The sequence below is a fragment of the Leopardus geoffroyi genome, chromosome A1 (genome assembly GCF_018350155.1).
Source record: "Leopardus geoffroyi isolate Oge1 chromosome A1, O.geoffroyi_Oge1_pat1.0, whole genome shotgun sequence".
Classification (NCBI taxonomy): domain Eukaryota; kingdom Metazoa; phylum Chordata; class Mammalia; order Carnivora; family Felidae; genus Leopardus; species Leopardus geoffroyi.
This window is the reverse complement of record NC_059326.1, coordinates 112,040,123-112,111,006: the sequence shown is the minus strand read 5'-3', so window position 1 is coordinate 112,111,006 and position 70,884 is coordinate 112,040,123. Positions and strand designations below refer to the sequence as shown.

General features: G+C 51.9%; 2 protein-coding genes and 1 long non-coding RNA gene across 3 annotated transcripts in view; all 3 read left to right on the top strand.

The window, feature by feature from the left end:
• Positions 1-27,289: 27,289 nt before the first annotated feature.
• On the top strand, positions 27,290-35,464 carry CXCL14 (C-X-C motif chemokine ligand 14). Its single transcript, XM_045489563.1, has 4 exons — positions 27,290-27,551; positions 27,730-27,835; positions 31,597-31,710; positions 34,277-35,464. Exons 1-4 carry the CDS (start codon positions 27,488-27,490, stop codon positions 34,290-34,292), a joined length of 300 nt encoding a protein of 99 aa, XP_045345519.1. The 5' UTR covers positions 27,290-27,487; the 3' UTR covers positions 34,293-35,464.
• Positions 35,465-49,981: 14,517 nt separating this feature from the next.
• Positions 49,982-61,929, top strand: LOC123601064. Its single transcript, XR_006713957.1, has 3 exons — positions 49,982-50,116; positions 60,526-60,589; positions 61,500-61,929. It is a non-coding gene; the product is annotated as an uncharacterized LOC123601064 (long non-coding RNA).
• Positions 61,930-69,147: 7,218 nt separating this feature from the next.
• Positions 69,148-70,884, top strand: part of NEUROG1 (neurogenin 1) — a 1,738-nt gene continuing 1 nt past the window's right edge. The window contains exon 1 of the mRNA XM_045483636.1: positions 69,148-70,884. This exon is cut by the window's right edge and continues 1 nt beyond it. Coding sequence (XP_045339592.1) covers positions 69,447-70,178 — 732 coding nt within the window. The 5' untranslated portion in view covers positions 69,148-69,446 and the 3' untranslated portion in view covers positions 70,179-70,884.

Sequence of the window (70,884 nt, the reverse complement as noted above, 5' to 3'; positions counted from 1 at the left end):
ATGGGCCATTCAGGAAGATGAAATACTGGAAATTCTAGGCAGGCCCTGCCTGGTGTTTCTGGCTGGACGTGCTAGGCATGAAGAAGGCCACCAACCAGGCAATTGTCAAACCCTCCTAACAAGATGCTCACACTCAGATCTGGATACAAAGCCTCTGAGTGTTTCCAATTAAGGACCTCCAACCTTTCACGGGCACACACTCCTCATCATTTAGAACCCATTTTGCAATGGGAGCGGGGGCTGTGAGGGCAGGATCCTGGCATGAGAGAGCAGTCTTTGTTTTATATTTTTCAATAGGTTTTTTTTTAATTATAAAGTGATTCGTGCTCATTGCACAAGATAGAGGCAATACAGAGTAAGAAGTACATAAAAACCATCCAAATTTCCATAACATAAAGATAACATTCCTGTGAATGCATATATATAATTAAAAGCATAATGTACATAATTTGTGCATCCCACAGTTCTCACCTAAAATTACTTAAAAGCATTTTCCAATGGTGTTCACTGTTTATATTTCATGAACACCCGTGTAGCCTTTACTCTGAACCAGAAACTGTCCTAAGTGCTTTCACAAGCACTAATCCTCACAGCAGGCCTACGAAGTATTATTATTATCCCTATTCGCAGCCGGGACACGGAGGGATCCCAGAGTACGCAGTAGCAAAGCCGGAGTTCACACCTGGCCATCTACCTGCATAGGCTGTGCCCTTGACCACCATGCTGGACAGCCTCAGCAGCCTTTGGAAATCTGACTTTTTAGGACTCCGTAATATTCCAATTTGGTCTCCTGTGATTAGAGCAGTGCCACGTTTAAGACCTCAAAGTCCCTTCCAGCCAAAGTCCCTTGGCTGAGTTGTTTTTTTTTTTTTCTTTTAATTTTTAAAAATATTTTTCATGTTTATGTTTGAGAGAGACAGATGGTGAGCTGAGGAGGGGCAGAGAGATGGATACAGAATCTGAAGCAGGCTCCAGACTCTGAGCTGTCAGCACGGAGCCCAACGCAGGGATCGAACTCACGAAGTGCGAGATCATGACCCGAGCCGAAGTCAAACGCTCAGATGACTGAGCCACCCAGGCGCCCCCGAGTTTTTTGATTATAGGAAAAGGATCCTGAATATCAGTTGCCTTAATTGTTGACTACGAGGTACCCCCTGGGACAAGCTATTTATAGCAAACTGGGGAAAACACTGCCAAAGAAACACTCATTGTAAGAGCTTTAGCTGTTTGACCCTGGCTCCCAAGCCCCAATACCCCGGGGAACGGAGAAGTTGCTCCACTTCCTCAAGCTCCAGGAGGCTGCCTGATTTTTGCTTTATTTGCTTTATTTTGCTTTATATCGCTTTATTGCTTTATATCGCTAACATGGGGCACCTTCACCTGCCTGACAGGATCTTGGTGAGACTTAAGGAGACAGCTAGATAAACCTGAAGTATCTGGCCCAACCTAGCCCAGGGCTGGGTGAAGTACAGGCTGTTTTTGTTTTTAGCTTCCCTGCTGATTCAGGTCGATATCCACTTGTGCCTTATCCACTGGGATGGGAAGGACAGACTCTGGAGTCAGACAAGCTAGGACTGACTCCCAGCCCTGCCATTTCCTAGCTGTGGGACTTTGGTCGAGTTTCATATCCTCTCTGAACCTTGTTTCTTCATCTGTGTAACAGGCATAATAATGGAACCCACCCACACAGGTTACAGTGAAGATTAGACGACACAGTGCGTGTCAAAGACCTTAGCATCTAGCAGGCACTCAATAGGTCATAGCTCTTCATAGCACTTCTTTGCTCATTTTCCACACTCTCTGCTTTCCCCTGTACTCATTTCATTTGTTTCTCCATTGAGTTGGAGCCCAGGAAGGGGGCAGGGGACCTGCCAAACAGGCCTGAGTCTGTGACATAAAAACCCTCAAGCAACCAGTGTTGAGGGTAGGTTAGAAACCTGGTCACTCTCCACTTCCCTTTTCCACTGCACGGCTCAGGGGACCTGACTCCCGTGCCCAGTCATCGTCATTGGCCGTCATTAGAGAGTACTACTGGGACTGTGAAAGCCTCTTCTAGCATCCCAGAACCATTAGCATGTTATTTCTAAAGGAATCACCTTCTTAAAAAGAAAGCAATGATGAGGAGCTTGGCCCTGCCCCTGGGGCTGGAATGCCTGCTTCTGAAGCCCAGGTTGTTGGTTCCTAAGTGAGGTATGCAGGAAACTGTCTGTCAACACCCAAGCCTGCCAGTTTCCAGTGATAAGGCTCCCTAGGACTCTGAGCTGGCGTGTTCCCCAAAGACAGCCCCCTAGCTCCAGGGAGGGGCAATCTGGAGGCAGGGCCAGGCGTGCTGGGAGGCAGGCCCACTTCTTCAGTATTTCCACTCGGCCCTGGGGCCGAAAGGGAGGAATGCATGGGACACTCCTCAAAGCTAGCATGGTAATTGCAAAAGGCATTAAGTTAATTAGGCTAATCATCTGCCTGAAGTCATTCACCTTCAACCCCCAAAAAGCCTCTTCAGAAGAAAATCCCATAGCAGCTGTGGGGCTGGAGGGTGCAGGCGGAGGCTTAGGGCACTGGTATCTGGAATTCTTACGAAGACTCCAGCATGGTCTCAGTCAGGAGTCCTAGGGGATAGAACTAACCAACTAAGTCTATACCCAAGAAGGGCAAAAAGGGGGACTTTTCGGCCTTAGTCCCAAGCGGGATCTGAACCCAGACTAGAGGCCGGGGGTCTTTTCCCGTTTCGCTCTGAGCCTATTTGACTTCATCAGTGGAAGTATGACCCAGGAAACTACCGTGCCCATGCATGTTCCCACAGGCCCTGCAGGTAGAGTATCTCTAGCTGAGTATCCCCCACAGCAGTGGCCTCCTGTCTGCCAGGGTGTATTATGTGTAACCAACCGAGAGACGGAAAGACTTATCCATCTGAGTGGAATGGGTAAGTCAGAAAACTTCATGCGAGGCTCCAAAGCCCAGCTGAGAATGAGCAATCCTTTGCAACAAGGAAAAAAACAAACAATCTACTTAGCAGCTAAAACTGAATCCTAAACCCCACACTCAAAAGTCTTAGGGCGTAGAGATGCCAGCGGCCAAACCCTTGTGCATAAATGCCTTCCTGGAACCGGGGCATGAGGAGAGAAATCTGGAAACTGGGTCCAACTCCAGGTCTGCAGAAGCCCACGCACCTGGTAAAAATCTCACCGAATCAAAACACACTCATCCAGAATTCAGGATCGCTGGGATACAGAGTACCTGGTTCCTTCCTGGGTCATGGTTTACGGAAGGCACACAGTGAACACAATTGTGGGGGAAATGCTTAGGCCCACCGAGTCTTCCTGATCCTCTTAGTTGCACATATTAGCACACAAGGAGCTAGACGTAAATAATCCTGTTTTGCCCATCAGAGATGATTCTTGACATTTAGAGGCTCACTTTGTTGGCAGTAGGCCCTAGCTTTGTATACACTCTCTATAAAAAGGAGGAGACAGGCAGTTTATGGAGCAGTGCCTGCCATGTGCTGGAGAGGAGCACTAATCCTCTGCTCTCTGCCAAGTGGCAGGCACGGAGCAAGGTGATTGACACTGAAGTCACTCCTCACAGTAAACCCAGGGGGTAGACGCTGTTAACCCAGATTTACAAAAAGAAGAAACCAAGGCTCAAGAAACATTACATAACTGCCCAGGGTCACTGAGCAAGTGAGCACGCTGCTGGTTTCAAACTCAGGTCAAAGCCTGCGCACACAAGGCGGCATTCCCAGGAATTCAATAGTAGAGCTTCCTTTGGCCCATCGGGGCATTCAGTGTGGCAGCTGTGTGGGGGGTGGACAGATAGGAGAGTGCAGAAGCCAGGGCAAGTCCAGCTGGGTGGCCCACTCTCCCCCCGGTCCAGCGGGAGATGGCCAGGGCCCAACTGAGGCAGCAAAGGGGTGGGAGCCCACTGGAGGGAGCTGTGAGGAAGCAAAGAACTTGGGGGGAAAGACTGTATAACCCCTAGGTTCAGCTCAAGGAGAGGAGAAGAACCACACTTTCTCCCAAGAGTGTTAAAGACAAACACTTTAAACACACATGACCAGCTCAAGGATAAAAGAACATTTCCCTGGAAGATTCCCAGGCATGCCTCGGAAGGTGGAAATTAAGGAAAAAGCCAGACTCCCCAGGCATGGCAGCAGGGGATGCCTGTGGCAGGAGGCAGCCCTCAGTGGTGACAGACTCTCAACGTGCACATAAAACACTATGCAGAGTTCTTATGTGGCCCCCACCAGACCCCCACAAGGACAGTTAGCAGCCAGAGGTTGTGATGAGAGATGGAGACCTGAGCCTCCAAAGCTGTAAATGACTCATCCACTCCAGGATGGATGGCCCCGGCTGCGGCTCAGGACCTCCCCAGGTCACTCCCTCGCCCTGTGTCAGCCCTCTGCTCTCCTATGTCTTCTTCCATGGTTGGTTTTTGACTTCCCTCTTCTGTGACCAACTCTGTGAAGCCAGGGAAGGGGTAATTTGTTCATTCATCCAGTCAGCCAACCAGTCAACAGACACCTGAGTGCCCACCATGTGCCAGGCACTGTGTTTGGTGCCGGGATAGGACAGTAAACACAACAGTCCCTACCGGGGAAGACATTCCAGGCAAGGATAACAAGGAACACAGAAGTAAAGGTTACAAAGGGGCAGGAGCGAGTGGAAGGTTTAATCGGGGAGATAGCATATGGGCACGACTTCGTGCAAGTACCAGTCTGGGAAGAAGAGAAGAGGTGTTCCCTCCCGGCCCAGCCACTCCATCTGGGGAGGGGGTACAGCTGGGTGCCAGGTATACCTCCTCAGAGGACCCCAGCACCACTGTCCCTGAACTGAAGATCCCCAAATCCACAAACAGACAGACACCCTCAGGGCTTTGATCCCACACAGCAGAGAAGGCAAGAATGGTGTCCTAGGCCACACGAAGAAAGAGGCCACGTTAGTCATCTACTCCCCAAGCTGTTCCACTTGGAATGTCCTGGCCATCACCAACTAGGCACCAGAGCATAAAGGCCCTGGAAGGGCCTCATTTACCTTATTATTTTGACCTACTTTTAATCAATCAAAGACCGCACCCCAGGACACAGTTCCTAGCATGAGAAGCTCTAATGAGGCCAGCAGACATATCCCTGACAACTGTAACACACCAGAAGTGCTGAGTGATATATTGAGCCCCAAGGGGGTTGGCCAAGGGAGAAGGGCGTAGGCAGAAATACAAACGGATTCTTTCTTAGATATGTTATGGCACGGACAGACAGGAATAGACACCTCTTCCCAAGGTCACTGCCATGTACTGACTTCCCCAAAGTTTCCCAGAGAGGCAGTCCCGTCCAGGGCAAGCCACTGAGTGCTGGTGGCCAGGAAGGAGGGTGTGCCTGCTGACTTCTAACTCCTTACATAGAGTTAGCCCAAAAGTGGCATCAAGGAACATCTTCCGGATAAAATTAACAAGGGAGTGAATGCCAGACGGAAGGAAAAACAAACACCTTTTTGGGCTGGTCTGTGGTCCCTACAGCTAGAGTGGGAAGGGTACCATTGCTACTAGCAATATTGGCTGTGTCCTCCCAGCCTCAGTCTCCCCAGCAGCCCATCCTGCCTCCAGCTGTTCTGGACCTTCATGGGTTGTAAATGGCAAGGGTACCTGCAGATCTGGGCACAGCACCATAGCAGCATGCCTGTGCCTGGTGAAGAAGAAAGGGGAGCCGTAAGCAGCTTGATTGCAGCAAACCTCCAAAGGGTCCCCACCAGATTCTGGTGGGAAGGGGGCACCCCCTAAGAGCCACCAGGTCTAGGAATCCAACTCAGTCGCACAGTCCAGGAGGGATGAGAGCAGCCATATAACCAGATAGTGCTCCCCAAAATGAGAAGTAAGCATGATCGTCCAGGTGGGAGCCCTCCTAGCCATCCCTATGCAGGAAGGATCCTTCCCAAGTTCACAGTCCCTTTGGAATCATGGTTCTAGGAGCTACATTAATAGTAATGGTTATAACAACCCTCCCACGTCTTCTCCCTCTCTCTGCCCTAGGCCTCATCTACAGCCAGCTTTCCCTTGAGGGTTCTGCTCCCCACAGCCCACTTGCATGCAGGCTACTCCTTCCTTCTGCATTGGCCGGTGGCCCCAAGTCATCTTCACTGCCCAGAGCTGCTTCCAGCACACATTCTGCTGCCCACACCTGAATCTCCTGTCCCTCTGAGGCCTCTGTGATCTGGTCCCCCTCTCCTCGCAGTGGTCATCTACCGCCCGCTTCCTTCACACCCCCTCACTCACCGCGGAGCTGTGAGCGGGCCCACTGTGCTCCCCCAGGCCACCCCGGGGTGACCTCGGCCTGTGGGGAGGCCGTCAGTCCTTGACCTCCTTGTCACTGGCGGCCCTCGCCCACACTCCGGTCCAGCAACCCACACGCAGAGCCACACCCTGCACCCTGTCATCCCCCAGGCTCTCTCCATCTTCCAGATCACCAGCTCCATACCCCACCTACTGACCATAGGCCTCCAGCCCCCTAGCCCTCAGGGTCCTACACCTTCCTGAATAGCACTGACCTTGGAGCCACCCCTGCCTTGGCCTCTGCCGCAGAGCCCCATGACGAGGCCCCGTGGTCTCACGTGAGGTGCCTCTGGTCCTCCCACCGTCCTCTGTGTCAACGCTCCACACAGCAGCTTTTGTCGCTCTCCTCTCAGAACCCCCCATGCCACCACCGCCCCCTTCCTGCCAGCTGCAGACCTACCTCGGCTTCGTGGAAAAAGTATCTTACTTTTCATTTAGCAGTTACTGATTCACCATCCCAAATACGTGTGACTTACTGTCCTAGGCACTGAGGATACAGACAAAAATCCCTACTCTCTTGCAGCTTACAGCCAACTGGAGGGAGCCAAACAATTAAAAAGATAAAGTAAGTAGTACATGCTAAGTGCTAAGGGAAAGCGCTAGGACTGACAACAGAAACTCACAGACAGGTGCACCCTTCATGCCTGCCTGCCACCAGGGAAGGCACCTCATGGTGCCATGGCCTCCTCGGGGCCTCCAGCCCCCAAGTTTCTGTGGCGCTCCCTAGCCCAAGGTTAGTTCCACTCCTGGCCTCTGGGTCCCTCTCTCCCCACTTCCTGGGGTGGGGGGAGTCTCTCCCATCAGCTCCGCCTCGGGCCAGTCTCCCAATTCTCCGCCTCCCTCTGCCTCCTTCCCCCACACATGCTTGGGTCCTGCTCAGTCATCAGGAAATCAAAGAGTTGTTTAATTCTCCTTCTACCCATTTCTCCACCTTCCCCCAACCTGGTGCCCTCTCTCCTCCCACCAAAGCGAGGTTACCTCAGAGAGTTGCTTACAATCCTCCCTGCCCTCTTCCACTCCAACCACTGCAGTCTGGTTCTGTCCCCTGCCAGCGCCCTGGAACTGCTCTCCCCAAGGTCACGGTCAGCTCCCTGTGGCCACCTCGGACCTCATCCTTCTGACCTCCCAGCAGTGTTTGCCCTCGAACATCCGGCTCCACTGCAGGGGCACCATCATGAGAGAGCCGGTGCAGCACTGAGTTCACACTCTGGAACCATGCCGTGCTGAGCTGGCAGTCCTACCTCTGCCGTTTACTGTCACTTTGACATCTCTGCCTCAGACGGCGGGGGGGGAGGGGGGGACACCAGCACTGCCTCCCCGGGTTACCGTTTGGTTGAAAGCTTGTATGGGGCGTCCAGTGCTTCCCGGCACCGTAGTGACAGTGACCATCGCCGTAATCACAAGACCACCAAACTCTGGGCACACACTGGGTGCTCCACATTGAAGAAGCTGAGAAAAAACTGGAAGGGAGACTTGTCTGTGAGGTCTGCATGTCAAAGGAGCAGCTCTTTCATTAATAACTCAGGGAAACTGGAACACTGCTGACAAGAGAGCCATTGAGAAAATGCCAGGCCAGGAGCTAGAAGTGTTCAGAGAGGGTGGAAGGGTGGGGAGTGGGAGTCCCCCACTGAGAAGGACCAGCTCTGCCCAGGCTCTGCCAAGTCCCCTCCTCCACATGCCTTCCCTGCTCACCCATCTACAGTGGACCCTGTGGCACCTTCCAGTTCTTGCCTTTGGCACTGACCTTGCCTCTTTTCCTCTTATTGCCACTTGGACTTGTCCTCCCCGACTCCTGGGTTGTACGTCCCCAGAGGACAGACTTTGACGTTACCCAGAGAGGTACACCATCTGCAGCACTACCAGAGCCTGGTGCCCAGGGAAAGTGGTGCCTGAGGCCACTGCCGAACTGGTGAAGGGACAACTGGAGAAGAAGGCCAGATGGAGCAAAGGTCAGGGAAGAGGTTTCTTAACTGACTGGCTGAGTCAGCGAGAGACTGGGGGCGATGAGGATGGTGAGGATGAGTAAGTTCTGGTCTCGCAACTAAGGAGCCCTCTTCTGTGGTGAGGGAGCCAACATATTTGATGTTAAAGAGGCCCAGGAGCTCTGCAGGGGGTGGGAGGGGGGAACTTGCCCAGAAGGGCAGGGAGGATGTCACCAGGAGGCAGCGTTGAGAGAGTCCTGACAGCTGACCCAGAGATCCCAGGAGCAGAGGCAGGGAAGGCATTCCAGCAGAGGGAACAAAGAATACAGAAGCTCGGACAAGCGAGAGAACATGGTGTGTCTGGGCAAAACCACAGGGGCTGGGGGGCTGAGCTCAGTGTGGCAGGGGCAGATGAGGCCTGGAGGCCATTAGACTAGACGCCCTGGGGCCAGACCTCAGCACAGCCACCTGGAGGCCAGGGAGCCACTCAGGAGCTCAAAGCAGGCGAGAGAGTGGCAAGCTTTGTGTTTAAGAAAGCTGTGCGGGCTGTCAGGTAGACGATGGGTTCGGAAGGAAGCTTGGAATCCAGGAGGCCAGAGGGAAGGCAGTCACACTGTCCCGCGCAGAGACTGTGATAAAGGCTCGACGAAGGACTGTGGCAATGGAGGAAGGGACAGATATGACATGGAGGTGATTTACAAGGCTTGGTGGCTGGTTGGGGTGAGCAGGTCGGTTAGTGAGGGAGAAGAGTAAGTCAGAGTGGTCCAAGCTCCTGGCACAGACACTGTGGCAGAGGGTGACAAGATGACACCATTAAATGAGATGCTGCATCTCGGAAAACCACTCTGCAAGGGAGGCCCCCCAAGGAGAAAGGTGAACCTTAAGACTCTTCACTAGGGGCCCCTCAAATTAGTGAGTCCTCAAGCCAGGCTTCCTGCGAAGGCAAGGAAAATAATGATAATGATAGCAACAGTAATAACAATAATAATGCCAAATATTTTGAGCACTTGTATTAATACTAATAAGCACTTGGCTGGATTCTGTGGATTGGTTCTCCCAGCTTCCATTCCATTCTCCTTCTAGCTGGGTGGGGGGGGGGAGGGGGGGTGGGGGGTGGGAAGCTAAACACATTTCCCAGACTCCTGCAGCTAGGATCGAGGATGTGAGCTAGGTTCCACCAGTTGGATCCACTCACAAGAGGTTTGGAAAGCAGAAGGAAGGCAGAAGTCATCCCCCCATCTCCTCGGGCTATTTCTAGTGGCAAGAAGTCCTGGAGATGTGGAGCTTCTGGGAGGCTGGTTCCAGGGTTCCTTCCACAGCTTCCCAGTTGTAAGAGATGAGTGTGGTGGCAGGAGCAGCGGTAGGGATTCCTTCATCCTGGCCTCCTGCTTCCTGGATCCCAGCTGCAAGGATGAATCCTGAGCTCTGAACTCAGGTGTCAGAGGGGGAAGAGAGGCAGGCAACCCCACCCTGGAGGGTCAGTTCTGAACTGATCTGGGAATCCTTCCAGAGGCCCATCAGTGACCTGCTCCCCCAGCCCTCCCAACAGTGTTGTAGGACCTCATTCCCTATATTAAATCTCCTCTTGCTCAAAGTCGGTCTGCTGTGTTGCACCAGGCACTGTGCTGGGGCTTTTATAGGCATCATCCTCTCACAACAGACTTATTAGCTCTTTTTGCAAAGAAGAACTGAGTTATAGAGAAGCTAAGTAATTCACAGTAGGTCACACAGCTAGTAAGAAGCAGAGCCAGACTTCAGCCCACTGTCAAGGACCCCAATCCCTACACTACCTACACTGATGGGGAGCAGACTGTTACACTACCTCTGAGAAGCAGCCCTGTGGGCATGTCTTTTCCCAGCCTCCGCTAGGCGGAGGGGGGCGGGGCGGAGGACAGAAAGAGAGGGAAGGGGAAAACCACTCACTGGATGGGCACTCTTTCAAAATGAAGGTGGGATAAATACGGGAGGACACTCTGGTGGGTCAACCTTATTAAAAGTGGGACATAAAGTTCTGCTTGCTTAGTAGGTGACACCGATGAGAAAAACTCCCCCTGCCCTTCTTGGAAAATGAGGCAGGTCGGCACATGGAGGTTATGGGCAAGTGGGAGCTGAGAACCACTCACCCCTCATCCACTTCACAACGGAGCATGTTAAATCATCTCATTCCCCACACCTGTAAAGTCTAGCCTGGGTCAAAGAAGAGGCTACTTGGATGGTGAAGTGAGGGAAGGAGAGTCAAGATGTTTGACTTTGAGGGCTACAGAGGCTGACTCCTTGGGCTGAAACTAAGGCTCCTCACATGTGCCCCCTCTGGATGAGGACAGAGGGACAAAGCTTTGCGGATGAGCCCTTGCTAATCCTTTTCCTCCCCCCAGAGATTTTTCCCTTGGCTGCATAGCCCATGAGTGAAGTCATGTGCCTCTGTGCATAAGGTTCAGCAACTATAATTTGCAGGGAGTTAATTACCTTCATACTTTGATCTGGTGGAATTTCATCTCTATGGTTACCGGATGACTATAAACAGTTATCACTTGTCTCTTTCACATAAAATATTCTTGGAAAACACCCCTAGGGCTCCAATCATGGAAATCAAATACACAGAATGTTCAGAGAACCTTTTAAGATTTTTCTATATAAAATGTCTCTACACACAAAAATAGATAAAACTGAGTAACCATATGGCTATAAATAATAATTGGAAGTTTGCTACAGTTTGTTTTTTCAGCCCTAGCTTAAAATGAGCACATCAGGTCTCCTAAGAGTGGCAGGCCTGGTGAGGGTAAGGGCCTGACTGACAGGTGGGGGGTGCCAAGAAAACAATGTCCAGCACCTGATGACGGTAAATTCTGGGAGTACCAGAGCTGGGGGTGACTGATGGTCAGAGGGACCGTGCAGGTAAGTGATCATTTAGTCCTTTTGTGTACTGATTATGCCTGCCTGGGGCCTTATGCTGAAACCTGTGTAAATAGACGCAACTGTGGTGAATGAATGAATGAATGAATGAATGATTGATGAAAGCTAACATTTATGCAGAGTTTACTATGTGCCAGTCACTATGTCACGCACTTTATCAGTGATTCATGTAATCCTCACAATATCAGTATGAGGTAGATATCATGGTCATTATGCCAAATTTACACATGAGGAAACAGAGGCTCAGAGAGGTCACCTAGCTAAAAACAGGTAGAGCGAGGATTTATACCCAAGCCCATCTCAGTCCAAAGCCCCTGCTCTCTCGACTCCTTCTTCTGCTGCCACCGTACCACAGGCCCACAGGCCCCGTGGATGTCATGACTGCCCAACAAAACTCTGACATTTTCAAGGTGAGGGACATGACAGCTTTTCTAACTTGCCACGAGGGAGCTCCATAGGTGGGTAACCCTGATGGGAAGATGCTTCTGACCACCAGAAGCATTCAACCCTTGGAATCCCTGATCAACAGTATCTACCTATTGACATCTCTTTGTCTCTGGCCAATGGTATATGCCCACTGTTAGCCCTATGTCTCCAGTCAATTGTGTTCTTTCACTGGTAGCTCTATGTTCCTGGTCAGCAGTGTCTGTCCAGTGGGAGTCTTCCCATCCAGTGTAGAACCCTCAGCAGCTCTGAACGCCAGGAGGCTGAGCAAGGTTACGATGTTACACAACTCCAGGTGGCATACGATGGGAACAGTGCCCAGGAGACTTCAGCAACACCCAGCCCGGCCCATACAATCTTGTCTCCAAATGGGACAGGTGACAGGGACTACACAGGGTGGAGCTGGGTGAGGGAACGAGAGGACTCACCAGAATGGCACTGTCTAAAGATGGAGGACTCCAGGTATCTCCCCAGGGGCCATTTGGAAGTGGGGCCTGAGTCCCTGCAGAGATGATCCGACTTCAGAGGCATGGAGATCCCATCTCCAAGACCCAAAATCTGGGTACAAGGTCTGACCAATATTTAAAACAGGGACAAAATATTTGGAGTGAGGACTATCTCTCAAAGCCCCGGTTGTCATGATCCCACAGAAATGGGCCATTGCAATAATTTTAGCTCATCAGTCTAAGATGCCGTCCTCCACCTGCCTCTTGGAAGAAACCCTTAGAACTTCATCTATGGTGCCGGAAATTGCAGATGCTGCTTAATCAAGTGCCAATGCTTCCCTAGATCCATCAAATCCCCTTTAATTTTCTGCTCTGGATGGGATCTGCCGGAGATTAGAAATAGTATCATTTCTAATATGTACCTGCTGAGTGTTGACCTGAGGTTAGCACACATAGGTTGTCACAGAGGTTGACACTCAGTCACAGAATAGACAGCCAGCTGATGTTCCACTGCAGGAACAAAGCAATCAGGCCCATCGGTCAAGCAGCCTGTTGCTAAGGGCCTGCTGTGTGCTTGAGCCTGTGGATCCAAGATGGAGAAGCCCTGGCTTCTGCCTGGGGCATACGGAGGACACTGAGGACTACACCAGCTGTGAGCAGAAAAGGAGGGAACTGGCGGATGAGAGAAGAGGAGGAAGAAGGAGGAAACAGCAGAGCTGATGAAACGGCTCCTTCTGGGCAACCTAGAGAGCCTAGATGGCAGCACTCTGAGCCCTTGGACCTGTGCCCCTGGGCACTCCCCTGGGGTCCTGCTGGGTTCCGGCTCACCGCTGGAGCTCCAGGACCCTGGGCAATGACCAGGTGATGGGCATTTCTGTCAGGAGTAGGATGTTTACACCACGACTCTTCCTCCCTCCCTGTCCCCCACTGTGCTCTCTCAGAGAGTTCTGCTGTAGGTACTGGTGCCTCGGGTGCCTTCAGAGTGTCTAGAAGCCCCTAACATCTGCCCTCCACTCTCTAGCATCTGTATGGGAACCAGCTCTTCTCCAAACTCCCAGTGCCTTCATTCTACCTTCCCAGGGCCATGGCTAGACCATTTCAGGGCACATGTGTATTCTCTGTCTCTCTCTCTCTCTCTTTCTCTCTCTCACACACACACAGACACGCGCACACACGCTCACAACACACCCCCTCACACATAGATGCTCACACTCATACAACAACCCACATACACTTGCACACTCACTCTCACCCACTCAGAGACCTTCACACTGTACACACTCACAACCCACATACACTCACACTTGTCCAGGCTCACACACTCAAAGCACGCCCACATCTACTCACACAGGCTCCTTCTCACACACTCAAACGCACACTAACACTCTCACTCCCTCCCTCACTCCCAGCGTGCCTTCTTCCTCCTCTCGCAGCACGCCACACCCTGCAGCTTTCCTCTCCACGGCCCATCCATTTCCCATGTCTGTTTCTTCCCACATCCCGTGCCCTCAGGCCCCGCCGGCTGAGCCCCTGACATGCCCCTGTCTATGATGGTCTGCGTTGAGCAGTGGACACTGTGACAGATCCATTCTGGAGCCACCATGCCTCAGCATGTGTTTGATGAGCACTTACTACCTGCCAAAGGTGTGAACAACTAACAGCGGACCTTCAGGGACAGGACAAAGTCAAACGTGTTCAGGAGTAAAAGAACATTCCTGGAACCACAGACAGTGTCTGTTCCTGGTCAGCTGGGCTTAGTCACACATCCCTTATTGAGAACACACCACAGATCTGAACAGCTGGGCCTCAGTTTCGGCTCTAACACGTGCCGGCCCTACATGGTTTCCAAGCACCCTACATATTCTAAGTGTCTGGTCCCAGGGGATTCCCCTGGCCCTGAAAAGGAGGGTTGGGTTGGCAGTGGGGGAGGGGGTCTTAGTTTAGGTTTTCCCCTCACAGAGCCTGCCATGGGGACATGGGTATGAGTGGCTTCTTTAGAAGGAATCCCAGGACGCAAGAGTAAGGGAGGAGTGAGACTGGAGGAGAAAGATGACTATAAAGTGTGTTATCAAGGTCACAGATGTAGGCAGTAGGGGCTCCATCGTGCTGAGGTCTCTGAAAACGTGGACAGCGCCCCCCAGACACACACTTCTGACTGGCAGAGCCAAGCATCAGTCCACCCATTCCCACTCCCCACTGGGTGGCATTTGCCCCCAGACGGGTTAACTGGCCACCCACTCTTCCAGGTTTCCAGGATGTCCTGGCATAACGGCAACAGGAGCTCCTATAGGCCTGGAGAAGGCTCTGGGGAAGAAAGCAACAGGACGCATGGAGCACTTGAGGTGGCCTGAGGCAGGGACAGGTGAGTTGGAACTGCCCGACACAGCTGCCATCAAAATCAGAGAAAGGCCGAGGGAGGCGGCTGTGACAGGCAAGCGTGGGCCTTAGTCACCCTCCATCCCACAGAAGAACCACCCCAAGAACACTGACATGCCAGGCAGCATTCTAGGCAGTAGGCAAACATCTGGGCATAAGTCCTTTCTCTGCTCTGGGCCTCAGTTTCTCCATCTCCCAAAGGGGGATCAGAATGCCCACCCTGCAGGTGGCACAAAAATGGCTGCAGGGCAGGGCATGACAGCGTATGTAATGCTTTGCACTTACATCATCACCAGGGGAGGCCACGCCTTTGCCCAGAGAAGTGCAGTCTCATAGCAAAATCACAGGTACCTGACAGGCAGGGGACAACTTGGGAGACAAGGCAGTCATCACCTACACATCCCGGAGGCTCCTGCCAGAGCAGCAGGTGGTGCCGGGGGGCCAGTATAAAGCCTGTGGCAGTGCACAGGCCTCGGAGTTGAGATGTGAGCTCATAGTCCACGCCTGCCCCCAAGCTGGGCGACTTCAGAAAGGTCGTCTATTCTCTCTGCCAATGGAGAGTGGGCTGCCCATTGGGCTTGGCTGACAGTTCGAAGGGACAGTATCTGTGAAGAACCAGGACACGAGGCCCAGCACACAGCAGGCCTGCAGCAAATGCCCTCTGCGGCCGCCCCCACCTGAGGCCCAGAGAATGTCTGAATCTGCGGTGCTCCCACAAAGCCAGGCTATTGTCTTTCTGGCAAAGCCTCCCACCCGCCTTCACAGGATGGAACACTGTGGGCCTCAGTGCAGGTGTTGGGGTGGGGGTGGGGTGGGCCGGCAGCAGCCCTGGAAATGCTCAAGCTTTACAGTCCCCCGGCAGGGGCTGTGTTCCCCTCCACTAGCTCAGGCCCTGGGCCCTCTGAGAAGCCCTGAGCTTAAGGGAACCAGGTGCCTTCATTAAAAAAAAAAAAAAAAAAAAAAAAATCACAAATAAAGGGTGACTTTGAGAGGGGAGTGTGGTGCATTCTTGGGGGCTCCAAGCAGTTTTACACACCCAGACACAGAGCAAAGGCATTCATGGATCACAGAACAGTTCCCAGGCCCAAAAGGCTGGCCAGAGCCCAGGCTGTAGGTAGGGATGGAGTGGGACAGGCCCCTCCTCCAGCTCTTCACCCCTCTCCAGGGGCAGAATCCCAGGCTGGCCCTACTGCAGGTGGGTGGGAGGAGGGGAAGGTGAGAGGTCCAGCCCAAGGAAAGTCAGGTTCGTGAAGCTCTTCCATGTTAGGGGCCTTGTATCCCAGGGACGGCCTTTCCTTAAAAGCAGTTTGTCTTGCTATGGGTATGGAACGGGTACGTGCAAGCCCTGGGTGAGAACACCCCAAATCTCTCCTCTCCAGGCATTCCCAGAAAGGCAGTTCCTCTCAGCTCTCACTAAACAAATTTGGGAATATACAGAGTCAGGAAAACCAAAAGACTGGACTGCAAATCCATCTATAAAATCTTTCTTTCTGCAACACCCAAGACATCCAAAATTCAAAATACATGAGAGCATGTCAAACCACCATATACCAAAACATAACCACCAAATGGGCAGCCTTGGCCAGAACCAAATGCCCATAAATGTCATTTTGATAACTGATATGATATGATATCATATCATATCATATGATTATGATCATATCATATCACTGATATGATAACCAAATTTTGATAACTGATATTTCAGTATCTTGGTCCTTCAGCATATTGACTTTTGGAGGATTGATCTACGGCGACTAATGGACCGAGTCCAGTGTCTGGAAGAGGGAAGAGGTCATCTTAGAGCCCTGTCATTAATCCCTGTCCTGCCGCATGGTCTTTATCACACCAGTGGTCTGCCAGGAACCTGAGCACGGTAACACGAGCTCATTTTTCTTGGCCCTATAAGAGCATGTGGTTGAGTGAAATGGGAGAGCCAGCCCCAAGGGATCTCTGACCCACAGCAGGTACGAACTAGAGAAACGTTTGGAGAACCCAAACTTAAACCACTAAGGTGGAAACTGTTCATATTTCAGAAAGTCTGTATTTTACCCCAGGGTCCTTTTAAGCCTCCCTAGGCCATTTTTTTTTTTTAATAACGTTTGTTTATTTTTGAGAGAGAGAGAGAGAGACACAGAGTGTAACCGGGGGAGTGGCAGAGACAGAGGGAGACACAGAATCACAAGCAGGCTCCAGGCTCTGAGCTGTCAGCATAGAGCCCAATGCGGAGCTTGAACTCAGGAACGATGAGATCATGACCTGGGCCAAAATCGGACGCTTAACCCCAGGAGTCACCCAGGCGCCCCTCTCTAGGCCATTTAAAGTGGGGATTAATGGAGCAAAGAGGGGAAGTCATAAAGCAACGTGGACCAAAGGAAGACAAGGACACATGGATAGTACAGTACGACTGTAATTTTGTGAAAGTCTCTGCACAGGCACAGCCAGAACTGGCCCTTGGCAGGGTGGACAGTTCCACGGTACCCTTTCTTCTCTTCAGCACCACCATACTGTTTTGGGAGTAAGATAGCTGTTTTGTTTGCAGCGGTTGTTAAATTTTTTTTTAAGAAACGGGAGTTGTAATGGCATCAAACAGACCTAAGCATCAAATTCAATTTTCCAATAAGTTAAATACAAGTTCCTGACACCAGCTTCCAAGGGTCTCCCCAGCGGCCCCATTGCCCACAACCCTCATCTATCATTTCAGGGAACCAGCTACTCCCAGACTCACCACACACTTTCTGGCCTCCAGGCTGTTCTGGTGTTCGGTTCCTGTGGCTTAGCTTTCGCTCCCCCTTCTCTACCTGGGTAAATCTCTCTCCTCCTTCCAGGTCCATTTCAAGCTTCCCTGCTCCCCTGGCTGGATGTGACTGTCCCTAGCCACCCTCTGAAGTCCCAGAACTCATGTCTGGAACCCATTTAAAGGACGCTTCCCAGCCTGCTGGCCTTTGGTCCCCTTCACTGCCCACACACTGGGTTGCTGCCCACATCTCTGCAGCCCCCGCAGCCCTGGCAACAGACAGGGTGCTCGGCAAGGGTTCACCTTGATGTTTTCAAAGGACTGTGCACAGCAGAATAAAATAAACCCTCCGTCTCAAGCCAAGAAGGGCCACTGGGGCAAGCATACTTTTCACCCCAATCCAAAGGGATTTCCACATGTGTTACTCTTCTACAAGATAAACAAAATTAGTCTTTTAGTCTTTGCGTGGTGTTTCAAATATACTGTTAAAAAACTGCTTCAAATGTTGTCTTCAAAGACAAAATTTCAGGAAAAGCTTATAAAATACTTCTGTCGGTCCAGCTGAAGAAGCAGCCACAAGCATGGTAACCTTTCAGTCTCTGCCTCTTCCCTTTGAAGCTGGACCTCCCAGCCACCGCAAACAGGGGCAAGCCTGCCCTGCTCCATGGCCTGAACCTGGACTCCACCTCTGCCAGTGCTGTGGGAGGCACCTCCAGTCACATGGAGCCCTCTCCTCCACCTTCAGCCCAGACGGTCCCCTCCCTTTCCCTCCAGCCCATCCATCCCCTCCCCAACTCCCCTTGCCACCTCCTGCCTGCCCCCTACCTGCTTCCCTTCGACCCCCTCCCTCCTGTCTGCCCCCCCAACCTGCTTCCCTTCTACCCCTTCCCCCCTGCCCCCCACCTGCTTCCCTTCTCCCCCCTCCCTCCTCCCCCTCATCTGTTTCCCTTCTACCCCTTCTCTCCTGCCTGCCCTCCTCACCTGCTTCCCTTCTACCCCCTCCCTCCTGCCCCCCACCTGCTTTCCTTCTACCCCCTCCCTCCTGCCCCACCGGCTTTCCTTCTACCCCCTCCCTCCTGCCTGCCCCCACCTGCACACCCACCCTCCAGCCTGCCCCCTCCCTGCTGCCCCCCTCCAACATCCACATCTGGTTTCCCTTCCTCACAAGTTTCACAATGGACAGATTCTGCACTTCAAGGATTTATGGGTCCTGCTGCCCCTCCTTGCTTTTGATATGATTCCATTATGTGCTTAAAATCTGGGCCGTGCTCTTGGCTCCAGGGAGCTGTTTATGACAATTCTTTTACAGTCTTAAATCGTTCACCATTAGGAACCTGGTCATGTTCAGAAGCAATGACTCGTTGCTAAGACAGAATTTTTGCAATGCATCTCAGACGGTTGGTTGAAAAGTTTTCTTCACACAAGATTAATTAAAGCTAAATGTTCACCTGGCAGGTAAATCCTCTGAGCAATGCCTTTGAGCCTGTCCTCTTACATCTGCCTAAGACACTGATTCAGAAATGAATTAGAAACTCACCCACCCCAAACCAAATCACTGCCTCCTTCCTCTGTGCTCCTTTCTTTCTCTGGGTGCTAGAGACCCACTCACAGAAGAGATGGTAGAAATAAAAAATACCAACACTGCAAACACGTCCCTTTCTGTAAGAAAGGGAACTGAACCATCTTTCCCTTTCCGTCTCTGTGTCAGGTTTTGCAGAAGAAGACAAAAAATTTCAGGAATAAGGAGACAAAGTGTTTATTCCTGGTCCTTTGGTCTAGGACTTCCCTGACCAAGGTTTCTCTTGCCTTCCAACTCCCTGTCTGTCACGCCTCCTTCACCAGCAGCCTCAGAGATCTTCCTAAGAGGCAAAACCTACTCACCAGACCCTCCTGCTTAAAGGGTTCAGGGGGTCCTCTTCACCTATGTGATGAAGCCCAAGGCCCTGCACAGTATGGACCTTGTTCACATATCCAGCCCTCTGCTCTCCCCGACCAGATCCCTGCCTTACCCCACAGTGTCCTCTTGACTAGCTACCCTTGACCTCCCCCTTCCTGGAGCAGTACCTTAAACTGTTGCCTCCACCTGAACTCTCCTCCTTGATGCCTGACTTTTCCGTTTGCGTCTTCCTCTCCTCTGCTAGGGCCTGAATGCCAGCTTTGCCCCACAAGAGGGTTCATAAGTGTGCCTATCCTTCCCCTCCCAGCCCTACCCATGGCAGACCCGAGGGGGCTCCATGTCCGTGTGTCTGAGACCACCATTTGATGGAGGCTGGCCCCAAACCACGGTGCAGCCCCTGATGCTGAATGTAGGGTGGCCATTTAAAGTACAGAAAAGCTTGGGCACCTGGGTGGCTCAGCTGGTTAAGCATCTGACTCTTGATTTCAGCTCAGGTCATAATCTCACGGTTTCATGAGTTCGAGCCCCACGTCTCTCTCTCTCTCTCTCTCTCTCTCCCTGCCCCTCCCCCACTCACACTGTCTCTGTTTCTCTCAAATAAATAGAGAAACATAAAATAAAATGCAGAAAGCTCAGTTAACTTTGAATTTCAGATAAAGAGTATACTTCTAGTAGAAGCGTGTCTCCAAATATTGCATGGGCCTCATGCGAAATCTGGCAACCCTAACTGGATGGGAACTCTGGGACACCCTTCAGGGACAGGAGCTGAAGATCAGATGTCAGCAGCACAGGGCAAGGAAAGCAGTGGGGAGGCCTGAGCAAAAAATGGAGCGTGTTCCCCTGGTCCCTCCTCCCAGGTGGCAGCATATGGCTGTCCTGAGCAGAATTCTATAGCCAGACTGCTTCCAGGTGAAGATCAGCTCTGCCGCCTGCCACTTATCTTGGCAAGTTGCTTACCTTCTCTGTGTCTCTGTGCCATTTAACAGATGGGGGGTACCTACCCTAACGTGGTTATGATGATTCAATAAATTAATATTTCTATAGCACTCACAATAATCCTTGACCCAGAGTTAAGTGCTATAAAAGCATTTCACAAATATAAAGCAAGAGGAATTAGCAAGCAAACCTACAGATAAGGGAGTGAGCCTAGGAGATTTAATAATAATAGTAAAAATAAGAGCGGACATGTGTGGAGCATTTGCTATGTGACAAGACGTTGTGCTGTATCCTTGTCCTGTATCAGCTCATTTAATCCCCACCACAGTCCTATTATTTTTACTATCCTCTTTTTTTTCTAACCTTTTAATGTTTATTTATTTTTAAGAGAGAGAGAGAGCATGAGCAGGGGAGGGCAGAGAGAGAAGAGAGATACAGCACTCAAAGTAGGATCCAGGCTCTGGGATGTCCACACAGAATCCCGACATGGGGCTCAAACTCACAAACCATGAGATCATGACCTGAGCCAAAGTCGGACTCTTAACTGACTGAGCCCCCCAGGTGCCCTACTACCCTCTTTTTACAGGTAAGGAAGCAAAGGCACAGGGAGGCACACTGTGGTAGACTAGGATTCTAAACCAAGAAGTCCGACTCTAATTCACCAGACTGCGGTAAACTGTGATCTACAGTAATTTGTTCATCACTCATTCACTCATTCATTCATTCAGCACCTGCTGTGGGGCAGGCCCTGGATTCCTGCTAGGACAAGAAGGTCCTCTGAAGCGCATGGACGGATGGGGAAAACCTTGAATGAACTTTTGTAGGTGTGTGGAGTGGTGCCAAAGAGAAATGGGTCTATAGACCATGAAGGCCGACAGCAGTAACCTCTCCCAGATCGGGACAGGGTACGGGAGGGGCAGGTGTGCATGGTCTGGGAAGGCTTCCCTGTGAAATGACATCTTTGCAGGTTAAGAAGGCAAAGCAGCGATCAACCTGGCCAACGGCTGGGGCAGAAGCCTTCAGATGGAACAGATAGCCAGCAAAGGAGCTTGAGTTGGAGTTTTTAAGAAACTGAGGAAGAGAGGGTGTGGCTGGAGGGACGGGGGACTCGGCTACAGTGCAACCGGTGAGAGGCAGCTCCCAGGACCCATGTCAGGAGACAGGGCTCCCTTCCCAGAGGTCTGGGGGAGAGGCCAGCACCCTGCTGTGAACATGAAGCAGGAATGGTTAGGGAAGGAGGACACAAAGCAGGACTAGGCCGGGTGAGGCCTGCGGGGACAGGCCAGCGAGCTGTGCTGCGAAAAGTATGGACAGCTGTGAGGACGGGGCACGAGCCCTCATCACGGGCCTCACCCACACCACCAAGAACGGTAGGTACGTGCTGCTTGTGCAGTGCCGGCCTCAGGGCAGGAGAGCCTACTGTCCTACAAAGTGGAGCTAAGACTTCCCTAGGCCACACCGCCTCAACTGAATGCTCTTGAGTCCCTTTCATACTAAGAACATTCAAACAAACTGGAAAGCAAGGAGGGAACCCTTTACAAGATGCCCAAAGTCCCACCACTCAAAGAGGACGATGTTTGTATCTCTTACTTTGCCATGCTTTACATAGCGGTTGCTGCCTTACATATTTGCAATCACGGTGTTTACACGACCTTGTGTTGTCTCTCCTTACTGCATAAGCATTTACTCTGCGAAATTCCACAGATTCTATAATCAGGAGTCTTTACACCAGTATAATATTTCATTCAGAGCTTTCACTGTTTACTTAACCAACGTCCCATTGTTGGGCCTTTAGGTTAACTCCTTACTTGCACGTAGCCTTTCTCCCTTATCAGCTGTTTAAATAGAACTGAAGTGGGTTAATGGGGAAAAAGTAGTTTATTTCAAACACTCTGGATACATACCATAAATATAATTTCTCAAAATCTTGTACCAATTTGTAGTCCCACCAGGGATGCTGAGTTCTGCTCCCTCCCTTTATCCAATTGCTTTGGATATTACTATTTAAAATAAATATTCATGGGGCGCCTGGGTGGCTCAATCAGTTGAGCATCCAACTTCAACTCAGGTCATGATCTCACATCGTGAGTTCAAGCCCTATGTCAAGCTCTATGCTGACAGCTCAGAGTCTGGACCCTGCTTCAGATGCTGTGTGTGTGTCTCTCTCTCTCTCTCTCTCTCTCTCTTTCTCAAAAATAAAACATTTTAAAAATTTAAATATTCATTATCTGGTAGGACCCAAACCAAAATGCCATGATACTGCAGCATTAATGTGGTTTTCCTTGATTGCTAATGAAGATGCACATTCTTTCATGAGTTGGTTAATAATTGCTTTTCTTTCTTTTTCCCCTGAATTGCCCTTTGATGTCTGTCCTTTGCTCATTTATTTATTAGGGCCTCCTTTGAAAATATCTTTGTTTGTGTTCTTGATATAGTGAAGATGTTTGTCTCCAGTGAGGTGGTGCTGAATAAATAAATGGCAGGGTGAATGCTAAGGGTTCGTCTGTCATATTTGCTGCAAGCATCTTGTAGCATGCTTGGGGAAACACACAACACTCTCAGTTACCCACTGGAGTCAGGGCCCCTCTGCTCCACAAGGCTGCCTGAAGCCTAATTCAACACTGCCTGGCTACCCCCTGAACCATTTCCTGTAGGCTTAATTGCTCAGCTGCCCTAACCATTCCAAGTATAAAGAATAAAACCAAGAGTTGTCCTCAGGAAACCTCAGCCTGCATCCCCCTCTCCCTCAGAATGAGGCCCTGGGGAGGGGGGTCACTATGCAGAACTGTGCTAAAAGAGAGCCAGCGAAGAGGAGGCAACTGGCTGCCCAGGGTCCCACAGGGTGGGGGCGACACTCAGAGAAAGGCACACTGATCTCACCACAGGAAGTGTTGTCTCTCCGCTCCCTGGACAGGAAACCAGCCTTGACCACTTAGGATCTACCTGCTCAGCGGATCTATGAGGTGGTGCCCTGACACCTGCGGGGTTTCCTGGAATCCCACACTCCTGCTCAGTCACCTCCTCCTCCCTCCGGCAAACACTTTTCTGAAGCAAATGCACTGGGAAGAATTGGCTTTCCTCAGAACGTGGCCTTGCTAATGGCCACCCTTACCCACTCCCTTCACGAACACACAAACACACAAACACACACACACACACACACACACACACACACACACACACACACTCTTCCCCCCCACCCCCCGACCCCGACCTTGGAGTCTACACAGCCTAGATTTACTGAGGATGAGCAAGAAAGACAGAGACTCTACCTTCATGGAACCAGCAGACCAGAAGATGACCCACAACACACTCCCAAATAAACTGAACATAGTACAGTGTGAGGTTGTTGCACAGACAATGTAAAAAGTAAAATATACCAGTGGCATAGAGAGTGACTGTGAGAGTGCTAGTGTGACTGACTCTGAAGAGTGACTATTCCGGCTGAGACTTCTGTACAGAGGAGCCACCTGCCAACACGTGGGGAACAGTAGTTTGGGCAGAGGGGTCCGTAAGCACAAGATCCCAAGATGGGGCCAGGCTCGGCATGTCTGACAGAGAAGACAAGGCACTGTGGTAGAGCATGGCCAAGGGGAGAATGGCGGATGGTCACGAGGGGACGGGGCACTGGCAGGGACTGGCTTGGACTCTGGGTGAAATCAGGAGCCAGTAGGGCATTAAGCAGGGGTTTACCTACAGGAGATCACTGTGTGAGGAGCACAGACTACAAGGGGGCAGGAATGGTCCCCTGCCATTGCCACCTGGTTAACTCCTCCTTATCCTTCAGACTGCAGCCCGGTGGACATTTCCTCTGGGAAACCATTCCCACCTCCCCACCTGGTCAGATCCCCTGGCGAGGCCCATAGCATCAGCTTCCCTTCATCACATCTAGCTCTGCAGCAATTTCAGGTGCATTTCTGGTTGTCTGATTAACGTCCATCTTCCCCACTACACTCTGAACCCCTTGGGGACAGGCACATCCCTCCTCTGTTCACCTTATCCCCAGCACCTTGCACAGAGCCTGGAACACAGTGGGTGCTCAATCACTGTGAACAGAATAAATATGGAAATCCCTAGGGTCAGCCAATTTTCCACTCCCTCAAGGAATGGTTTCCTGCTTCTATTTCCTCCCACCTCTGTGTCCCCCACACGTTGCATGTACCCCTTCCACAGAAGCCAGCTTGACCATAAATAGCTGCAGGCATCTACACACACACACACACACACACACACACACACACACACACGCACACAACCAGACTATGCCCCAAAGGGCAGAATGTGTGTGTGGTCCTTCATCACACCCCAGGGATCACCCCGGAATTAGGGCCACTGTGCACAGAACTGCCTCGCCCTTATCCACCTCACCCTGCCTCCTCCACCTGCTCAAAGACCCCCACATGAGTTTGGGAGAGTCTGCACCCAAAAGGCAAGTCAAAAGTCAAGACCCTCCTCTCTCTCCCAGTTGAGCAGCATCATCCACAGACAGGCTGGCAGCAGGAGGCCCCCATCCTCTCCTCTGCCCATGGCCCCCGAAGAACTCACACAAACAGGAGTGAGCTGTGCTTGCAAAAACACATGGCTGTATTTTGCAAACAAAAGATGATCATACGTAGTCTACGGAGTACAACTGGGGGCAAAACAATGGGTAGTCTGACCTCTGGTCTGGCCCTGGAAGTTGGGAAACTGGTCCGTATGTTTAGGGCCAACTAGTTTTTCCTACAAAAGCTCGGTGCCCATGATCCCTGATGCTGTCAGATCCCACTTACCTAATCAGCATTGTTAATTTAAAAATCTATGTCACATGCTCTGAGAAACCTTGGCAGGTAAGAAATTCCTTGTGAAAAATAAAATGGATTATATTTTTTGAAGGGAAATTTGTATTAAAAGCCTTAGATGAGCATGCCCCAATGGCCCAGTGATTCTGAGACACGATCAATTTTTAAAGGGCTGCCCCAAAATTGAGCTACAAGAGTATATGTCACACGCCACTGAGAGAACATGGTTCAAGACAATCTAAACATTTAGCAAAGAATAATTACTTAAAGTAATTACAGTACATCTGTACAGTGGACCAGGCTGCACCCAAAATAATGACAACAATCCATAGCATTTACTGAGCACTTACTCTGTCATAGGGACCACATGAAAAGCTTTTCATGCAGCATCTCATTTAATTCTCCTTCTGCCATAGGTCCCATTATCATCACAACCTCACAGGTTAGAAAATCAGCATTGAAAAGAGTGAAGTCATCTGCCCCGGGTCACAGAGCTGGTAGTAGGACTCACACCCAGGCAGTCTGACATGGAGACACTGAGCTCTCAGCCACAATGCTAGGTGACCACAGATGATGCCATTAAAAGAGAGACTGTAGAAGCAAAACCCGTCATATGGGAGAATGTTGACGATACAGAGACAGGTAAAACAAGTGGCTTTTCAAACAGGACACGCACACTGATCACACCTGTGCACATGCATGCAAGCAAACACAAAAGTGCTGGGCAAGATAACACTGTTAGCATTTTGGTATAGACCTCCCAGTGGGTGCAAGTGTGTTCTTTTATGTTTTCCTCGGCTTGTGTTTTCCGATTTTTCTGTAACAAACATTTTGGTTTTGTACCAAAATTTTTTTTGAAAGACTAAACATTTTGAAAAGTAATGCTATTGCCCCAAATCACTCCCTTGGTCTCATCTTCTAGATAAACCCACATGTCCAGCGGTTCGCCTTGCTTCAAGTACAAATCCAACTGCATGCACAGGACTCAGGACATGGCCTGAAGCCAGCTCATAAGCTCTGCCGGCCCTTCATGGCTCAGCATCCCCTCCAGGTAGCCAAGGAGCTCAAACTGGGAAGAGACGGTACACATTTTCCACTCTGTCCCCAGCAGCCTGCCCTCCCCATCCTCCCAGGACCCCCTTTGGGTACTTGCACCCCCAGGGAGTTGCTGGGCTGACAGCACAGAGCTGTGTGAGCTGGAAGAACCTGGCAGTTTCTGCCCTGGCTTCGGCTCTGGCCTGGGAGCCAAGCCCAGGGACCCTTGGAGCCTGAGATACTCCATGCCCTGTTGCTGGGTCTAAGAAGGAAGCACCTCCCCAAGTGCCTGAGGGAGGCAGGGTAGCCCAGAGGCTGGAGCCCCAATTCTCCAGCCCCTCCTGACCTAGCCGCCTGGCTCTGTGGTCTTAGACCAGTTATTTCTTCTCCCTAAACCTGTTCCCATGCCTGTCAAAAAAAGAATGAAAATACCAACTTGGAAAATGATTTATAAGAATCAAAATAACATAGGTTAAAATACATACTATAATGATATCGATAGGTAAGATTTCCTGGGCACCAACTATGGGTCGGGCATTCTGTCGGACACTTTACACGTCTGATCTTCCACACCTCTCACAGCCACCCTGTGACATGCACTGTGACACTCCTGCTTTACAGAAGGCACAATGAAGGCTCAGAGTAGTGAGGTCACTTGCACTGGTAAGTGATGAAGCAGGAATCTCTGTTGCCCTGCCTTGGCCCACGACACTACGCCACAGAGCCTGGCATATGTCTGGAACATGAACTTTGTCCAAATGGTTACCACTGCCATGTGTCCCTGCTGGGCAGAGCCTTTAGAGAATGGTATGACAGCAAGGAACCCCTGGCTGGTTCTCACCACTCCGCAGGCAGCTCGCACAACCAGGTACCAACTTTAGGAAGTCTTCCTCTCAGAGTGACCAAAAATCCCTCGGGCGCATCCTTTGAGCCAGCCGCAGTGACCACAGGCAATGACTTTGCTCCTGTACAACCTATGGCAACCTCCCTCCAGACCTGGCCTTGTGCTCTGGCCACCAAGGCTGCTGGCCCAACAGGGACAACTCACGCCCTAGGAGTCAGGCCTGCTGGCACTCACACCTGGCACCTGTTCCAAAACCCTTTCAGTTCTCAGAAGATCTGGGCCGCGGGCCTGGGTCTCTCAGCAGCTCAGGACAGCATGCTTGTCTGGCCAGAGGGAACCATGCGATTCAGAAAAGCAGCGCCCTTAAGCAGCCTCTAAAGTGTCCGGAACAGCCGGTACCGCCGGGGCACTGGCGGTGTGCGCGGGCTGGAGTCTGGGTGTGCAAGTGTGTATAGAAGCAAGAGGGCAGCGGGTATGAATGGGTGTGTGCGCGCGTGGCTCCCAGTGTGCGCCGCGGAGATCGCGGTCCCGGGGCGGGGAAGGTCTCCTCCCCCCACCTCGTTGAGAAATCTCAGTGAGTCACCGAGTGGTTCTGCATATTAATGAGCTCGCTGCCGCGAGGGCAGGAGCGGATTTAAAAAGAGGCCTGGGCGGGCGGAGGGAGGCTGCGGAGACAGCGCGGAGCCGAGAGCGGAACGCAGCCGGCACCAGGCACCCACCGACGGGCGCAGCGGGAGCGAGCGGAGCAGAGCCGGAGGCGCGCTCCGAGCAGAGAGAGCTGAGCCGGCCGGCCGGGCGCCCTCCCCAGTCCCTGCTCCCGCGCCGCGCCCCTCCGGCCAGCATGAGGCTCCTGTCCGCCGCGCTACTCCTGCTGCTCCTGGCGCTGTGCGCAGCACGCGTGGACGGTGAGTGCCCGGGAGGTCTCTTGTCGCCGTCCCGTCCCGTCCTGGGGCACCTGGGCGCCAACTGCTGGGCTTCCAGGGACCCCCGAGGTCCTGGGTGGGCACCTAGGGCGGTAGGGGGGGGGGGGGGCGCAGGAGACCGCACACGCAGCTGAATGATACCCGTCGCTCTCTCTCCCAGGGTCCAAATGTAAATGCTCCCGAAAGGGGCCCAAGATTCGATACAGCGACGTGAAGAAGCTGGAAATGAAGCCAAAGTACCCGCACTGTGAGGAGAAGATGGTTATGTGAGTTCTGGCTCCTCACCTTGAGCGTGTGTGCGGGCTGCTCTTAACCCGGTGCTGGGGCACAGCATGGGGCTGGGTCGGTGGGGCTAATAGACATTCCTCTGTGCCTTTGGCAAGGCCTTGGAGGAAGCTTTGTATCTGCCCAGCAAGTCCCTAGGACGCTGGCGTGACAGTCTGAAAGAGTTTGGAAAGAGGGACAACTGCCCTGTTCTCTGGAAACAGCCTCTGGGTGTTCACCCTTGCTAAGATTCAAATGGGTAGCCTAGGTGCTTGCACTGCCCACCATTCTGGGGTGATCAAGGGTTAAATGGCTCTGGTCGTGCCAACTTTAGAGCATCGGGATTGAAAGCGCTCCAAACTCACCCAGAACTATTGAACTTGCACCCAAACTGGGACGCATGTTGCCTTCCTGTTGCTGGAGAGAGAATTAAAACAAATGCTGTCTTTAAGTCCTCAGACCCAACCCTCCTTTCAGAGCCTTTTCCCTACCGGGGGACCACAGCCAGCTTTTTTGGCTGCTAGCGATTTCATGTTGAGACTGATCCTTGATCCTCCACCACCGGCTGGACTCTTGTGGGTCCCTGAGCCTGAGCAGTGCTGGGCAAAGTGATCTGCTGGGGTTAACGTGCCATGCGGCTGGAGCCCTGCTTGGTGGGGATGCAAAGAATATTTTTAAAACTGGGACAGAGTGAGAGAACACGGAGTTTCCTTGCTCCTCTGCCTTCCCAATTAACCACTTGAGTCCAGCACCACTGTTTCCCCATCAGTATGCACTTGGCCAGGAAGGAAGCCCTTGGCAAAGCAGCTACCGTGGTCTGCCACGGACCATTGGCCCCTCTTCCCCTCCCCTAGAAACAGGACACACTTTATTCTCAGTCTGGGCAAGTGCCTTCTATCCGCTGGCCCCGATGGTCCCAAGGCCTCTGCACAGTGTATGCAAAGGCAGCCCACCTCCCCCCACACACTGCCACCTGGGGGCTGCACAGTCAGGCTGAAGTTAGGGGAATTTGCAAAGCCACCAGGCTTAAGCCGAACCCCACTGCCTTTCTGCCCAGGCACATAAATCAACCCCTGTCCCTTGCCTAGTAGACCCAAGTCCAGAAGAACTGCCGGAAAATCTTTTTTTGGTGGGGGCTAGTGTTCCCACAAGCTACAGGAGGAGCTACAAGTCCTTCATGGTTTCCAGCTTGGGGGTTGAAGATGACAGGGACGTAGCAAATTAAGTTTGCACTCCTCTAAGTACTGAGAACCACCCCACACCCCATGGCCAGGTGCCAAGACCTTGCAGAGAAAGAGAAGCAGGGTATGGGGTGCAGAGACTTCTCTAAAGGACCCTGAATAAACAGGTTTACTCTTTCTCCCGACTAAATTTTTTCAGAATAGAGAGGAAACTGACAGCAGGCAGGTGCGAGAAGGCTTTATGCAACCTTGTGAAAACTGGCAGGGGCCTCGGGAGGTCCAAACACAGTCACCAGTCTCCTTCCTAAACCTTCACCCACACCCAGCCCCGCCCACAGCACTGAAGGGCTGAACATCCTCTCCTGTCTCAAGCTCCTAAGAGTCTCTAGATCAGATGCAGGGCCAGCACTTTTTGCCAAAGCAGGTTTTCAGCCACAAGTGCTGAACAAAAGCAAGTTTTCCAGTTCACCCTGAGTCACCCAGAAATCTCTGATGAGGCTGGGGGTGGGGTGGGGAGGCCAGTGTGCTTTGCAAGTGGGAGTAGACTCCAGATTTTATAAAGGGCCATTTGTGCCCTATGAACTCTTGCCCAAACCCTCAGCACCCCAGAACCACTGAGGAGAGGGGACACAGGACCCAGAATTTCTGAGCAACTGCTGGGAATATAAATCGTCATGTCTTCACCCCACAACCAATTTTCATAGTCCCAATGTTGTGACAAGCATTCAAGGGCTGTGGTGGGAGGGCTGAGTGTCTTCCCTGCTGCCCCGACCTTCAGAATTGGGAATCCCCAGCCTGCACAGTGACCTAACTGAGGAGGGCATCTTCATCAGGCTTGCCCACATCCCTTCACTTCAAGTGCAAAAGCAGCACTGTAGGCAGAGAGAGCGGTGGGTTAAATTCCCGCAGAGTGACCGAGTACTATGGAGAGGAGAACAGGCAGACTGCACTGGGAAGCCTGGCCCCATGCTTGAAGACCTAGCAGGAGGGACAGGACCCGGGGAGCGACTGGTCTCAGAGGGCCAGTGAAGGCAGAGCCCAGTCCACAGCATTTAGCAGAAGAGCCACCCCTGCTCTAGGAAGCTTAGGCTGCAATGGGGGGCCTTGGAAACTCTGAGCACAGAGAAGGGAAGAGAACAAGTTGCCCAGAAATATTCTGCCCCCATTCTGGTGGCAAGATTCGGTTTTTCTCTCCCTGTCAACAGGGAGACTCAGTTTGTGGTGGCCCTGCTCCCATCTAGAACTTGGCCCATGTGCCCTGACACTTTACCTTTGGGAACCTGCAGGGCCCTAACTGCCCTCTCTCCCTCCCTTCTTTCTCTTCCCAATCCAGCCTCCAACTGCCCCTCTTTGCCCCCTCAGCTCATTCCCCAGCCCACCATCATCTGTTCGTGCCATGACCACTCAGGGAGTGGCACCTCTCACCTTCCACTTTTCCACATCGCCTAGGTGGTCCTTTGTTCTGGAACACCATCCTTCCTCCCCTACCCAGAAGCTTCCTCCTAAAATCCTGCCACCCTGGCCCAGCCCAGGGTGAGAGGGGCATGGCAGTCCTGGGCAGCAGTCCTGCTTTCCCCATCCAGGCTGGAGCTCACACACTAAGGCTTCTCTTTCTCCTTGGCCATCTCATCTTCCAAGACAATTACTAATGACAGGAATTCTCCACGTTGCGTCTACCAGGTGCTAGGCACTCTGCATACATTATACCCTTTCATTACCCGATAACCCTAAGAGGTAGGTCCTATTATTAAACCCATTTTATAGATGGGCAAACTGGTTAAGAGAAATTACCCAAGGTCCTACAGAAAGAGCTGGGATTCACACCCAGGCCCTACACTCCGTACAGTGCCACCTGCTTTTCTGCCGCACGGCTAGGGCCTCCACTCGGTTTGGCACATGGGCTGACAGAGGCCTGAGGGGAGGAGGTCTTATTTTCTTGCTGGGGGCTGAGACAACTGGGACTTCAGGCTCAGGAATCAAAATGGGCTGCAAGGCCAGCAAGACTTAACTTCAGGATCTATCATGTCCCAGCCCCGGGACAGACTTCAGAGGATCAAGGGGCGCTGGGGTTTGAAGGGTCAGACAGAGACCACCCATGTGCAGGGCATGTCTGAGCCCTGCCGCGAGCAAGTTCCTTGTACCCAAGGAAAGGGGTCTCGGCGTGTGCACCTTGCTGATATTAGCTCTCTCCACCTCTCCAATCCTAGGTTTAGAGGAGCTGGAAGAGTCCCCAGAGCTTTGTTCTCCAAGGGAGGCATGAGCCCTGCAGGCAACAGCCTTGTGGGGGAGGGGATAGGGGGAAGGGGACTATCCCAGACCCTAAGAACTCCAGGGGAGAAGTGAGAGCCAATCACTCCATACAGGGTTAAACTGTATGTGAAATCGGAGATTAAGGGGACACCCAGAACCTTCCAAAGAGGCAGCCAGGCAGTGAGCACCAGGGCCCGTTCCCCTGACAGGAGGGAGGCGGCCACATTTTCAGGGCCCTCCCTGACTGGGACAGACCAGGGCGGCCCACAGGCCACACGGAGGGGCTGCCATTCAGGCTCCTCAATCCTGCACCCCACGCTGCTCCGTTTCAGCATCACCACCAAGAGCGTGTCCAGGTACCGGGGTCAGGAGCACTGCCTGCACCCCAAGCTGCAGAGCACCAAGCGGTTCATCAAGTGGTACAACGCCTGGAACGAGAAACGCAGGTATGCATGCCCCCACCTCCTCACACCTACCTTCCCACCAGCCCCAGGTCTCAGACCCCGGCTAGCTCCTCTAGCGTCGTCGAAGGGGTGAACACCCACCACAGTAGCCACGGCGAGCAGAGAGCCAAGCCTGTTCACATAACCCCATGGGGTAAGGAACTCGCCGCTTCACAAAGCAGGCCCTTGCTCCCTTGGACAACTGTAAGCATCGAAAAGTTATCCTTCTGTGAACTAAAGTTTGCACCATGCTAACGTGTTAAGCTGTAGTCTCAATTCCTCTTCTTTTTAAAGCAACCTAAGTTCTCTGACCCTCAGTTTCCCTCTGTCAAGTGAACGGGCAAGAGGCTGGCATGGGTCTCTGGGATTCTTGTGTCGTGAAACATGACCACTTAAGTAACTGTGTTTATTAACTGTAACACGGGGTACCCCCCACCACACAATGAGGACAATACCTTACCAACAAACACTTCCTTCCCTCAAGGGGCCCCCCGTGTCCCCTGCTGCCCAGAAAGCTGACAGACTCCCTCCCAAGCAGGTGCAGGGAGGGACCTTGGACTTAACCCTTTAAAATCAGAGCCACTGTTAATCTCAGGGGGTAGCAGTGGCCAGATGACCAGAGCTGTGAACCAGACCCCTGTCCTCTCTGGGTTCTGTTTCCACAATCAGAAGGCCACTCTCCATCTCTGATCTCCTGTGGTCCCATGTCTGGCAAGTTCCCCGTTTCCCCATACCACATAAAAGTGAGCGTGTCCCAGGGCACACCTACTCCTCCCACACTCAGGGCCTGTCTACACCTGTACCTATATACCATGCGTATATATGTGCACACACACACAGAGGGGACTTCCTCGGGAGCTGGGCCCAGCACCCCATTCTGCAGAGAGGGAAACCAGGGCGAAGTGGAAATGGGGAGTGACTTCCCTGGGAGCACATGGCAGAAAGCCAGGCCTCCCAAGGTCACCTTCTCCCTGCCTGGAGCGGCTGCCCGAGCCACCCCTCCCGTTGCTCCCCCCTCCCCAGCCCTTCCACTCGAGGCTCAGCCCATGACCGGCTCCCCCACAGCCCACACTCAGGCCCAACCCCACTATCTGAGCCCTTTGCACTACCTCCGAAACCGCCTCGTCTGCAACTGCTTGAAATAGAAACTGATGAGAGCAAGAGGTTATTTTCTGTGGATCTGATGGGAATGAAGCCCTCTTTCCGGTCAGGGCAGGCAGCTTACGTGGCCAAAGCAGGACCCGCCCTGTCCACTGCCACTCTCCAGGCCCTGCGTCATCCAAGTGGAATGGGGCTAAATGCAGGGCCAGTCTGTGAAGGGGGCTGAGACCGTCTGCACAGGACTGAGGGCAGACACTCGGGCGATGCCCACACTTTGTCCCTCAGCCCTCCACCTGGGCCATGGCTCTGATGACGGGGAGGCAGGCATGGGACAACCGCAACCCTGCTCTTTTTAGATCTGCAAATTCCAGTGAGGAGAGCCACTCAGTGACCAAGCCTCCCGTGGCTTCATTACAAAATGAATTCATCCTCTTTCTAGGGAGGCCGAGGCATCCTGGGAGAGGAAGGGGACGATCTCTTGCCCTTCCCACCTCCCGACCTCCCCTCCCCCTGTAAAAGGCTGGAAATGTCTCCACGAATGTAGAATGGAGAGAAAGAAACTACCGTGAAGTCCCCTTTGCAGAGACAGCAAGAGGATGCTAAATGCAGGGTGCAGGAAGGAGATGCCAGCAGGCCGGCCCAGGCTAGTCGTGGGGGCTGCTGGCAGGCCCAGGAGCTGCTGGTCTGTGGAGCCAGCCTAGCAGCTCCGCATCTGAGAGCCCAGAGCTCCCGGCTGCCACGGGAAGCAGCAGCATCGGGCGGAGTACAGTCAGGTGGTCTTACTCCAAAACAAGGAATGAGGCAGAGGAATGGGTGGGCTGTCTGAGTACGAAGCATGGCCCTGAAACAGCCATGGGGCAGAACAGAAGGGATTTAAGATCTGAAATAGAGACAGTCTGGGAGGTGAGGGGAGGGGGGGAGGTCATGCAGGTCCTACAACCACTAAAAGGAAGTGACCTTGAGCCACAGGCCTCTGGGACAGGCCCCAGCCCCACTAACCACCCTTCAGTCTTTAGGCAGCAGCTTCTAGAACTAGCATTTTTCCGGAAGACATGCATTCTCTGGGCAAAACACAAGGGAAGATACAAGCCTGAGTTGAAGGACGGGATGCCCTGTCCTCCCCTGCCCCATCCCTGCTCATGCTGGACACAGACGTCATTCCCACCGTGGACATTCAGTGTTCGTTGGGCAAATCTTAAGTCCCTTGTGCCTCAGTTTCCTCATATATAGAGAGGGCTTGCTCCATAGGGCTTTGAGGATCGCAGAGGTTGAGAATGCACAAAGCCAGATTCGGGTAAGATGTTGAGGTCCATGCGATGACCTCCTCTGAGGTGTCCCCCCCTCCTCCTACTTCTCCCAAGCTCCTGCCTTCCCGGGAGGGGCACTCCCGAAGGCAAGGATGAAGCAGCTTAGCCCCCGCCCTGTGTCATGTCCTGAGCCACTTAACGTGGGTGTTTTCTCTTCCCAGGGTCTACGAAGAGTAGGGTGAAAAATCCCTCATAGGAAAACTTCACACCAGCTGGGAGACGAGCAAAGGACTCTGCAGATAAAAAACAAACCTTCTCTTTCTCACAGGCATAAGACACATATTATATATTGTTACAAAGCACTTTTTACCAAGGGTCAGTTTTTACATTTTATAGCTGTGTGCGAAAGGCTTCCAGATGTGAGACCCTTCTCTCTTGTGCTCCAGACTTCATCACACACTGCTTTTTACCGAAAGGGGGAAACTCATGCCTTTCCTTTGTTAAAAAAAAAAAAAAAAAAAAAAAAAAAAAAAATGCTTTTTTTTGTATTTGTCCAGACATCACTACATCTGAGCTTTATAAGCGCCTGGGAGGAACACAGAGCTTGGTTGAAACATTTCATAGCAGCGTTGCTCCGTTGCTAATGCGGGGCGCTTCCGCTCAGAGGTCCTGGCGCCTCCACACAGCTGCCACGGGCTCTCCTGGGCTCACGGTTGGTCACAGCCTTGGGGGGACGCCACAGTGGCCCCCGTCACCGGGCAAGCAGAAGCCGATCTCTCTGCAAACTTGTGTGAGGGACTCAAGTTTGTCTGCTACAGAAATGTGCTTCACCCCCCTCCACCCCCAACCCCGGCTAACTTTTACGTATTCTAGGAAACATTTCCAAGATTCTGGGATGGCAAAGCACGGGGCCCTTAAGGAAGGGGTTGGGTCTTCTCTCCTTCTTGTGAAAGGTTCACTGCTTCAGTATTTACTGCTTTGGAAGCTTGGAAGCACGCGAAGTTCCCAACACTGTTAGCGAAACCTTACAACAACACTTAAAAAGAGACCAATCCACGCACAGTACACGGCCACAGACACACTATTGATGATGGAGAACCTTTAAAGCATGTTTCTTTCCCTCCTGGTGGCAGAACATGCGGTACGGAAGCATTCTACCTGTAATGCCCCATGTAATTCTTCAACGTTAAACAGCACAGTCCTCTCTTGAAAGCTACGGCGACCCCACACCCTTTCCTTTGTACATAGACTCTTAAGAACGCCCCCTCCGCACACTGCCCCTTTGGTATATGCCTCGTTGTACTGCTGTGTCATATGCTATGCACGTGTCAGAAACCATTAGCATTGCATGCAGGTTTCATATTCTTTCTAAGACAAAAAGAAAAGTAATAAAATATATTTGAAACGTACCCAAATTCTAGACTACTGACTTTTTTTCTATCCAGTGAGGCCAGGATGACAACCATATGTTTACCACGTTGTGAATAAACTGGGACAAGTGCACTGAGAAGAAGGAAAACTGGCGTTTTCCAAATACCTGTCAATATTGTCACCTTTGCGGGATGCCGTCACAGTCCTAAAACCAGAAAGCTAGGTCTTAAAGTCTCAGGATGGGTTCATCGGATTAACCAGGTCCATACATATGGAATTAAAGGGTCACAGTAGGGTCTCCATTTAGGGAAGATGGCAGATGGGGGACCAGTCAAGATCCCTGTGGTCCAGGCCCCCATGATTCCACTGGGGTGCAGGGAGAGTTGGAAAGTGCCCAGCTCGAGGCTGTGGGGCTCTGGAGCCAGGCTGTCTGGAAGGCACATCCAGAGAGATGCTGAAGCTCTCTTTCTGCTTCTGCAAGCCGGGGGTGCCGAGCGCATACCTACTCAGGATACCAGTGCCTGGTGATGCATGGTAAACGTCAGCACCCTTAATATTCACAAGATCTGGCCTCTCCGTACTTTGCACAAACCACCCACAACCCCACAGCCCACTGTATCCAAGGTGGTGGACAGGCCTCCCTGTGCCCACCTGTGTCCCCCACATTCCACAGGGCTACCTAAAGGGACAGCCACCCTGTCCACACTTCTTGATCACTACGCAAGGAACCAGCAGCCAGGCACTCAGGTGCACTTCACCTCTGAGGACAGTTTCCTGACATGCACAGCTGGTTCTGCCAGCACTTAGGGGGACACACAGCAAGCACCCTGCCCTGGCGTGTCCTCAGCAGAGTGCGACTATCGACCCTTTCCAGCATGGCCTCACCTCCTGACAACGCCAAGTTATACCAACTGTATTCCTGAGGAAACTGAGGACCAGAGAGGTGAAGAAATTTGCCCACGGTCACTCATCACACTGCTCCAATAGCTGAGCCTGACAGCGTTTCTGCTGAGGGGAGTAGGAGACAGTGGGCGAGGGCCACTATACCAGGGCTTAGTCCCGCCTTTCCCTGTGTTACAGAGAGAGAAGGAAGACTGGACAGGGACACCAGACACAGACAGGCAGAACAGAGGAGGAGAGCCCCAGTAAGAGGGGGCATACCAGGGCCGGGGAGAGCAGAGGCCAGGCCTCTCTCCCTGGGAGCCCTGAACCCTGCTTGGCCCCAGATCAGCACGCCGTGGGGCCTCATGAGGCGGGCCCAGTGTAAGAAGTCAGCTGCAAGAGCCCCTCCACCAGCCTGGCAACGCAAAGCCACAACAGCATGGGGCCACAGGGCATGGGGTTCTCTGTGATGCAACATGAGTTTCAGGCTTCACCTTCCACTCACTCTAAACACACCACACACGCATCCTCCCCCTGCTCTCTCTGTCCCATCTGTGGTTCCAGGACGAGTACCTCCTCCCCAGCCCTGCTGGTCCAGGTGTCCCCTTGGTTCTCTGACCTCCCAAAGCACAGAATGGATTCCTAGGAACAGTAACAATGTGCCTTCATGGCATGCCAGGCACTGACCCGGGTCCTTGCCCTGCACACTCTATATCCACCCTGCCAGCCATGCTGTGCTGCAGGGGCCCAGACAGGTCAAGAAATTTGATTAGGAAACACAGACAATCAGTAGAGGGAGAAGTGGACTTCGAGCCCTAGTGTGTCAGGGAGGAGAAGGGGCGAGAGACTTTATGTAAATATCTCCTCTTCTATAGAGACCGTGTGTCCCTGGAGAACAAACCCTGGGCTATGCTTCCTGGATGGCTTAGACGCTGTCCACCAACAGACAATTATTAGCTGGACCACTAAGAATAGGCTCTGGGCCCCCAACACTTCACCAAACACCAAACAAGGGCCCTCCGATGCCAGACACTGGGCTCTGCCCAGGGAAGATGCTGATTACACAGCTGTTGTTCATCCTTTTTCTCCTTGGGCCTTCTCAGCAGCCCTATGAGGTATCCACCTACCACATTCCAGAAAGGAGAAGGACTCTAGTGCAGCAAAGCAAGGCCAGGCCACCTTTCCACGTGGCTCGCCTGGGCCTCCCTGGGGAGGCATGCAAGGGCACTGGGGCACACAGGCAGTCCAGGCCCCCATGCAGGCTCCACCTCCAGAACCACTGCTTCCCCGCAGTGGGGCACAGCTTGAGTTCCAAATGCCACACCCCCGACCCCTTCCTCCTCCAGTTTCCTGAGCAGTCCGCAGCGCCACACCAGGCTGGATGCCAGGATGGCCACATCCTCATGAGTTCTGGCCCAGCTCTCTGCCCGGCCAAACCCTCTACCGTGAGCTTTTCCTGGTCAGCTTGGACACCACATCAGGACCAGCTACATAACTGCAAGGCCCGGGCCAAAAGAAAGATGCAGGACCCTCTATTCAAAAATTGAAAATGTCAAGACAGCAAGACCAGAGCATCAAACCCCAGCACAGGGCTCTGTGTAACTCACATGTGACAAGCCCATGGAGCCAGCCTTCTAGCAACTCTAACACCCATCCAGACAGCTCATCTTGGCCCTGAGTTATTATATGACTTGTTCTCCACAATTTACATTTTTTTTTATTTTTTTTTAACGTTTTATTTATTTTTGAGACACAGAGAGACAGAGCATGAACGGGGGAAGGGCAGAGAGAGACGGAGACACAGAATGGGAAGCAGGCTCCAGGCTCTGAGCCATCAGCCCAGAGTCCGACGCGGGGCTCGAACTCACGGACCGCGAGATCGTGACCTGAGCCGAAGTCGGACGCCCAACCGACTAAGCCACCCTGGCGCCCCTGACTTGAATATCCAACAAGATGTGCACCTAGGAGCCAGGGACCATGTCTTACACTTCTTTGTAAAACCCTCCCAGAACCTAGGACAGCACCTGTGAGGTACTCAAACACTGTGAATTAATCTTCGTCTGGAGCACCCTCAGAGCACGCTCTCTGCACCCACTTACTGAGCTACCACTGCGTGCAGAGGCCTGCAGCGAACACCGTGGGGAACGCAGGTTTGGTGAGATGCCGTCCCGTCCTCATGGGCAGAGTCCACGGTTTATCCACCCAGCCACTGTCTCATTAGGAAGCATTTGCTACATGTCACACACCGTGTTGGTTGCTGGGAATGACCCCTCCAGAAACTCCCAGGCTACGAGGGAGTCACAAACCCAGCTGAAACTGCCCGCTGGTCTAAGCACACTATGCTAGAGGGCTGCGTGGCCAATTTTGGGGCTACTCCAAAGGGACAGCCCACCTAGTCTTGGAGGAAGCAACCTCTGACCAAGACCTCTACCAGCCTGGAGAGGGCTCATGGCAAACTGCCAGTAGTTCTCAGACAAAAACAGGAAGTGTTGATTCCAGCCTGGCTCTGATGTGGCCTGTGGTTTCTGTGTCCAGTGGCGATAAGGCAGGCCAGCAAAGACAGGGAATACCACAGGGACTGCTGGAGGAATTCAGAACACCAGCCATGCCCCAGTTGAATGTCCAGGGAAACCAGCCACAGCTCCAACATCTACCCCCCATTTCATGCATGTCTCTTCCTCTCCCTTGTCTTTGTCTGCTATCTGGCCTGCCCAGTGATCCATGGCTGGGGCCAGCCTCCCCAACCTTATGGGCAAGCAAGCCGACCACAGCTTTTCTGGGCAACCTCCCACACAAGGAAGACATCATCCCACTTTAGGTACCTCAGGGTATTCCCCTGTCCTCCTCTTTTTGAAAAGTTGAAAAGATATTCTCAGAGGTCATCAAGAAAGCAAGAAAACCCAAATTGTCTTACTTTGAAGGTAACCTCTCCCAGCTTCCTGCTCTCCAGATCGCTCTGATATTTGCCACCAGAGGGCAGCAAAGAGCAGATGTACCTGAGCCCAGGGCTCTCCAAGGTCCCCCGGGGGCCGTGTGAGAACAGTGACAGCAGTGAACCAGACAGCCAGGGAAACCCTGTACTGAGGACCTGCTGTGCCTTATCGCACTGAATCCTGCAAACAGCCATAGCAGGGGCTTCTATCAGTAGCTCCCTTTCATGGATGAGAAAACCAAGGCTCAGTGAAATGAATGCACTGTCCACATTCATGAAGCTACCAGGCGGTAGACACAGGATTCGAACCCAGCTGTATCTGGCAGGGCTTTTGCGCCCTGAAGTGCACACTGCCTCCAGGTTCCTGCTGACCCCGGGCCCACAGAAGACTGCTCTGCCCTCACCTGGGGCTTTACTCTTGTTTAGAGAACAGAGATCAATCATGCACTTAACCTGGACCACCCAGAGAGCCAGGCTTAGCCAGGCTTGTCCTGAGTGTGCCTCATTCGTCTTTTGGAGGCTAAAGATTGCAATCACCACACACTCCTCCGGGCTTGTCCCGCTGACCCAACAAAGTGAGCCCGACAAGTGCGCAACGGCTGCTCTTGGCCCACGTCCGGCAGACGAAAATTCTGCTTGAGAACCAGGAGCCACAGCCTTTTCCCGCAGCCACCAAGAAGGCTGAGCAAGCAAGATGGCTGTGCTGTGCTAGCATCAACTTCGACTCGACCTTTAAGCTCGAAACAAGGTGAAACCATTTTTGGTTTCAAAAAATTAATTCAAAACTGGATTTGAAAGAATCAACCCCACTTCCTAATGAGAGTTGACATTGTGGGATGAGTTGCAGGCATGTCTAATTGGATGCAAATGAAACTCTCATCTCCTATTCAACGTTATTCCCCTGGAGCAAAAGGGAAGGTGGAAGCAAGCAACAGGCTCTTTCTTTCATTCCATTGTTTCCTAAGAATGTTTCAAAATTACAAAGGCTTTTGTCCCCTCGAAATAATGGCCTGCAAAGACAGATCTAATTACTTGCATTAATATAGTCAAAAAAAATATTATAGACTGAGAGAATAATGAGAGAAAGAATACCCTCCAAGTCCTTGATAGCTGCTAAGATACCAACCCTGCTGATTCCCCGCACTTGGAAGGGCAACCAAGTTTAATAGAAACTGTAACTGCCACCACAAATGGTATTTATCGAATGCTTTCTCAACAAACACTGTCCGTAGCCCCGTTTCACAGATGGAGAACTTGAGGCTTAGAAAGTTGAGTAACTTGTGCATGTTCACACAGTGGTCAAGGGGGTCTTGATTTTCGTTTGGACACTTCCAGGTAGGGTGACCATATGTCCTGGTTTGTCTGAGACAAGCCTGGTCTATGACTGCTGTCCCACGGAAATGATGAAGAGTGTTCCCTTTTGCTCATCACACAGTGAGTACACTGGGCCTGGCAGGAGAGTACACAGGGCATGGGATTGTGCGCTATCTGAGACATGCTTCTTCAATTTCCCCCCTTGAGCAACCTAGTTCGAAGCAAGCGTTGGCCCTTTGGAAGAAATGGTGCCTCTTTAACGCCAAAGAGCACCCTACAGAATCCGGGGCAGTCTCCCGGTTTCTCCTGCTCCACCCTGGCCTGTCTCTCCGGCTAGATAAAGACTGGAGCTGACTGACACCCATGGACTGTTCTCTTTGGGGGAGGAGGGGGGGCAGGCACATGGTACTCTGGAGACCCATCTGTTCAGTGAAGGTCCAAATCCAAATCCCTACCCCCTCTCCGTGTGTCTGAAATTCCCCAGACAACTGGAGTATCAGACTCTGGTTTCAAGAGAACAAAATCAGCCAAGGGGCTGTACTTCCCAGAGGACTGAGGTAAATCGTTCCTTGACAATTCGGTTGGCACGCTCTGTGAGGGGTAACGGGATATGGGTGGGCCATTGACATCCTATTGTGATTCAGGAATGGAGAGCTGAAGCATATCCGGGGGACTGGGATCCGGGGGACTGGGGAAACCCCGCAGACCCACAGTGCCTTCCCTCCCCCTACATCAGTTCTGAAAACGACTCCCCTCCGACTGCCTGCTGCCCGATTTGGTCAAGTCTGGAGTGCTTTCCTTAAAGGCTCCTTCTGAGCCTGGAAGGAGCTGAGGTGAGAGAGGGCATGGCCCCAACACACAGGCTAGGCTGGAGCCTCACCTTGCAGAGCCACCTGAGCTGGGGCAGCGCTGGGGGGCACGGGAGTCCTTCAGGCTCCCTGACTCAGCTGTCCTCTCTGTGTTTAGCCCCATAGGCTGGTGTCCTGCTCCCAAGGCTTCAGGGTACATCCAGCTGCTGCTCTGCCTGACCTGACCTGTCCCAGATCCTTAAGGGGTTTTCTGGACCTCTCCCCTCTCCCAGCCATTCAAAGAGCCCCTCATGGGACAGATACACAGAAGGGACCCAGGCCCCAGCTCCACGTCCCATCCCCAAGTGTCTACAAGGCTGAGAACACAGGCTGTGAGCCAGATGGGCCCATTCAAATCCTGGCTCCTCTCCTTTTTTTTTTTTTTTTTTTAAGTTTATTTATTTATTTTGAGAGAGAGAGAGAGAACAAGTGGGGGGGGGGGGGGCGGGGGGGGAGGGACAGATGATCCGAAGCAGGCTCTGCCCTGACAGCAGAAAGCCTGATGTGGGTCTCAAATTCAAGAAATGTGAGGTCACGACTCAAGCTGAAGTCAGACGCTTAATGAACTGAGCCACCCAAGGCACCCCCTGGGTCCTCTCCTTAAAAGCTAAATGACCATGGGCAAGTGACTTAATTTCTCCCAGCCCAACTTTATAGGGCTGTAGTGGGCATTAAATGAAATAAACGTCTCAACACAGAAAGTAAAAGTCAATACATGGTTGCTTATTGTTATTATTATCATCCTGCCTTTAAAATTTCCAGCATGAGGCACCTGGGTGGCTCAGTCGATTGAGCATCTGACTCTTGATTTCAGCTCCGGTCATGATCCCAGGGTTGGGGGATTGAGCCCCTCGATGAGCATGGAGCCTGCTTAAGATTCTCTCTCTCCCTCTACCCCTCTTTCCTGCTCATGCTCTCTCTCTAAAATTAACAACAAAAATAAATAACATTTCCAACATAACATCACATCTGCTAGGCATAAAAGGGCCAGTGGCACCTGGGTGGCTCATCAGTTAGGCGTCTGACTTTTGGTTTGGGCTCACATCACAATCTCGTAGTTTGTGGGATTGAGCCCAGCCATCCAGCTCTGTGCTGACAGCATGGGGCATCCTTGGGATTCTCTCTCCTTCCCTCTCTCTCTCGCTGTCTCAAAATAAATAAATAAACATTTTTTACAAAGCTACATGTGGGGACACATATCTATCAAGAAAAGAATTTGGAACCTTCTGAGAACTTTCCTACCTCAGTTTCATCACATACAATGGGAAAAAAATAATAATACTTAACCTCAAAGATTTTTTTAAAACACTAAATGAGACAATGCAAATAGAATATGTAAAACTTTGTGTGGCACATAATAGGCACACATAAATTGGCAGCTAATAATAACAACAATTTCACGTTACTCACAAGAATATATTTAACAGTTTAACAAAGACTCTTACGTCTGGGAGAAAAACCACCTTAAAGTATAGTCATACCTTACACCCAATAGCTAAATTTCTTTAAAATTATGTGTTTTTAAACTGCTTTGGGATGCTAGCGCCCCTTCCCCCAAATTTCCTGATGAATGCTGTTTCCTTCTCCCCGAAAAACATGCACAGGCTATTTTACAAACAATTTCAGGAGATTCTGGCATTACCCCGAAGTCATCTTTACGGTTCCTTAGACTCTGTGTGAGCAAGTCCTATCTTAGACCACCCCAGATGGGCGTCCAGAGGCTGCCTGAATGCTTCTACTACTACCGGGAGCCTCACAAGGCATAAAGCAGCTCACTCCGTGGTTGGAAAAGTGCTAAAAAGTTGTACGATTCTTCCTTGAATCAGGAAACTGAAAGATGCTTCCCGAGGTCTATCTTTGGAGCAACACAGAGGTAGTATGATACCTTCTTCAGGGGCCAACCCTTGACATTTGTGGAAAGCAGGACCCATGCTCTGACGGGTCTGATCTCTCCAGGCTAACCTGTGCGCCCTCCCAGCCATTCCAGGTGATGGCTTCCAGGCCCTCTGCCATCCAGGTCGCAGTGCCCAAACCACCTCCTGCATGGCTGTGGGTCCTTTCCTTTATCTAGGACACTGTGCTTGTAGGGACCCTCCTAAGTCTGAGCTACTGTTCTTAGCCACCTCATCACATCCATTAGGCAAGCACTGAACTGATCCCCAAGGCCTCATCATACAAGAGCTTAGTTTCATGCCACACATACTCCCACTCCAACCTTTCATCTGGCCACCTGATCTTTTGAACCTAAGCCCACCACTATACATCTGTCCCAATCAAATTTAGTCTCACCGATTTCTTCCCTGACATTCTAAACCCCTCGGGAGTGTTTGAAATTCACATTCTATCACCCGGTATACTAACTCTGTCTCTCAGCTTTGAGACATTTGTAAATCGCATCCAAGATAAGCCAATCAATAAGACTTACACATCTCCCTGTGTTAAGTTCGGGGCAAAGTGCCTTACACGTGTTCTCGTTAAATTTTCACGTCAACTCTATGAACTAGGCATCGACGTCTGTACTGTCAGCCCTGTTTTATGAAACAAAATGGAGTCTGACGGAGAGTCCGTCACTCGCGTAACAGCCGAGGTACTAAACAGCCGAGCCGCAATTTCAACTCAGCCCTGTCCAAGCCGTACTATTTCACCACACCTTCGGCATTTCTACACTGAATGGCATTTTTATTTCTAGAAACGTCTGTCACTGCACCCAGGCTGTGGGATCTCTGGTAACAGTGAATGGGTTTTGTCTCTGAATTCCCAGCCTCTGGCAAGTGCCTGGGGCAGAGGAGTTGTTTCAAGACCAGTAGAGAAAGGAAAGCAAGGAGAGGGGTCACGGGGGGGGGGGGGGGGGGGGGGGGGGGGGGGGGGTGAGAAAATGCTTCTAGAGCTGAGCCATGAAATTCAGGTTCTTCCTTAAGAGCATTTAATCTACCCTGTGGAAACTTAAGATACGTTGCGGTCCACACATGACCAGAAGGTTCCAGGTCCCCCAGGGTCATGCTGGCCCTAGCACTGCGACATTCATTCACCCAAGTCATCGGAAAGCTGACCAGAGGGTGGCCTTGCACTCACAGCCCGGTCCACCTGAGCCCAGGGGTGGCTCTCCCAGTGTGTCCCCAACCCCACTGCTGGCCTCCTCAGCACAGGAGGCTGCGTGGTGCAAGAGAGAAGGTTCAGGAAGCCTGAGGCCTGAGATTTCTCAAATATTCCTGAGAGGACACCCACATCCCTAACTCAAACGCTCTTTTTCATGAAATGGACTCTGGGAACGAACTCACAGAACTTTTATACTGAGGAATCAGGCTGAGGGGAGCTGAGGGAAAGGGGCTTAATACACTGTCGGAACATCACCACTGGGGTGATGTCCACACAGCACCACGTTTCCTGGCACACCGCCCCTCGTGGCATACAACCCCTCCCATGGCCTGCTCCTTTCACTACAGGCGGCAAGGTCTGAATTCTTCTGGGAGCCACCAGGGAGGAGTCCCACTCAAGATCTGCGGTGCAACGGACGCAGAGGAAGACCCGGGCAAAAGGCAGGGTTCACTTGAAGGAGAAAGAGCGAGAGCGCCACCTTGTGGTGACTTGACAACTTGCATGCTGCCTAACTTCCCGCTTTGGCAGTAACACCCTGCCAGCCTCTGGCACTTTCCTCTGAAAGCCCCTGCCCCTGCCCGTGCCCCAGCCCGGAAAGCCTGAGGGGGCTGTGAATCACGACGTCCACGCCCACCTGACCCCAGCAGTAGGCACGGTCCCTGAACCAGGACGGCCAGCCGGGCCCAGCATCCTCCACCAAGCATGCTGATTGGCTGAGACACGGACACAGGACGCAAGAAAGCCAATCAGGGACGTCACAAGATTTACTAGGTGGAAGCGGGAGAAAGAGGCTTCTCTTTTCTCTGGTCACAAGTCATAAGAACGTGGACTCAGAGCACCAGAGGTCATGTGTGGGATCGTTGAAAGAAAACCTGCCTGAGCACAAAGCCAACACAGAAGGAATCGGAGCAGAGAAACGGAAGGCCGGGACTACAAACACGACATGGATTAGCCCCTGGATCAAACTCTGCCTGAACTTGCACCCGCTCTCTCTTCTCAATTACAGGAGCCAACTCATTCTGGTTTTGCTTAGAGTCAGGTCTCTGTCACTTTTAATCAAGAGACATAATATATGAATAAAAGAGAAAACATATTAAGCCCAGTTGTAGGGAATAAATGATGCTCGCAATAACTTTTTAATAAGGCTTGTAAGAATAACTATTCATAGGGGCACCTGGGTGGCTCAGACGGTTAAGCACTGGACTTTAGCTCAGGTCACGATCTCATGGTTTGTGGGTTCGAGCCCCACGTCAGGCTCTGTACTGACAGCTCAGAGCCCGGAGCCTGCTTCAGATTCTGTGTCTCCCTCTCTCTCCGCCCCTCCCCCACTCGCACTGGGTCTCTCTCTCTCTCAAAAATAAATAAACATTTTGAAAACTTTTTTAAAAAAGAGTATTCATAGCAGCTCAAATCTCTCTTTGCAGCCTTGTGGAAATATGGAAATATCCTCAGGGACTGCAGGATATATATCCTTTCAGCCACTTTGATTTCTAGGAGTCCATCCTAAGAAAAGAATCCCACTCGGAAAAAAAATAATACTTGCATGGAGATGTTCACTGCAGCATTATTTATGATAGGTATAAATAAACAAATAACTAAGCAAATTCAAGAGGTTATGATACAATTGAATATGTTATGGTACATACTTCAATTTCATTATATATACATAGTCAGACAACCTATTCCTACGCCAACTACAGAAATATTTATTCAGACACACGCAGAACACCAGCAATAATTCACTGAGTTCTTACTGTGGGCCACATATTTTACATCCTTCGTGACATTTCACCCTGAAACGATTTAACCGTTATGGACATCTTTATCAACCCTTTTAGAAATGAGTAATCTAAGGTTTGAAGGAATTTACACCTTTTTGGTGAAAGCGACAAAGGATTGGAATCCAGTAGTCCTAATACAAAGTCCACACACGTGCTCCCTATGCTATTCTCCACAAACCAGGTGAGGCAACGAGGTCACCTGGGTTACGTGTAGAGGCAGCACCTGGCCTCTGTGGGAGGTACTCTCTGTTTAGCTGTCCTTTCCAGCTCAAGGTCCAAGCAGAAGCAAAGTAAAGAGCCCTTCTCGGCATCTCCCAGGGGTCAGGCACTGAGCCAGATGCTTTGTTTCCACTGTCTCCATTAACTCTTGCAATGATCCCCAGAGAGGAGAGCTCACAAAACCTTTATTTCTATGGGAGGTGACTTCAGAGAGAACCAGAGCTTTGTTCCTGATCAGGGGCATGGCCTCTTATCCACATGTATAATGGGAAGATGAACGGGAAAATCACAGAGACCTGCCCAGTCACAGGAGAGGATGTGGAGCTGGAAATGGTCTGAAGGGCTCTGAAAGTCCGGCAGAAGGATATCTGTACCATAAAGCCTGGAACAGTAAGAACACAAATACTACAGAAAGGATTACTACTATAGGGTGCTTACTCCAAGCCAACGCTGTCCATGATTTCTCACCTCATCCAAAGAGCAGGCCTTCAATCCGGGCATTATTATCCCATTTTACAGATTAGGACATCCAGCAGGTGGCACAACCAGGCTTACAGATAAAGACCCCACAGCACCTGGCCTCTCTGGAGTCCGGCAATCTCCACACCTGCACAGTTGAGTCTGTGGCACATTTCCAAGCACCGGAGATAGAGAGGGGCCGGGTGGTGTACCCCACGTGGCTCCTGGAGGGGTTCTGAGCAGCAGCGGCATAGCTGGTGAGAGACAGCAGCCCAGCTCCCCACTAATTGTCTCCCTTTGTGGTGTTCCGTTAAGGACTCAGAAGAAACCAATCTTTGTGTCTTTTCACGGTTAAAATTCTACATAGAACAGAAACCTCAAAGCAGCCACCAAGCCAGTCTTTGTTGGGTTTCTAGGCAGTAAGGACGCTGCATCTCAACACTTGGTGCTCAGAGAGAAAGGGGCTCGGTTATTCAAAGCGGAGCTTAACAAGAGCCTTTTTCTCCCGAGTCCTTGCAATTTTGGACTCACTTTTAATCCCCGGAAGAAATCTTGGATCGCTTTTCTCCTCCACATCTCAACGTCGTTCCTGCAAGTTCACAAACTGTCAGTGGAAGATTTTCAGGAGGTGGGCAGTTCCCACTTTCTACCCCATTCTGGTAGGACCAGTTTGGTTTTCAGAACATTGAAACCTCCATTTTTGAAAAACATCAGTACACTCAGAAACACATTTTTTTTTTTAACTCAGGTTTCTAAATACAAAGAAATTTATGCATTGTAGTTTCACAAACAAGCCTCAACTGTATTCCTTCCAAATAAGATGCCAGGCAGGTTTCTGAAGAAGCCACTCTGTGGAAATTGGCCAAATGCACTTGTATTAAAAGAGCATACGTATCCTGAAAGAAAAGCCAAAGGCAGACTTAGGCGCCTGGGTTCTGGAAACACACCCTCCCAGGTAGGACAGAGGCTGTTTCTAGTGCCTTGAAATATAAACACCTTCTAAAGGCAAAGATCTCTTGCCTTCTCTGGGCCACTCATCATCATTATCACCAAAACTATCACTCGTAGGGCAGCTAAAATGTGCGGGCCCTCCCTGGAACACGTGACATACTTTATCAAATCCTCAAATTTACAGAGAAGAGGAACGTTTATCCCCATTCTGTAGATGTGGAACCTGAAACCCAGACCCTTGAAAAAACAACACAGCCAGCAAGGAGCAAAGCCAGAGTCAAGCCAAAGCTGTCGGACCCAAGTCCAAGTCCTTCCTGCCTCAACCTTTCACACCCCTGCCCCTCTCCACATCCTGGGTTCTGCTAATGAGGAGATCTATACACCTGTAGCTTAGACAGGGATACGGAGGTGGGAGGCCTCCCTCCTCCTCTTCGAGAGGCTTCCTGTTGACATACTCACACAGGCTGTTCCCAAGCAAATGTTCTCTGACCTGTCTCCCCGACAAAGTACTCCTCCAAACTCTCTCTTTTCATCACTCCAGTCAGCCAACCAAGTGTATGCAAAAACCCTGCTCAAGGAGCCTGGGATCCAAAGGCGGCAATGGTTCAGCCATTTTGGAGAGTAGTTTGGCAGAATTGTCATTATCAAAAGAATTATTATTATCAAAAGTGCCCGTTTCTCTTTTTTTTTTTTAAGTTTATTTATTTTGAGAGAGTGAGAGTGAGCTGGGGAGGGACAGAGAGAGGAGAGAGAGAATCCCAAGCAGGCTCCACACTGTCAGCATGGAGCCCAACGTGGGGCTCAAACCCATGAGCCGTGAGATCACAACCTGAGCTGACGTCAAGAGTCGGACACTTAACCGACTGAGCTGCCCCAGATGCCCCCCAAATACTCATTTCTGACACCCTACAAAAGATCTGACTAGTATTCCTTAAATGGATAGCACACTCCAACTAGGCAATTAGAGGTAACTTAATAAAGGAAAGTCAGTGACGTGCTGGGGCCAGCACTACCAGCCCAAGAGAGCCAATGGCTACATTTTCATAATGTTTATAAGCCAGCTGCTAAACTGTGCTAAGCCTGGAACAAGCCGTAATGGGAGCATTTATTTGCACGACAGGAATCAGGAAATGCTACAAATCAAATTGGTTTGGTTAGGGTCCCCAGAGAGACAGTGATTACACATTTACCAGCACACCCCTGGAAGGATTTATAAAAATGTGGGCAAAGTTAAGGGAAATCAAGTAGGATAATGCAGTCCTCTGGAGTTAGCGACAGGGGGAAGCTGTCGACAGTCGGGCCCTGAAGGAGCAAGGAATGGCACCAAACCCACACGGGAGCCGGAGATCAGGGCAACTGGTAGAACCTTTGACAGAGGCAATGTAGCAGGCAGGAGACAGGAAAAAAATACTCCAATTTCAGCCCCTTCTCACCAAACACCTCTGGCTGCTGCCTGCCATGAATGGAGCCCACCTGAAAGCAGAGGGCGTGGGAGCCCCCCAACCCCACAAGGTCCATAACGATTAGCCCCGGGGGCACCATGCAGAGTGATGAAAGGTAGAAGGTGGATCTGGGGCACCCTGTATCCAGAACAATATGCCACCAATTGTTACCACACACACACACACACACAGTCTATGTACCAATACGTATATGTATTTCTGGAAGAGCCCCCAAATGGTAACAGTGGTTACCTCCAGGGAAGGATGCTGGCAACTGGGTCAACAGAGGGAGACTTTCTTTTCATTAGACTCTCTTTGCTATTGTTTAACTGTCATTCCTGCACATATATTACCTCTTTGAAAAGAAGTCAGGGGCGCCTGGGTGGCTCAGTCACTTAAGAGTCCGACTTCGGCTCAGGTCATGATCTCACGGTTCGTGGGTTCACGCCCCACGTCAGATTCTGTGCTGACCGCTCGGAGCCTGGAGCCTGCTTCGGATTCTGCGTCTCCCTCTCTCTCTGCCCCTCTCCTGCTCACTCTCTCTCTCTCCCCAAAATAAATAAACATTAAAACTTTTTTACAAAGCAGCAACGTTTTTCCCTCTCTTCACACACTTGGGGTGGCGCGCCAGGGCAGAGCTCTCATCTGGTGTGGCAGCAAGGGGCTGCCACAGTGTGTGACTTCGTTTGCTGAGGAGAGATGGACACCTGGAATCATGCCATGCAGCGACCTAAGGGGAAGACAGCACAGAGCCCTGTGACAGAAGGTAGGCTCCGCACCCGGGGTGGGGGTGGGGGGGAGAACGTGGACTTGGGAGCTGGACTCTGCCCCAGATTGGCTCTGGGAACCCGGCAAGCCCTCCAAGCTTCCGTTCCCTGGCCCGTGGTGGAAGGAAACGGCCCCTAACGTGGTGGGGCAGGAGGGGCCGGGGTGGTGCCAAGGAGAAAGGATTTCCTTCAAGGCAGAGAGTTTGTGATGCTCGTCAAGGGACTGGGGTGGGGGTGGGGGGTTGCTTCTGAACACTTTTCTTTCCAAGTCCTTTGCACCCATCTCCCAGCCCGGGAGTCTGGAAAAGGCTTCCCGGAGGGAGCCGAGGTCTTTGGGGGCTTGGTGCCGAGCTCCACCTGGTGGCCGCTCAGTCAGCGACCTGGAGGGGGCAAGGGAGTCCCAAAGGGAGTGCAGGGGCTGGGAAACATTCCCAATACACTTCGTCCACCCACAAGCTCACGGACACCTTGACTCCTCCTTGCTCTCGCCCTGTCAACACTGTGCCTTCAGAGGAAGAGCCGCCCCTGTGAAGGCTAGCCCAGGTCCCACCAGGATCATGGCTGCAGGGCAGCTCTGAAAAGCCCCTTGGAGGGCCTCTTCACGCTGCTCCACTGAGGCCTTCCATAGGACAAAATGCCAAAACAGAACGCTGTAGCATCTCTGTTCTCCATTTAATGAGTGGGTGCTTTTAACCTTTGCTAGTCACTAAATGACATTTTGTCCTAGACCCCTAAAATCTGGCAGACTTTTAAATTTATTTTTCATGTTTATTTATTTTTGAGAGAGAGAGAGAGAGAACAGGGGAGGAGCAGAGAGAGAGGGAGACGCAGAATCCGAAGCAGGCTCCAGGCTCCGAGCTGTCGACCCTGAACCCGACGCAGGGCTCGAACCCACAAACCACGAGATCATGACCTGAGCCCAAGTCGGACGCTCAACCGACTGAGCCACCCAGGCGGTCTGTAATCTGGCAGACTTTAATGGTATGATGTAGAAATAGAGGCAGATTCAAAGTTGGAGGATACCTGCCTTCTCTCCAGCCTGCCATTTTTAATTATAAACTCATTGGAGATACTAACATTCAAAGTTAGGGGTGTCAGCGCAGCTCAGTCAGTTGAGCTTCCATCCAACTGTTGATTTCAGCTCAGGTCATGATCTCACGGTGGTGAGCTCGAGCCCCACGTCGGGCTCTGTGCTGGGCGTGGAGCCTGTTTGAGAGTCTCTCCCTCTCTCTCTGCCCCTCCTCACCACTACTCTCCTCTCCCTCTCTCAAAAAAAAAAATAATAATAATATTCAAAGTTAATGGCAGCCCCTCCCTGAGTGGGAGGAGGGGCCAAATGGCACTCAAGGCCCCTCCTCCTCACCCCCTTGCTCCTGCAGCTGCCCCCTAGCTCCCCTTTAGGGAACACTTGCTAAGCAAGAACACACACAGCACTTGCACACATACAGGGCTCTGATTCATTCCCACTAGATGTTCAGGAAGCGCGTTCAGGAAACCAAGGGGAGAGGCTGGCCTAAAGGACCTGGTCTCCACACCTGCCATTGAGGGACCAGGGATGGTTCTGGCAAAGTTGGAGCTGGAAAATGCCTCCTCCATTGGCCTCTTGGTGACCCAGGGGAAGAGACTGAGGCCTGAAAGGGGAAAAGACCTCAGCCCAGACCCAGGCCTGTCCCCAACTCCCTCTCCAATGTTCCTTCAAGGAGCTACGCTGACCCTGACTGGGGCTCAGAGAAAGATCATCTTTAAAATCATGACAGAAAGGTGGAGAGAGGCCATGCCCACCTGAATACACTGGACCCCCACTCCCTGGGAAATATCGTGAGCTTCCCAATGTGTTCAGCATCATGGCCACAGGGGGTGAGTTCTAGAAGGCCTTAGCAGGTCCCCTGGTCCAACCCTCTTATTTCTCAAACAGGTAAACTGAGGTCAGAAAGGGAACACAGCCCAGTTAGGAGGCCTAGGAGGCTCCCCCACAGCATACAAGGTAACAAGAGCAGGCCAAGACCCCCATGACCAAGGCCCTGGCACCAGCCACAGTGCAGTATGTCCTAGCTGCTGTGGCCGACAGAGTCAGGCCTAAGACGCAGGCAGGGGCCGCAGGGCAGGGCGAGGGAAGGAAGATCAGAGGCTTTACCAGCTGCATGTGACCTCTGCCGCCGTAAGACTGGAAGCAATGACCACCTCTCTGTGACCAGGGTGTAGCCGAAGTGGTTCTTACAATAATTTTAATGGAAACTAAGAAAAAGAAACAGAAAGCATGCCTTTGTTTTTTAAAACGAACACAGAGCACTTGAAAAATAAAACACACCTGCTCTGACAGTAAAAAAAAAAAAAAAACCAACCGCCATTTCTCTTTGACCCTCTATGTTGGAGGAACATTCACTTACCGCTCACGCTTTGAGTCTCCACGTAAGCACTTCTATCTCCCTGAAGCCTTCCTAGTTCTGTCAGGCAGACTCAAGGCACTCCCTAACTGGGGCTCACCAAGGGCTCCCTGCTCTCCTTCCAGGCGGTAAGCCCCTCCTAGGGCAGAACCTGGGACCAAGGCTTCTTTGGGACAATCCCAGGAATAAGCGCAGTACCCAAACCTAGTAGGTGCTCAGTAAATAGGGGACAGCAACTAAATGACGCATCACCAACCTGGACTCATCATTAATTACAATTAAGTACAAAAGTCTCATAAATGCAACTTGGTGAATCTTGATATCCAGAAATCAGAAACAAAGCCTTACAAGAATCCTTTGAGAAACAACATATCTTCCATATACGAGGTCTATAGGGTTTCTAAATCAGTGGGTAATCCTCCAGAAAAGTTCTCAGATTCTAGAACTCTGGACCACGCATGATCCACAAAAGTTGGTCAGCTCTAAGACCCAAGGAAGCAAAGTCCCAGGGGAGGAGGAGCAGGGCCAAGCTCCAGTGGGATCAGAATTTCATTTTATTTTTGGTTTGTTTATAATTTTCCTGTTTAAAAAACCACTAGCTTGAATACGGAATAATATACTTAATTTGAAAATTAAAAAATAATCAAAAGATACATTATCCCTCCCATTCCTGCCTCCATCCACTCACTCCGGCAACCACTGTGTTAACAGTGTCCTGAGGAGGCCTCAGAGTTTTCTTACCTTAGGCAAGCAAAATATTTCTTCTTATACCCTCTCTTTGTATATATTTCTATCCCATGGCATACTATACAAAGTTAAGTCTTCACCCTTGTTTTTCTCTCTTAATATACCTTGGATACTTTTCCCTGTGGGACCTAAAGAGGGTTTTTTATTGTTTTCTTATAGCTACATAGTATGCTTTTATAGGAATGCAACATACTTTATTTACCACTCCTCTACTGATGGACACATGGAACGTTTTTACCAAAATTTTACACGTCAAACAACACTGCCGTGAATATCTTATGCAAAAACGCTTGCTCAGGTTTGCCTCACTGCCAGAACCTCTCCAAGAGCCTCAAGCCCACCCAGATCCCTTACTTCTGGCACATCCGTTTCTGTTTGTTTTCTGAGATCCCCTGGTACCCATAAAGAAAGACCAAAGTAGGGAGCTCCACCTCCCAATTCAGCCCTCTCCATTCTGGAAGCAGAGCTATGTCTCCGGGTTCTCCTGCATACTCTTACCCACCCCGTCCAGGGCAGGCCGTACCCAGTAGATGACTAGCAAATATTTCACGGGTGATGATGAATCGACCTGATCTCGTGTCATACGATCATCACTCTCTTTCACCAACAGGTGGCGCTGCTTTCCGCCTTTAGACAGCTAAGGCACCCCCCCCCCCCCCCCCCCCCCCCCCCGCGGGAAGCCCTGCTCCAGCAAGAATAGGGAAACTCTTGAGGATAGAAGCAAACGATGACTTTTTCATCGTATGATGATCCACACACCTCTCTCCATGATCTTCCAACAGCCTAAGGCCATGACTACAATTTTCTCTGGTTTCTCCCTTCTCTGTCCTTTTCCATGTCACAGGTGCATGCCGTTTGTACTGTTTCCTTGGACCCTGGGAGATCAAATCGCCTAGTGGTTATGAACTTGGGCTCTTGAACCAGACTTAGGTTCAAAATTTGATTCCACCACTTGTCTCGCTGCGTGGCCTTTGGCAACTGGCTTGACCTGTCTGAGCATCCACTGCCTCCGTAGGACAGGAGCACAGCACTATGTTTGTGGGAGGATTAAATCAGGTGTAACACTAGCATCGTGCCAGGCACATGGTACCTGTTACAAAGATACGCACCCCCTGTCCAAATTCTGCACCTCGCTTAGGAAGGCTTTCTCAATACACACTGGTCTTCCATCAGTTCTTCACACACAAGCCTGTTCCTGCCCCAGAGTCCTCACTTCCTAGGGCCTCCACCTGGAATGCTCTCCCCCTAGAACCTCCCATGGCTGACTCCTTCTCATCCTTTAAGTACCAACTTCCATGTCATCTCCTCAGAGATCATCCTTGTCACCTCAGCTAGAGTAAGTATCTCCTGCTTTGCCCCTTAGTGGCACCCAGTTTGTTTGCCACTTGTTACCACCTGCTATCTTAGGGGTTTATTCATCTTTGGGACTGTAGTCTCTTCCTGTTGGGATGTAAATTCAAGGCAGCTCCAGTTTTCTTGGGTTTTCCAGCACTGCACACAGTGACCCTTCCGCCTGGGAGGTACCCCGTAGATGACTGGTGGGTGATTGGCTGAGTGGATGAGAGCACGCAGGCAGCGTTGTGTCTGAACTCTGTCCACTGGCGTAGGGTTCTATCGTGTAATGGTTAGCACTCTGGACTCTGAACTCTGTCCACTGGCTGCTTTGCACACCCCTGTTCTGATTCCCAGAGTACCACCTCTTTGAGGGCAGGAATGGCTCCCACGTGCAGCCCTCAGCTAGAGCACCTGCCAGTGCTCAGTGGGCAGAGCCAGGATTTGGGGGACGAAAGGGAGCAACTGAGAGGGCTGCTGAGGGCTTGCTGGAGGGTGGCATCACTGACATTTCCACCCAAAACATACCATCACGCGTGGATTCCCGGAAATGACAGAGATGCGCCTCTGGCCCCTGCCACTCCACATGGCTTTCCTAAGAACCAGTCCCAGCTTGCTTCCTGCTGATGGTCACCTGCGCAGGTGAGCCTTGCCCCCAGCAACTGCTCAGTCCCAACTCTACTCTGAGGGGTTCCTTCCTCTTCCCTGCCCCTTGTGAGCATTCCAGGGAGGTCCATTCTCCACTGCGGACTGGAAAGCCTGCCCCGTGCATTCCCACACTGCTTAGAGAGGCATGCCCACACATCTCTTTCATAAAGAGAAGAGACATCTGCTTCAGCAGTGTCTCCTCTGGGCACAAACAGTGTGATTCGGGATGTCCCGTGGATTCCAGGAAGACACAAGATCATCCCACGGGAGTCAGACCCAAGTAAGAAATGTGCCCCATCCAGCCAAGTCAGAAAACGTCCCCGTGCCTAGAGAGACACTCATCTTGGACACACTCCACCCAGAAGCACCCAGTTTCCCACTGTGTCAAACTAAATCCCTCGCCCATGACTCAGTCTCTCTTCAGCCCAGATTTTCCCAGAGCTGGGAAGGTGGAGACACACACAATAGAGAGACGCACAGATTTCACCATTTAAAATACATCCAAATGTACATCCACATTCCACCGCAAGACGTCCTGGGCACCTCTTACGTACCAACACTGTTCTAGCTACTGGGGAGACGGAGGTTAATAAGCCAGACAGGGAACTGCCACACACAGAACGTTCAGTTTAGTCAGAGACACGGACGAGGAACAGCAGCAAGCAGTGTGCAGACCACCCACCGATCCGTGTGCTAGTGGGGGCAGCGCTGTGACAAAGGGTTGCTCAGGATCGTCAGGAGGTCCTCCTCTGAGAAGGAGCCACATAGGGAGAGCGCTTCAAGCAGAATGACAAGGACAAGGCCCCGAAGAGCATTAAAAGCACTAAACGGAGACCAGTGTTGCTGGAACCCAGAGGGCCAAGGGGAGAGGAACTGGCTGTGAGGTTGAGGTACCCCACAACACACCCCCAAGCCGGCAGGAGGGGGACAGATAGCACAGAGCCTTGTTAACTAGAGTTCAAATTAAAAGATGGGGGCACGTTATACTGAGTGCCGTGGGAAAACTGTGAAGGGTTTTAGGCAGGGAAGTTGAATGATCTTCTACCCAAGAGAAGTTGACTTAACATCCTGGCGATGAATGAAAGAGCGAGTGAATGAATTGCATGAACAACCACAGAACCAAAGAACGTGAGTAACTTAAGAGTTTCTGGGTGCTAAGATCATGCTGAGTTCTTCAGGGACACGGGGACAAGTTGACTGGGACAGCCCACACACTCTAGAAGCACGAACTCCACACTAAAGAGAGCACACAGAATGCCTCCATCGCCACTCAGGGAGGCTGCTGGCTTCAGCTTCGGCACAAGTCAGCTCTCTGGCCCCTCATAAGCTCTGCTCACCAAGCAGTTAGGGAGACCAGAGAGGAGATGAAACCATTTGATGTCATATGGCCAGGTGACTCCCCAAGACCTCAGGTGTCAGCAGTACTGGAGCCTACATGTCTCCCCCTGGACTGCAAGCCCCTGGGGACACCTTATACCCCCCCCCTCCACCTCCCACACCATCATTCTTCTGTGAGATTCAGAGAGTGAGAGAAGAATTTTCTCAAGGCTGCGGAGGGCACAGAACCCAGACTTCTCGATTCTCACTAAGAAAACGAGAACAGAAGCTGACTTCAAAACAACGTCTCCTGTAGTCCAGGGTCACGGCCCTTCTCCACAAGAGTGACCAACCAACAGACAAGAACAGACCTCTTTCCACAGAGTCTCACCCACACCTGCAACAGCTGCCCTTCCCCACAAAGTAGGGCTGTGGTTTCCATCCCGTGTCCACCAGCCCCTGGGTGGAGCTGGCCACAGAGTGGATGTTCACATAAAATGAGAAAAGGGAGATGACCAGTGGTCAGTGTCCCGCATGCTGAAGCCAGGTAGCCCTGGGCTCCCATTCTGGCTCTACAGCCTGCCAGCCCCATGACCTTCGTCATGTATCTTAACCTTCCTGAGCCTCAGTCGGCTCACATTTGAGAGGCAGATTAAAATGCATGACGCACGGGCTTGCAAGTTTAATCAAATCACACAAACTGAGGCTGAAGCTTAACATCCCTCTAGGGAAAAAAAAAAACTGTTCAGAAGGGTATTTATATGAATATGAACATTGATGATGAGGAGGATGGTGGAGTCAAGCAGTAAAGAGGACTGTCATGGAACATCTCGACTCTGGGCACTCCCAGGGCGCATGCTCACCAGGGGTATCTGGACCGTATTTGTTAAAGCAGGAAAGAGGACAGGGATGCTTTAGAAATATCTCCATGTTTCTAACCAAAGTTTTCTGCAAAGCCCTCAAATAAGCAGAAAGTCTAGCCCTACCGGCTTCCCAGCACCCTACCCCTACCCCACCCCAGACTGCAGCACGGCCGCCTCCCAGCCCCCACCCCGGGATATACCTCTCGATGGTAACAGGTGTTGCGGTGAGCAGCTTGTGGCCAGGGCTTTGAGAGCTGGTGTTGTCACCGCGATCGCTCCCCCCCCTCCCCTCTCCTTCAGTGTCCAGAGGGGAGGCTGGGAGCATCTGAGGGTGCAGAAAGAGTATCATGTGGCCGGGGCTTTGGCAGAGCTTGGCTACGACTTACCTGTGGCCATGGGTGTGATTGGCGGTGGAGGCGTGACCAAGGTTTCAATCTGCCCTTGCCTCACCCCCACAAGCCAGCAGGGGTAATTAGGGACCTCTCGTTGGATTATGGGCCTCCATTTCCCAGCCCATCCCATTCTAACTCCTAAACTTAAACCACCACAGAATGAGTGAACAGATACCCCCCGGCGAGCCCTCTGCCAGCTGGGGGCTGGGCACCCAGCAGAGCCTAGGGCTGTGGTGCCGACCTGGGGGCCAATACTCAGGTTACAGACGTGGGGTAATCCCAGAGAAGAGATGCAACCCAACTCCCTGCTCTGAAGGCGAGGAAGGGCTACGTATATGTGCACACATGGGTACACGCGCATGTGAACCACACACGGGCATATGTGAACACCCAGTGCCCACACACAAATCTATTGCATGCAGTAAACAAGGGCTATTCGATCATTCCGTGGCAGTCTGCTTTGCTGAGATTGCTGATGAGTAGTATATTCCTGTGCCCAGACTCTGCAGGCACTCACAGGACCTCAGTGGCAGGTGCACTGAGAAGTTGCCTCCTTTCCTGTAAGGAGCCATCATTACTTTCTCCCTCAGCGTGTGCTAGATGCAATAGAGAAGCACCAGAGGCCCTAATAATAGCAATGATAATGAAGGGGGGAGAAGGGTCTCTGAGGCGGAGTCTGCCCTAGAAAGGAAACAGGAGAAGCAAAGGTGACAGAGTCACATCTGCCCACAGGTGAGGCCACTCTTTTCTGCCACACCCTCTCTGTGCCCTCAGACACAGTGCCTGGCCTGGCATGCCTGGCGCCCGAAGGATATCTTCGGACAGAGGGGATTTGTGTGTGGGCACTGGGTGTTCACATATGCCTGTGTGTGGTTCACATGCGCGTGTACACATGTGTGCACATACACACACACACACAGTGTGAGCTGATTTGTACACTTTTCCTGCTCATCTTTCTCACTCTGGTTTGTGTCTTCCCCCACCTGTTCCACGCTCAGGATGCCTCTCGCCTGGTCCCTACTTTTCTTTCACTATTTCTGCTTCAGAAATACTAAAGTGTCCATCCTGGCTGCAATTAACATCAGCTGAGGCACTCGGCACAGCACCCTACTCAGAATAACCAGATCCTCTGCATCTTTTTTCCAACACACAATGCTGATCTGTCATCAGACAATAGGGCACTGCACCCACTCATGAGCCCCCTGGGTCAGGCAGCACTGGGCTCTTGGGGACTGAGTCCTCCTGGCTGTCAGAAGGCAGTCCTTCTGAGAAGTCGGAGTGGGCTGTGTCCTCCCTCCCACAGCCCCCACCCCCACTTCAGATGCAAAGTGCACATATGGCTCATCTCCATCTTTGGGGGAGGTTCCGTCTAAAGTCCTCCCAAAGATTCAGATTGTATGACAAATCACGTTCTAGACTATCGATGGCGAGAAAGGGCTGGGGCATTTGCATCATTACCCCCAGACAACAGCTTCATTAGGCTGAAAGAGAGGTTTGCAGCCGCGTGAGCTCCGCCACTGACCTGGGCCTCTCACTTCCCCCATTGTCTGTGGGCTCCAAGGCTCTCGCTCCAAACCATATGGTCCATTTGGGCATTTCACACTGCCTTCCAGGAAAAGCGGGCTTGTTGGGAAGAGCTTGGGACAAGCCAGAGGCCTGCCTGCAAGATCCCAGGTGCAATCCTGCCCAAAGCGGGTTCGCTCTGGGCCCAGAGAGAGAAACTGCCAGAGATCAGAGGGGGCTGAAAAAGCAGTGTGTGGGCCTGAGAGAGGAGAAAAGTGCCTCAGCAAGAAGGCAAAGGAGAGAACCTTGACATTTGTCCCTCACAGAACAGGCAGCCTGTTATCCAAGACCTATGACAGCACATGTGGCAGCATCTTGGTGTGGAGAGCACTGGAGTATTACTGCTCATGTTAGGTCTACCCTTTCTTCCCTACAGCTCCTAGTCGGCCCAAGTATCTGGAGACCCCTCAAGGGTCCCAGGCTTCAGGCCTTTTCTGCACAAATATGATAAGCAGACCCACTGTCTGGCAGGCTGGAGTCTGAGGCAGCCATTCCCCTTCCCCAGTCCCCAAGAACCTGAAAACCTGAACACCAGCCACCCATTTCAAGAGGACACCCTGAGGTCTGGCTTAAAGGAGGATGGGAGACAAGGCTGGGTGGATGAACTGTCCCATCCCTATCTCCTGAAAATTCCATCGCCTCGAAAATCCACTTTGCTCCAAGCTTTTGCAAGATGCCAAACAGATGGAATGAACCTCGGAAGCCAGCACAGCGACAGGAGCCTGGTTCCCAGGGGCAGGGGAAGCGCAGCACCCCTGTCCAGAGATGGTGGGGGATGTCGCCTTGGGCAAATCAGTGTGCCCTCCTTGTCATCAAGAAATGGGCTGCCGAAAGGGGCCTCACCTGATATAAGAGTAGGGAAAGAAAGCATAAACGACTGTAGCACTGCACTCCAGTCTGCCAACAGGGCGGATTAGGGCCAGGATTAACATTTTAAACTCAAGCGGACTTTCTGACTCAAAGATCTTCGATCGCTAATCGTATTACTATCCCTGATATCATTGCTTTACTGGCTGCAGAAAAGATTCTAAAGTCAAATTGCTTAAAGTTGTCTCCTGTTTTCTCTTGGCTCCTTTTGGTTGGGGTGGGGAGCGGTAGCTTGTTAAGGAGACGACTTCTAAAGTCGAATCTCACTTAAGATTTCTCTCCTTCCCTGCGCCAGGCGGCGATAAGAAGACGGGCGACACGGTTCCTTTATTCCCGCCCACGCCTGCTCCTAATTTCTGGTAATTTATCCCATATTAAAACTTCTTTAAGTAAGAATGGACAAGCATCAGCACCTGCTATGCAAATGCGGCCAAATCCAGCCCGGGCCGCGGGGCGTGAGCGCCCGCCCGACCGCGAGCGGCCATTCAGCGCTCCCAAGGCGCCCGGCGCGCCCTTCATATGGAAACGGGGCCGAGGGCTTGACAGATTGCGACGTGCGCTCGCCGGGGCCGCGGGGGCGGGGGCCGGCGGGGCGGGGACCGCGGGGCTGAGCGCGCGCCGGCTTCGGAAACGCCCCCTGGGGGGTGGGGGCATCGGGCCGGCTCCCGCGGGCGTTCTTCCCGCGAACTCCTTCTCTGGCAAGCTCCCCACGTGCGCGGCCACACGCGCATGCCCGAGCACCCCCGACGACACCCTAGCCAGCGGAGTTTCAGGCCCCGCCCCGCCGTCCCGCAGGCTGGCCCGGGGCTGCCCCCGAGGCCGGCGGGCTCCGGGAGCGGGCGGGGGAGCCAGCGCGGAGCGGCGGGCCCCGCCGGATAACAAGGATTAGTTGGGGGGGCACCTTTGAAGCCCGGTCCCTCCTCACGTGGCTGGAGGCCGCAGCGCAGTAGCCTCTCGTGCGGCCCTAATCCCCGCACGCGGCCCGCCCCGCCGCGCCCGGGCCCGGGCGCCCTCCCCGGCCGCGCCGCCCGGGAGCCTGTATTAGGGGCTCGTGAAAGGAGTGGCGGCGGCGAGGGAGGGGGCGCGCGGGCGCGGCCGGCGTCCCGAAGACGTGCAAAGTGATAAATACATTGTTTCTCGGCCGCCCGCTCGCTCAGGACTGGGGAAGGGGGGGGGGGGGTGGCATAGAAAATGAGGCACTTTCTTCCCCCTTTAACTCGAGGGGAGTACCAATAATTCATGTATGTTATAATTCTTCATTGCCCCTAGGTAGTCTGGGAAAACTGGAAGAAAAGAAAATGCCAGAAAGTTACGGTAAAACTTAAGATGCGGCCGAAGTCGCTTTCTTTGCCCCTGCTGTGAGTGTTTGAATAAGAAGAATGCTCCCGGACTGTAACAAGCAAAAAGAATGAAGAAGACAAAAGATTTCCAGAAAAAGGTTTAGCTAGAAGACAAGGCAAGTGAAACTGAAAGGAGAAAAAAAGCATTTACAATGGAACAATAAGTGTACTAATCGCTTTGATATATTATACAAGCCCAAAGACCCAAAACATTGTGTAATTATTTATAAATGACTTCTCCACTCCTGTGTATAATGCAGAGGAAAGAATAAAACTGCAGGCTACTCTCTAAACTATTTCTAAATAGACCTGGTTCAAAAGAAGGGAGAAGTGTTTGAAATAAAATAATTAATGGTGGATTTTATGGTTGTCTCATTAAAACATTTTAATTACTACAAACAAAATGCATTTGTGTTCCAACCCAACATGAATTTATGTGACGGAGCGTTAAGGTAGAGAAAAAGCAAAAGGAAAACACTTCAGCTATATCTCCATTCTCTGTGTTTATTTCAGAATTGTCTCCATAAAACGAGAGTTTCAATTCCATTAGGATAAATTTCACCGTGACTTCTTTTGTACACACAGAAGAAAACACCCTCGTTCGGTTTTCCCACATTTGACCCACAAACATTTTGGGGGGGGGGGGTTGTGTTTTTAATCCCCAGGGAAGATGTTCTTAAGGATGCAAAACCATGAAACAGACAAAACTGAACTCTGGCTTTAGCAATATCCCGTGGCAGGTGCGGCCTGGATGTGGGAAGCTGAATCTGGTGACAGCAACAGCAAGGCCTACTGTTCTTAAATCTGAGTCCAAAAGTTTTCACTTCAAGAAATCTAGGAAGGCAAAACTCAGAGGCTTTGAAGGAGGTTCTGGATTGATTCTAGCCTCAAACGGCTGATGTGAAAATGATTCCAAGCCTCACTCCTGAGGGGGGTGGGGAAGGGGGGGTGGGTACCTTCTGCCCTCTCCCTCTTCATTTCAGGGTCTGCACCCCATGGGCCCTCCCGCCACAAGCATGCACACCCCCCTTCGCCTCCCCCACAGTACTTAAGGCACAAAAAGGACATTGTTTCACCCAAGCCTGGCCCAAACCACAAACGCACCTCAAACCTTGGGCGAGCCCAAGCACATATTGTTCCTGCTACGAGGCTTGAGAACTCCAATCAAATTTGAAACTTTCTTTTGGAAAGAATTTATCCAGCTGCAGAACTGCCCCATGTGTTTTTGGAAGGCACTTCTTGCACAGCACTAGAATAAAGTTGATTTGCACCAGGACTTCCCCTGGAGGCCAACATTCATCCCACAAGTAGGCAGACTGTACATAACCAAACACATCAGTATACAATGCCCCAGAATATTCAAGCAGACATCTCTGAGGTGGGAAATGCATACAGCCGGCACTGTATTTAGCAGAGCAGGGGCCGAGGGGGCCTCCAAGGATTTCTGGAAACCATGGATAATTTGCCATTTTCCTTGCTCTGTCACTGAAAGACCCCTCTGTTTCCCCCCTCCTGCCTCGTTTCCCCCTCCCTTTTACCCCCCCTTCCACAACTGTCATGGGTCATCAGTAAAGAAAATAGGGAATTGTTTCTCCGTTCCATTCCCCACCCCTACCCTGCTTCTCTTAGATGGAAACGCATATCTGCGGGTGTATTTAACAGACTGAAAGGAACACTGTGTGCCTCTGGGTCCAACATCATCCTTCATCGCTTCCTCTGGAGTAACTGCACCTTTTTCTTCTTTTTTTCCTAAAAAAGATGACGGTGTTTTCTTTCTAAAATGCCACCCACCAAACCAATGCCATCCCTCCCCACAGGTAGCTCCAGAAAGAAAACTATGATGGTAGTTTAACGGTCTTGTTTGGAAAGGGTGGCCCTCATACTTTCCTTTGTGCAAAAATCTGCCTTATAAACTCAGTACACTGCCCAGCCCTGTGCCCAAGACCCAGGTGGATGAGTGGCTGAGTAACACGCCAAGAACCTTCACCTATGTTATCCTAAATGGCATCTGAGAGTTCATGTATACTGGAAAGGAAGGAAGGAAGGAAGAAAAGGAGGGAAGGAGGGAGGGAGGGAGGAGTGAAAAAAGGACAGACACTGCCCATAACAAAACTCAGATCTACATGTAGATGCCACAGCACTCTTGAAATTGATATTCTAACAACTGGTGTGGATAGGGAATGATAAATTTCAGCTAAAACAGTTTGGGAGAAAAGTATGAAATGTGATGGTGTCCTCCCCATGCCCCAACACATTCAGATGCTCATGCCAGCACTGGGAATTACAAGACACTAACCTTTCAGCCTCATTCCCGAAGCAGCATCTCTAAAAGGTAGGTAGTTTGTTCAACCTCAGGCTTACATGCTTCTGATAATTGAAAGGGAGGACAGCAAGGAAGCCATCTGGCTCAGCCTCGTGTCCACAAAAGGGCTCAAAGGCTGTGGGCACTAACTCCAAATGAAGTCACACACACGGCCACTGAGTCACTGACAAGGCTAGAGGAAGAGGATGTGCAACAACAAATTTAAATCTGCTTCCATCCTTGCATTTCCATATCTACATGTGTGATGATTTGATGTTCATTTAAAAATTCTGAAATTTTCTGGGGTGCCTGGCTGGCTCAGTCAGTAGAGCATGCCACTCTTGATCTCGGGGTTGTGAATTTGACCCCGACACTGGGCGTAGAGTTTACTTAAAAAGAAATAAAATTGGTTAAAAATTCTGAAATTGTCTTGTGAACAACACAGTCAGCTTTGTATATGTACATGCTGACCATATTAATTTATTACAGGTAAACATTTATAATATGCCACTATTTTCTCCTATTTTCAGCCTTTCTTCAGCTTAAAAAAAGAAAAACACCAAGAATTTCAAATTTCCCTGGAAACATCAGATGCCCTCCTCAACCCTGAGAGCCTCTCCTCCCATCTCTCCAGAAGGCTGGTTCCTTCAGCAGGGTGTGGACAGCAGAATGGTCGTCTCAGTAAGGGACTGAAATCACCTCCCTGCTGGTTCCACAGTGGTCTTGAGTCAGACCTCCAGAACTGCCCAGAAGAGGGCTGCACCTTCCAGCCCCTGAATCCCTTCCAGGAATCCTCCCCCAGGGACACCCCAGGGTGTCACACAGGCAAGCAGAGCAACAGAAGCCCCAGTCTTGGTATCACTTAGAACACCTCTGAGCTGTCACAGAAACATGTCTGATCTGCCTCAAGGGCTTAAATAAGCACGAGACAGGAAGGTGAATGCTAAAGAAAGGCTTTTATTCCAATATGAGGGGCAAACAGAGGCTCTAAGTATCAGTCAATCACGACTTCAGCATGTGGTCCGTACTTCCAGATTCTGACAGGCTGGGGTCCCCCATCATCTGGGCTGGGGTCCCCCATCATCCCTACCGCTTCAGGTGACCACAATGTGAGAAACTCTGGTTTAACCCAAACCCTTGGAACATCTGCCCCACCCACCTACCTCCACCCCCAGCAGAAGGGCAGCTGGACGGCTCACACATCAGGCAGCCAGAATACCTACTGCAGCCCTCGCCACCTGGGTGCCTGCTGTGGCTGGATTTAGTGCGTGCCCAGATAGCATCCTATTGTGCTCTGAGACAGACGTGCCCTTCCACAGACATGCCCTGCACTAGGCTCCAAGGGATGTGGGGGGTCAGGAGAAACTTCTCAAACTTTTTCTTCGGAAGGGAAAGCCCTGAGCCTCAAAGGGGACACACCTGAGCCTAAGCTCATTCTCATTCTCCCAGGATTCAGCTCCACCTTCAGCAGGTCACTTGCAGGAGAGGTCCCCCTCCCAAGCCTCAGATGTACTTACTAGAAGCAAAGTGGGCAGGCACCAATGTCCAGGGAGGAGCTGCCCCATTCACCGCTCAAGAGCCAGGAGCAGGCAGGGCAAGGTTAAGATGCCTACCCAGTCAGGTCACGAAGGTACTGGCAGAGGAGGGGGACACAGGCAGGAGAGAGCACAGAGCCACTGGGAGCTCATAAAGTGCCTTTGGGCACACTTGAAAAGCACACCTCTCTGGAAAGATGCAATCTCACATCACGGTGCACGGCTCGGCACGTGGTAAAGAGATTAGAATGTATTCCCCACTTGCGATGGATGCCCTTGTGCAGTAAACCACTGAACAACTGTGACAGCCCTGCTCAGAGAAAGCACCATGAGAAGGAGACAAAGAGGAAGAAGGCCCATCACAACTACCTCTACCCTCTTCCCACTGGCCCCCACAGTGCTGCCACAGTCATGCCCACACACCCCCTTCTACCTAAATTATCTGTTCATGTCCCATTCATTCTTCAAGGCCTTCTCAAGCCTCCCTCTGCCAGGAAGGCTTCCCTAACCACCTCCTTTCCCTTTGGAGGTGCACGACGCTCTTCAGGTCTGCTCCCTTAGTAGGCCCTCAGTGCTTCTCTCAGCCAGGAAAAGGTCACTTTTCTGTGGCCACATCTCCCCTGCCCCATGACCACAGGTCTGCCCGACTCTATATGAGCATCTGGCACAGGGCAGAAAGCAGAAAATGCTCACCATGTACTTACTGATTAACTGTGATGGAAAAACATGGAATAGGGGCTGGAAGTTCTCCTGAATCCGGCTCTAGTTTGACCCCCAGAGATCCCTGGGGTCACCTGGAGAAAAGACCCCTCCATCTGCCACTTCAGTTTCCTAAGTATGAGGTACAATGCATGGATGAATAATCTCCAAGAGTTCTACCAGCAGTGAACCCTAGGCTTATGAGGCTCAGAGCCCATGACCCCCATCAGCCAGGTTTTCATCCCTGTTAACCCAGTGTCTGGCACAGTTCTTGCCCCAGAACAGGCAAGCAATATGGTATATGGGTTGCCTCAATCACCATGCTTTGGCAACTGAATGTTTAACTTGGGTGTTTTATTTAGCACACACAGACATCAAACCTAGCTAACTCAAGCAAAAGAGCCCTACTAGGAAAAGCACTACTATGGAGTTTCTTGTGCAGTCAGTGAGAAGACTAGAGAACCAGGCATGAAATCTGGGGGGCTTGGGGGACAGGCAGACCCAAGGAAGAGCTAAGGCAGGATATCCACTGCTCCTGGCCAACCCTTCCACCACTGGCCACTGGTTTCCAGGTTGTCAGCACAACACATGCATACTCTGAACTGTCACTGGCTCAGAGCCTAAGTTCCAAGCAGGGCATACAATTGACCCCACTTAAGGCACGTAGCCACACTCCAACTGCCAAGAATGGGGAGGGAGGTGCTCATGCATTCAGATTCCTCAACAGGAAGGCTCCTCAGGTGCAAGGCAGCCAAGAAATGACAAATGGCACTCCAGTGACCCTAGTCCCTGAACAGATTCTCTCCTCCAGGGATTCAGAAAAGGAGTTGTAGCATGTTGAATAGTGGCTCGCCAAAAGACACGTCTATCCAGAACCTCAGAATGTGAACTTATTTGGAGTAAGGTTCTTTGCAGCTGGAATACAGATAAGGATTTCAAGATGACCTCATCCTAGATCAGGGCAGGCCCTAAATCCAACGACAAGTATCCTTATAAGCAACAGAACACACAGAAACACAGAGAAGGAGAAGGCAGAGATTGAAGTAGAGCAGCTACCAGCCAAGTAATGCCAAGAACTACCAGCAGCCACCAGAAGCTAGGAGAGGCCTGGAACACATTCTCGCTCAGAGCCTCCAAAAAGGGCCAACCCTGCTGATGCCTTGACTTCAGACTCCCAGCCTCCTGGAGAATAAATACCTGTTGTTTTAAGGTGCCTCATTTATGGTGACTTAGTACTCCAGTCTCAAGAATACAATACAGGGGCCCAGCAATGTCAAGTCACAGGTAGTGGGAATGCACCAAGGCCTCAGGAAAGCAGGGACGGAACAGGCTGGGAGCAGGGCTGAGGATACCTAGGCTCCTGTAGGCTCACACAAATGCCGGCAGCTTTGTGTTCCTTGAAATGCCTCGCATCACCCAACAATCTCCCTTTTCTTGCTTAAGCTGATCAAATCCACTTTTTGCGACTTCTAACAAACCTAAAGCTCTTATACATGACCGTGTCCAGCCTTCTCTCCAAGTTGGGAGTACACGTAAGGCGCAGCAGAGGGGAAAGCAGGGCTGGATAGAGTCCACGAAGCCTGAAGACTGTCACTGGACAGTTTGCGGAGGCAGGCTCTGCCTCCAGACAACACCTCTATAGAAAGGGGAGGGTGTCGCAGGCAGAGACAGCTCTGAGGACAACAGGCCACAGACCAGGCCTGAGGCCATCATCCAGATGTCACAGGGAGGACAATGAAACTTTGCTGAAAGGTGTTCATTTCGTTTTTTAACTTTCCCACCTGCATCATCTGGTGCTGTTCCTTAGTGACTATTTCCCCCTAACTACAAACGTGGGGGTGCCTGGGATCTACTGCTCCAACATGAACACTGGTGGAAAAGCGACTGCTGACCAGCAGAGTGAAAACCTGTTCTAATAGGTGCGTTTATATCACTAAGGTATAGAAAGGAATCCAGGGAGGTGGGTAGTGACTGCTACTGAGTACTTGCTACCCTTTCTCCTGGGCCAGGAAAGCCAGGTCCCCTGTCTGGCTCACATTCCAGGGAGCCTCAGAGGCCGCAAGCACCTTCAAGAGAGGCAGAGCAAAGTAGGGGGTGGGGGGCAGAGAGGAGCAAGGAGGGCTCCCTGAGGGGAGCAGATTCTGTTACTTTAAAAGTCATCTGAAAGTGTTGGAATAAGAGGGCTGGGGGACTAGGGTGGTGTTAGAAGTATTTGGCCAAGATTGCACTCGAAAAAATCATCCATTCTTTTACTTTCCAAACTGCTCCTCCACCTCCTGCCTCCCGGTCCCGGCCCCTAGGCGACGGTCAGCAGAGACCTTCCCTTATTTCTTCACCAACCTGGAAGAAGCGAGAGCGCTTACGCCTGCCCTCTGCTCTATGATCCACACCCGGCCACTCTCCGTCTGTGGATAGGGTTTTCCCTCGGTTCTGAGAGCGCTGCCTCTCCCAACCATTTATCCAGCGCTGCGTTACAAAAGCGCCGCGCCAACTGTCCTCCGAACATCATTTCACAACATCCTCAACAGGGTAGACGTGTGTCCCATTTTACAGACGGGGAAAGTGAGGTCAAATCACTTGCCCAAAGTCACGCGGCCATTCAGCAGCGGGAGAGAGGAAACGAACCCAGGCTCCCAGCCGGCTCCAGGTTTCCGCAACTTGCTCCGCGGCTCACACTTTCCACCCCGAGCCCCGCCTCCCCATCCCACCCCAGCGAGGGGCGCCGGGCCCGCCCCCGGAGGAGCGTGCCTCGGCCGCTAATCGCCGGGCGCCCCCGCCTCCGTTTCGCTGCCTGGAGACGCCCCCGCCAGCTTAGCCCGGAGACTGCTCCCGGGGCCGCGCGCGACGCCGCCGATTGGCCCGCGGTAATTACGGGCACGCTCCGGGAGGGGGGAGGGGCCGGGGCGGCCCCCCGCGAGCATAAATTATGCAAATACCCGGGCGCCGCACGGGGCTGACCTGCCGCCTCGCTCCATTCACGGGGGCTGCCGCGGGGGCGGAGGTGGCAAGGGAGGGGGGCGCCCATTGTTGGGGCGGGTACTTAAGGGGTCCTGAGGCCGGTCGTGTGCCACACTCGGTACTCACACGAGCTGATCTGCTCGCCGGCGAGATCACTCGGGAGACCGACTGGGAGCGTGGCCCCTGCAGCAGACGAGGCGAGGAGGTGAAACCCAGCTCCAGGTGCGCCCCAGCACCTTTCCTGGCCGTGAAGCCCGCAGCGGCCACAGGGTTGGCCTGGGCCATTTGGAACGTAAGTGCGCCCCGGCGGCCCTACCCTCTGTCCGGGCTCCTGTCCTCCAGGCGCCCTCCTACCTGCCCGTCGGTCCTGTGCCACGCAACGATGCCGGCCCCTCTGGAGAAATGCCTCTCGGACCTCGACTGCGCCAGCAGCAGCAGCAGCGACCTATCCGGCTTCCTCACCGACGAGGAGGACTGTGCCGGGCTCCAGCCGCCAGCTTCCGCCTCGGGGACGCCCGTGCCAGTGCGCAGGGGCGCTCCCGCGGTTCCTGCAGCGTCCAATACTCCCCGGGCGCAAGACGACGAGCAGGAGCGGCGGCGGCGCAGGGGCCGAGCGCGTGTGCGCTCCGAGGCGCTGCTGCACTCGCTGCGCAGGAGCCGGCGTGTCAAGGCCAATGACCGCGAGCGCAACCGCATGCACAATTTGAACGCGGCTCTGGACGCGCTGCGCAGCGTGCTGCCCTCCTTCCCCGACGACACCAAGCTCACCAAGATCGAGACGCTGCGCTTCGCCTATAACTACATCTGGGCTCTGGCCGAGACTCTGCGCCTGGCCGACCAGGGACTGCCCGGGAGCGGTGCCCGGGAGCGCCTCCTGCCGCCGCAGTGCGCCCCCTGCCTGCCCGGGCCCCCGAGCCCCTCCAGCGACGCCGAGTCCTGGGGCTCGGGTGCAGCCGCCTCTCCCTGCGCCGCCGCGGCCTCGCCACTCTCTGACCCCAGTAGCCCCACTGCCTCGGAAGACTTCGCCTACGGCCCCGGCGACCCCCTTTTCTCCTTCCCCGGGCTGCCCAAAGACTTGCTCCACACGACGCCCTGTTTCATCCCTTACCACTAGGCCCTTCAGGGACACCGTTACCTTCCCCCTCCCAAGGCAACAGGCAGTAGATGGAGCCCCAGCTGCAGTCTCAGGACCCCCAGTCTGGGCGGAGGGAGGAAGCGGGAGCTTTAAAGGGGTGGGAGATACCTGAGCCGCTTGTTAGGTCGCTGCACCCTCGCCGCCGTGGCTGCCCCTTGGTCTGTTTCTCCAGTCCTCAGCCCTGGGCCCCTCCTGCCCGCCCCTAGACGGCCTTTCCTTTTGCACTTTCTGAACTCCACAAAACCTCCTTTGTGGCTGGCTCAGAGCTGACCCCAGCCACCACTTCAGTGTGATTTAGAAAAGGGACAGCTCAGCCCCTGAAGACGAGGTGAAAAGTCAATTTTACAATTTGTAGAACTCTAATGAAGAAAAACGAGCATGAAAATTCGGTTTGAGCCGGCTGACAATACAATGAAAAGGCTTAAAAAGGAGAGACAAGGAGTGGGCTTCATGCATTATGGATCCCGACCCCCACCACTGCAGGCTTGCTCTAGGAAGAACCCAGACTTGCGTAGCTATTCAGGCACAGGGCTGGAAAGTACTTTAATTTATTCAAGATGCTTCTTTCATATGAAAATGTATTTTTGTACATAAAGAGTTTATTCTATTATTATGAGGTATCAAAGTTTACATTTTTGTACTGCAGATGTTTCGTGTAAATAAAAACGAAGTAAAAAAATAAGTC

Coding starts and splice junctions, on each gene's coding strand:
- CXCL14 (XM_045489563.1), top strand. CDS start 27,488: ATGAGGCTCCTGTCCGCCGCGCTACTCCTGCTGCTCCTGGCGCTGTGC. Junction 27,552..27,729: donor GTGCGCAGCACGCGTGGACG/GTGAGTGCCCGG, acceptor TCTCTCTCCCAG/GGTCCAAATGTAAATGCTCC. Junction 27,836..31,596: donor TGTGAGGAGAAGATGGTTAT/GTGAGTTCTGGC, acceptor GCTCCGTTTCAG/CATCACCACCAAGAGCGTGT.